This window comes from Scomber scombrus, chromosome 18 (genome assembly GCF_963691925.1).
Source record: "Scomber scombrus chromosome 18, fScoSco1.1, whole genome shotgun sequence".
Lineage (NCBI taxonomy): Eukaryota > Metazoa > Chordata > Actinopteri > Scombriformes > Scombridae > Scomber > Scomber scombrus.
Genome location: NC_084987.1, coordinates 23,649,471 through 23,721,559, shown reverse-complemented (window position 1 = coordinate 23,721,559; position 72,089 = coordinate 23,649,471). Strand labels below are relative to the sequence as shown.

Here is a 72,089-nt window from a genome sequence, read left to right as displayed (position 1 = left end):
TATATATATATATATATATATATATGCAAGGGGGCCGGTTGTTTATATATTCTGTTCAATAACAAAAGAAAAACTTTGAAATGAACTGAATTCAATTTAATTAAATGAGTTAAACTTTACAAAGACAAAGCAAACGTTACATCAACAGCCTTTATAAAACTTTGAAGTGTCAGTGCATTATCTTACACAAGTAACAGTTTATCTTAAAGTGTGAAAATGTAGTATCAAAAAACAAACAGCACTGTGTTTCAGTTTCTGCTCTCTTCCTCCCACCTTTTCCATTTTTGTATGCCAGTGCTTTCTCAATGAAGTCCGCTCCCTCTTCAAAGAAAACGCTGATGTCAAAGTGGTCAGTGTCGCTGGCTGGCACGCCGTGGTAGATGATGCCTGTACCGGCGTAGAACTCAGCGTTGGTGTTGACATGCATATAGGAGTTCCCCTCTGCGGCATTCAGGATGTGAGTGATGCCCAGGCGCTTCAGACGCATGGCGTTTGTCGCCACAAATCTGCACCAAGGTGAGAAAACAAATACATACAAGTTTATTTCAAACATGCTGTTGATGTTGAGCATTATATAAGACAATACAGTCTAATCTTTCTACTGTTAGATTAAAACCAGACTATGCTTTGCTCCATAGCTCTGGATGTAATCCCGTGCTAAATTCTATTGTTCAAAATGTTCAACAGAACAATAGCATCAATAAATCTAAAGAGACAAATGGCTTGGCCTCCTGGTGAGGAGCTGCATGTTAAAAGCTGGGCAGCTGTCAAATTAGATAGCAAACAGGTTCCTGAGCAGCTTTGAGGGGAGAGTAAGGCAGGGAGGTTCAACAACTAAATATTAACATGCTCACAATAATAAAGCTACCATCATCAACAATGCTAAACACCAGTCAATAGCTGCCATTAGTTTTGAAGGAATTTGGTCATAAAACAAAAATTGTTGGACCAGATGATGGTGCTAGATTATAAATTGAGGGATCAGCAAAGTTATTACTGTTCATTATGAGAGGGGTTTCATGACAATCCATCCAATAGTTTGTTTATTTCAGTAAAAACAAAAGAATACTGACATAAAATAAACAGCAAACACTCAATAAACAATATAAACATCAGAAATAAATATTGCCTGTTCGAAAAGGTGTAGGAAGAAGTATATACACTTGTATGGTCCAACCCCTTTTCATAACTCAAACAGTTAACTCAATATATAACTCACAACCAACTATCAAAATGCTACTATATACAACCCAAATATGCAGCCAGAGTCAATCAGATATTACTTAGTTAAGATATTAAACCACAAATGTAAACCTCATGGTGGAACTAGAGGAAAAGCTGGGGGGAAACCAGAGTTTTTAGCATTCATCCTCTGGGGACCATGAATGTCATCCAACAGCTGTTGAGATATTTCAGTCTGGACCAGTGGTGGTCTTTCAGACTTTCAGAATCAGAGTCAGAATCATCTTCATTGGCCAAGTACTGTGCAAAAGTCTTACGACACCACCATCATACAAACCACAAAATACAAATTATTATTATTTATTAAGGTTCCATTCCATTTAGTTTTAAGAGAGCCAGGTTCCTGCTGTTGCTCAAGTGTAAGGGGGGGTCACACTAAATATCTGCCACTTTTGCTAATAGAAGCTGTTTTCTTTTCTATTTTTTCCTGTTTTTTTTAATACTGCATACACATTTGAGGCCTACATATAGTCGGTGGTTATGTGCAGTTTATACAGCCTGTTCAAATATACACTAATGAAGAACTATACTGCACATTTTGTATTTTAAACTACAATAAATATGTATCATTTGTAAGTACACAGGGTATTGTAGTGGTGGTTGCAGTGACTGAATTAACTATTCATTAGTGTGACAATGAGGGTTAAAGGTTCCTCATACGGGTCAAACTTCAGAATACCTGGATCCAGAATTCCCATAATCCAACTCGACATCATCTCTTCATTATAGACCCTTCCTGTCTGGTAACTTACCAGGTCTTCCAACTTGTAATTCAAACCTGGAGACTTTAATAAGGTCCTCCAGAGCTACAGAGGACATTGGACATGGTCATGATGACATCAAGCCTCTCAACCCCTGCATTTTCCAGACATCATACCACAGCTGTCTACCAGATGCCTTCACAGAGTTTCCCGCCTTAGCAGGTCTTCTGCACACCTGACCTTCATTACCCATTATCCACATAGTATATATACCTGCTTGGTTGCATCAATCACTTGCCAGATTGTTCTACACTCTGTTCCTACGCCTTCTCTAGACATTTTTTTGGCAATTATCTGTGTTTCTTGTCCTGATACCACTGAGTGTATTACATAAAACACAACTGAGGCCAGCTTTAAGTTTGATGAAAGAGTTTCATACTTGAAATATAATGCTAATTTTTCCCTTCTCCCTTTTCTCTCTTTGTGACAAACAAAAGCGCTGCTGTTTCGAGCACAGATCTGCTGCTTTTCACTGTGAACCTCTGGGACTGCTGTACCACTTGGCACCTCCTGCATTTTAAAGATAGGGGGCTAAAAATAAAAAGTTGAAGCACACTGGAGCAAATATTGAAGGCAACATCACGCCTCCAGGCAAAATAAAAAAAAAGTCCTGCCGGGCTTTCAGACTACACAGGGGAACCAGGACAGATACATCAAAACACAAAACCGGAGAGATGTGTGGGTGCATGCTGTCTCCACCGAGCCTCACAGAGCTGCATGTATGCATTTGTGTGTCCCTCCATAACACACTAGTTTGTCTGCCCTGTCCATTATGACTCCTTTTAGGAGGGCAGGCTGAATAAAGGAGGCACTTGAGAGGTTTTCTCTCCTGAAATACACCCCAATGACTCACTGTACTCGGACAAAAGGTACATAAGAGTTTCCTTTATAAAGCTTTTAGTTCTGATCATTTAAAATTTAAACCACACATTTGCTTGAAAGCCTCTGATACATTTTTCTCAATACTGTATGCGAGCTCATGTGAAAGACCTGCGGTTGTGACAATACAAAGCATTGTGAAGGAGATTCTCCGTATTACACAATAAATGCTAACAAGCGCCGTCAGGGGGTATTATTCCCAATGTTCTCTATCTGTCATTTAAAGTCCCTGTTCACTCAAAATGTGTTTCGCTTCCTATTCCTGCAGTTGGATGTTTGAGCTTCCGTTTGCAGAATGATGTATGTGCAGTTTGTTTCCACATTGATCATTTCTTTGTGCTTTTTAAAATCTGACTGTAAGAGGCGGGCCTACGAGCAGGACACACAACTAATTTGGAAGCCAATCCTGGTCCAGTATGAAACTTAGGGCATTCACACCTGCCTGGTTGAGTTCAATTGAATGGAATTTAGTGCACTTTCCCCCTTGGTGTGGTTCCTTTGAGAAGGTGTGAAAGCAAAAATTGTACTCGATTGAGGACCGACACAACCAGACCAAGACCTTACTGCAGAGGTGGTATCAATCCGGTTTGAAAGATAATAAAACTGCTTTCCATAAACATATTTAAACAGGAGCGGAGATCATGAGTAGCTTGTAATGTTGGACCAATTAAAGCTTGGCAACCCTAACTAGGCATGACAGTCTTGTCAAGCTTTGGATTCTTTTACATGCCAAAACATGTGAAACTCTATATCAAAGGAGGAACTAATTGACAAAATTGTGTGTTATCAGCTCTAACGCGAACCACGAATGTTAGCATGTCCAGCAAGATTACTACGTACTTTAGTAACCTAGTATTATTTCATTAGCTTTTTATTATTATTATTATTATGTGGGATTGGTTAAACAAAAATATCTGTTTAAGATTGAAACATCCACTTCTTGGGAATCAAAGTGTTGTGTAACGACAGCAGTTCTGACCTGCTTTTTATTTGGGTTGGGTCAGTTTACTCCTCAGACTCAAATCCTTTTCTCTTGTGTCTCCTGAAAACACTAAAAAGTCACCTGGAGAAGGATTTTAAGTTTTCAATCAAGTTGTCAGTTCAACGAACAAAATAAATGCTCATCGGCTAAAAAATAAGAATCCTGCATTTGGTCACTTCTGCTGTGTGGAAAAATGACTGAGAATTTGCGATGATAAATCTGCAGTGCTTAGTAACAAGCCATTTATAGTTAATAGACATTATAATGCATATTAATCACTTTCTTCCTATTTTAGAAAATCAGGCAAATAAAATAGGAAGTTATGAGCTTTGTTCCTTAATAATAACATAGATATAACATCATACCTGACTGTCCTGTGATTACGTGATCACGAAACAGTGGTGTTATCTGTGTAGTGACACCATCGTCACCATGCGTTATACTTATTGATGGTCTTGCATTTAAAGTTAAGTCATTGCCAGCCCTATTAATAATTTAGTGTGAGTTATTTGACAAATTATCAGCCAATATCAGTTTATAGGATAAAATTTAAGGTTAATGCACTTCCATAAGGTTGTGGAACTCGCATATTTTAAAGAGAATTAGTGAACTTTAGCAGTGCTGGTTAGTGGATTTTGTTGCCTTTGGACAGACCCAAGCTTACTGTTTCCCATTCTTCAGGTCTTTGTCCTAAGCTCATCTAACCAGCTGTTGTAGCTTCATATTTACTGCACAGACATGAGAGTGGTATAGATCTTCTCACCTAACTTACTGCAAGAAAGCAAATACAGATTTTTCTTTAAAAAGAAAAACTATTCCTGCTTCTTAGCACAGGCTCATTGTCTATATTTTAAAATATGGCATATACACAATATGTACACAGAATGCTTATATTCCACCATAAAGGAATATCCTTGTTAATATGTGAATTTACCTCAATCTGTTTCCTTGTGTTACAATAAATACCTGGACACATAACAGGCCTATATGTGTGTATGTGTGTGTATTTGTGTTTGTGTGTACAGACCTAATGACTCATCCAGTGTTAACAGAGACAAACACAGACAGGTGAGTAATGTTTAATAGTAGAGATTGAAATGTGGAGCACGTCTCTCTAGATATTATAATTCAACAGAGGACTTTCAGCTTAGACACATGATCTATTTTCAACTCCTCCATCCTCCATGCCAGCCCTGCCTCCTTACCTCTGCTCCATTTTCCTCTTCATGAAATACCTCCACCTTTTCAAAAATTTGACAAAAGCCTCTGCCACATGATATTATATATAATTATTAAAAGTGCAAGGGGTGACTAAATCATGTTGGTCTTTGGTCAAATTAAGGAGAAAATAATTAGATATAATGGGTGTTAATGAGGGAGTGACCTGAAAATATTGACTTTATTATAATGGGAAGGTGTAGGGAGGGGGGGAGTGAAGGGTTATGGAAATGACAACAATGACTCACGCATTGCCGACGTAGATCCTGGGGTAAACCTCATGGAAGTGTTTAGTCGGCCAGCTGTAGAAGCCGCTCTCGTCCGTCAACAGATCGTTGAGCTGCTGGAGAGAAACGTCGAAGTTCGACATGTCGAAACGGTTCAGAGTCTTGATCTTCACCTGTTGGTTGTGTTTATTCTTAATACCCGAAAAAAACCCCGAATAACATCTCGCAGACGGAGGGAGGAAGAGGAGGAAGAAGAGGGTGAATGTGGCTGACAGGTGTTGGTTTACAAGACTGAGAGAGTGAAAGCGGCTCTGCCTCCAGAGCGACTGAACACTCAGCTGCTCAGTGTTGGGGAATGGCGAACCCATAGCCAGGGCCGGTCCTGGCTTTTTGGGGGGTCCCGGGGCTGTGGTTCCCAATGTGGGTCAGCAAAGATAAATCTGAGTGGTACCAAGATCATTAAAAGGAAAAGAAGGGAAATTCTTACATAGGAGTGTGGATATGGTTTCAGAAGTGAGACAATGCAATGAAATCAGGAGTTATTCAACCAATTTAGTTTAAAAATAGCCAACAGCAGGTTGTGTGTTTTTAAACTAGATATCATTTGCTTCACATTTAGACTCGTTTTCAAATAGCCATGGATGTAAATAGGGCAAGGATTCTGGTGATTATACATTTTCATGAAACGTTTCAGGAGTTAGGTTTGTTAGAGAGAGAGAGCTGAAGAGCTTTAATAGTGTGGTTGAGACAGTGATTTAAGTACATGACATTTTTCATGGAAAGAAATGTTGGTCTTTGTATTCCAAGACAAAGCAGTGTGTGTGTGTGTGTGTGTGTGTGTGTGTGGGTGTGTGTGTGTGTGTGTGTGTGTGTGTGTGTGTGTGTGTGTGTGTGTGTGTGTGTGTGTGTGTGTGTGTGTGTGTGTGTGTGTTGAGCAACTATTTGAAAGAGGCAACACAGTAAGAGTAAGTGTCATGGAAGCATTGCACTTGATAACCAGTACATAACATTTGAATAAAGTGATATTACTATATTATATTATCAACTCCAATTATATTTTTATGCCTCTCTTGTAACCCAGCCAATAATGAAATAACTTATTACATTATACACAAAAAGGTATTACATTATTGTTATTACGTTATTGACTTTTATTACATTAAATTTGGAAAAAGTATTAGTCTATTGGCAGTTATTACATTAACAGTATTTATTATATTAGTAGATGCTACATACCTCTTAAGACCTCTGAGTCTGAGAAGGATGTACTGTTTGGTTGTACAGTTAAGTGTTGTCATTGATTGAAGTGTTTACTTCAGGGTTTGAGTCCACAGATAAAGAGTCAGCTAATTTAGTGCAAAGAAACATTCTAATACCGAAGCTAATATTAGGATCTCAGTGGTCTTTTTAGTACAACATTCTTCCTTTTGTGTTTTTTAAATGTTCCCTTCCTGAGCCACAGAGGAAAGATACATCATGGTAGTCGCACTTTAGTTAGTTGCTGTAACACAACACTGACAAAAAACTCACATACAACTACCAGGAGGTTGAGTGTGACCAGATCCGTTTTAACAGGAAATCTGCTAAATTACTTCACATGTATTAAATAAACAAATACAAAGGTTTTTTACTGTGCATTAGATCATTTTTATTTATACATTTTAAAGAAAACATTTCTGTTAATAGGCATTCAATTCAAAAATAGCTTTTAAGAAAGTGTCATTGAATCTTAAGTGCAAATGCTGCAATTTACCATTAGACAAGAATTAGTTAGGCAGAGAAAATGCTTCTCCAGTGAAGCCCTGTATCCCTGTGCAAAGAGTGACTTGAAGAGAGGCTGGTGGTATGATAGGGAATTACAAAATTTGCAGTTAAGTGATGAACAGCAGGATTTCAGTATAGTGTGTATGACAAATTTGCGTGTTTAAGATTTAATGAGGATTATACCCCAGCTGGGTTCTCAAAGTCAAACTGTGCACATTTGGAAGCTTGGCTTTGAAAGGATTCTGCTTTAGTAGAAGGAGAGTATGACGAGGAGTCACAGGAAAGATAACATATCAAATAACTGCAGTGTGTGTCCACATTATGGTCAGGTTATAACGCCAGACCATCTGAAAACATCTGGGGAAGTGTACAGTTTAGACATGCTCTCTCCTGAATCAAAAATGACTAAGGACCCTTTAGCAAAGCTTACTGGAACAAACGTACCTTTACTTGAAATTTATCAACCTGTTTCAAACTCTTAACTTTTAAGTCAGTAAGCAAGAAATAAGAATTAAACCAAATTCCCCCAAAATTCCAATGGAAACATTTCCTCAATAAGGGTTAAAACCACCCTTTTTAATGTTTTTCACCTTATATTTTTGCACCTATGCACTCATTGATAATCTTATTATAGTTAGTGTTTAGTTATTTCAGACAAAAGAGGATTTCCTGGGTGTGACTGTAACTCCTCCTTATCCTCACCTTCTTAAAGCTCATAATGCCTACAACCCTATAGCAATAAGTGTACTAGCTGTAGATTCCTAGTCCATGCTATTCTATACTAGGCAACATAAGCTTTGAGAAACATGTCCCCTCAGAGTCAAGCTGTCTGGGTGGCTCTTCAGCACAGGTGGGGTTGCATCTTTGCTGCCCTGCAGCGTAGGACCTTCAGGAAACTATCAATTTTGTGAGAGTCCCGACGGAAGCAGGACAAAAGGAATTGGAAGTTGGTCAATTTAGATATCTTGTCCTGGCCGATGTTGTTGCTGTAGGGTAGGTAGGAGATGGTCTGAGCCATTGGATCCATCTAGAAGAGAACAGAGGCAGGAAAAGTGATTTAATGAGTGAAACAGCAAAACATTTTAATATGTTTTTCATCCCACCCTTGCAGACCTTGCCCGATAGTATGTTCAGGCCATCTCCCAGGTTCTTGGAGTGCTCCTGCAGCTCCTGGACCTTGTTGAATATGCTGTTCCGGGATGGGTGAGGCAGGGTGTGAGCGGAAGTCGAGAGGACTACCAATGGGTCCATCCAGGCTTGAAGCAGGGAACGAGCCAATGACATTAGGTTTGCTTCCTAGGGGAGAAGTAAAAAAAAATACAAGAGATGAAAATGAAAGAGAGAAGTGAGAAAAAGAAAGGAAACAGGAAGATCTCAGGAGTGCCAAGCGTTACAGAGGTGGTATTTTAGCTATTTCACTGGATTGCTTTGAAAATACAGTGTGTCAGATATAGTATCTAAAATGCTGCAATTCCAATTTTTTGCCAGCAGAGGTCAGCAAATCTCACATATTTCTTAAAAGATAATATTACAATGAAATGAATGAAGAAAAAATCCCCATAGCACTTTCTCTTTACAAATTGTATCTGTATTCATCCATTTACCAAAAAATACAGATTCATTTTATTTTTATAATTGAACCAGGTAAATTCCAAAAAGGCTGGAAAGTTATAAAACATTAAAACATCACTGCTTTAGCTGTCATGCACACACACATTTTCAGATTTGCAATCCAAATGATGGGTTCCCAAGATATATGATTATGATTATTTTAATGTCTCTTTTAGCTCATTAGTTTGCAGTCATTGAAATGTCAAACATATTCAACTGATATGTTTAGATAATGGCCACCATTTGTATTTGTGGGGGGAACTCCTCTTTTAGGGTGATGAAATAGTCAGGAACATTGCACTGATGAGACGCCTGACTCCCACAGGATAGGAGATCTGATATGACATTTGACAGTAGTGCTCAGAGAAATAGATAAAAAGGAAGTGGAAGCGGTAAATAGAATATCGGAGAAGTAAAGGCAAGGACATCACATCAGAAAGACTTTTTTGTAAGTGACAGTCACTTACTGACACTTGAAGAGCTTGGTCCTTGTCAGTGGGTGTCTCAAGAGAGGAAGTGTGGCACATTGAAGGGCGGGGCATGATCACCCGGCCTATAGGAGGGAAATGAGAGTCCTGGGGGGGACAGAGTATGACTATTACTGTACTGTACATTCATAATTAACTAAAAAATAACTGACAAACATTTCCCTTTGATGGAAAATATTACAGTTCCGCATGTTGATGCATAAATGAATGGAAACCAGTAGCTGAATGTTGGAAATTATATAAAAGCTTAAAACCACTGGCATGGTCTACCATGGCGATGACCATTTAAGAGTTTAACAAAATCTTACATCTTAGAAAAATTCATATTAATTGCTTTATTTATTTCATGCACTATTTTATTCCAGCTATCCCAAATAAATGCAAACTAAAACCAAGCAATCCCATGCAATTCTTGGGAATTTCGGAGGCTTTGACCCAAGGCAGTCGGCAAGCCAAGAGCATTACTTAGGTTTGGGTAGGTTCAGATCTGCAGCAGTAGAGCATTACACAACAGGTACTCACCAGCTCTTGGGTGAGTATTGTGCTGAGGGAGTGGAGTTTGTCAGAGTGCTGAGAGGCTCGGTCCAGCAGGTCGGTGATGGGGATAGCACCACACACTGCCACCATGCACAACACTATGAAGAATGGAAAAGTGACAGAAAGTAGTTAGTCTAGTTAGATATATTTGTAAAGCCTTATCACCCATGTCGCAACGCCCTACTACCAAAATTAGGTGTTATTCCTGACGCAGCAATTAAAATATTACTTTTACATTAGACAAGAACTTATTTATTTGTTAACATATACCATAACAGTAAAATTGGTTTGCCCAACCTAGTGAGCAGCTGTAACTACAGTCGGATTTCCAACCTGATATCAATGCAGCATGATATTTCAGCATTTTTATACCCTCCTTCAAGACATCGTGTGTCTCTGAGTTTGAATCCATCCTACACGCTGAAGTCCAGCAGGATTCATTCAATGAATGAATGATGACTAAATGACTCTTTAAAAAGTAGATTTCACTTTCATTTTTGGTGAATAGTAAGGATGATACTTGAAAAGAGTTTTTGAGGCTGATACAGATATAAGACTATACAAAGTTTGATATTAGCATTAATAGTTATATGTCTGTTTCACATGTCTACACAGCATTAGAAAATATTAAATTTGGTTTTTAAATAACTGTAGTGAGTGGGACATTTTACAGTTAAAAAATACAGTAAATTTTTGGTGGGCAAATTATATAATAGAGACACTGTTTCTAAATGAGCTCAAACTTATCTTTTTAATTATTTTACTACAATTTATTGTAGCTAATATCAGGTAATATAATGACTGGTAATTTATCAGTCTTGCTATAGTGTGTACACAATGCTTCAAATCTTGGATTTGAGCAGCAGAACAAATTAAATTCTTCTTACATACTTTAATTACAGTTTTCCATAGAAATGTATTAACATCTTAAAAATATATACGTTGGCTCTATATGTAATGTAATAGATGGTATTGTGTAGAACAAACACAAAACAATAGAAATAACTTCCCATTTTTTAAATCATTACATAGAAAAAATTGATAAGCCAAGCTCATCTCACCTGTCATGAAGAGTTTACTGCCATTGGTTCCTCTGTGAGCCATTTTTCTTTTCTTTTGTCTCCTAGTAGCTAGCCTTCCCTTGTTTTCCTGGTTGGTTTTTTCTTTCTCTTCCCCATTTTGCCTCTGTTTTATAGTTCCTTTGCTTCAGCACTTTGGTTATGCATCAGAAGGCTGAGTGTGCATTAATTGTTTGGAACTTGTTTGGTCCAGTTCATAATGAGAAACATAGTCAAGGAGATTTGAATGGATGCAAAAGGGAGCAGTCAGTGTGTGTGTGTGTGTGTGTGTGTGTGTGTGTGTGTGTGTGTGTGTGTGTGTGTGTGTGTGTGTGTGTGTGTGTGTGTGTGTGTGTGTGTGTGTGTGTGCGCGTGTCCGTGTGTGTGTGTGTGTGTGTGTGTGGATGGAAAAAGCTCCTTCTTGATCTTAATTAGGTGGATGAATAAAAACAGCGATGTTCACACAGTGTTTTGTAAGACTCTGACACGTGTCTTAATTCAATCAAAGCATCATTTGATGGTTAAATTACTTATGACCGTTTAAGCCGAGAAATCAACTGACCTTTTCATACCGTAGTTGCCCCATCCGCTTCATGCATTCTTAAACTGAAAGGTCAAAAAAGCTAAAAAAAAAAAAAAGATGAACAAGATATGTTAATATGAATACAAAATCTAGTATAATGACGTATAGTTACCACAGATTGGCCCCAGTTGTTGTTTCCAGTGTGCACCCTTTATCTACATCCATATGTCATTTTTCAATCCAGTTTAAATGTACCGTGTTTGCATTTTGTTTAACACTCTTCATAATTGTTTTGAAAAGTTTTGTGCAGTCATCAGATCATCTATTATAGTAGATGAGTGACATTGGTAGAATAAGTAATAGATATTGTTTCATTACAGTAACATATATTGAGTCGTGACCCACCTTTATAGAATTCAAACCAAGCAAATGTATTGTTAAATAATAGCCTTCAAAAACGTCATCTTTGTCATCTTTTATTTCTTTTATTTATTTATTTTTTACATAAATACACATATTTACATGTACAAAGTGCATTTCAGAGTACATTATTAAGAAACTGAGGAAGAACACGACAACTACATGTGAATAAAATAAAATAAAATATCAAAACTGCACAAAATAAATAAGGATACCACATTAGATATTTCCCTTCTATGCATATCTCTGCCTTCAGAGCACAAACTGAGGAGGAACATGACAACTGCATGCAGTGTTTCCCACATAATTTTGAGAGACTATGTTGGTGGGATCTCAGTCCGATCCTCTAGGGGGGTCCGGGGGGAAGATAAATAAGGTAAGAGGTACTCTATTAATCCCTTTGAGGGGAAATTGAATGTCACCTTCTCACAAAGACAGCCAACATACAGCAAGGAAACATACAGACTCAGGCAGTACAAGATAAGTGCAAAGCACCACATCAACATCCATCAAACAATCCACAACATTCAGCAGTTGTAGCTGAGACTTAGGGCGTACTCACACTAGGCAATCGTACCGTGCCCAAGCACGTTTGCCCCCTAAAATCCGGATTATTTGGCTAGTGTGAGTGGAAGTGTACCGTGTTTGAGTACGGTACACTTCCCTGGTACGGTACAGTTGGAAGAAGTGTGCTTAGGCAAGGTACATTTGGTCACGCATGTGCACTAGGGATTACTATTTTTCCCGAAAATAAGACATTTTAAATGCCGGGAAAAGAAGCCAATTTTCCCGGGAATCCCAGGAAATCGACGATTTTTAAAAGGCAACACTAGCTGAGCCCTGGTCATTTCAAGCAACACTAAATGCAACGTGGAGACATTATGCATATGGGTTCCCAATCCAACCATTTTTTGTGTATTATTGTATCATTATTAAGGCATGCTCATGATCGCTGCATGATCTCAAGTCCGCTCTCACCTCAGAGTCTCTTGAACAGCAGTCAACAGCAATGTTCATTAAAACACCTCACTGCACCAGGTATAAAGGACCTTCTAAATCTTTCTGTAGAACACTTTGGCATCACTAGTCTGGCACTAAAGGAGTTCTTCAGTTCACTAAAAACACCAAACAATGGGTGGTCCTTGTTGTGCAGGATGCTACTGAGTTTCCTGCCTACTCTCTTCTCCTTGACCACTTCTAGTGAGTCAGGAGGCAAACCAATGATGGATCCTGCCTTTTTTTTTTTTATAACTTGTTGATCCTATTTCTGTCTGATTTCAACCCCCACCCGGCTCCCTGCTCCCCCGGAAGAAAATGTTGTCCATTTTTAAGTCAAATGCATCATTCTGGTGCACTCTGAGAGCAACATTAAGAGTTTATATCTAGATTTGTGTTTTTTCAAATAACTATACTAAATGTATTTGCTTATCAATAACAGACTCAACTTCCAGATGTCTTAAATAAAGAAGATCTCTCAATAAGACTTTGCTTTTTTACACTGAACCAATCAAAGCAGCATAATACTGATGCTGCTGTGTTTTAAACAGCACGCTGGTGTTTCAGATTCAGAGCTTTGAGACTGAGCTGCAGGGTTGAGTGGAGGTGTGTGGGGAAGTTTATTTGAGCTGTTGAACGTAACCGCTGTGAAACAATCAGAAAATAACGTTTTATTGATCTGATTCATCGGCTTTCTTACTGTCACTGCTCCCTCACTTCATTCACTCTCTACCTCGTTCCACCACAGCTAACACAACAGTGTCCTGTAGTATCTATCCCTGTAGCCGCTTACTGACGGAGCAACTGTCCCCAATTCAGTGTCTGGACCTTTTATACAGAACAGTGAGGCAGAATAAAGTAGCAGCAGAACAGACTATCTGAGAGCAATGTGACGAGAGGTAACAGCAAACTATAGCAGAGGCTAACATTACTCTCAGGTCATGCTCAGTGTCCAACCTGTTTCTGTGCTTTGACTTGAGTTTGAACAAAGTATAGAAGCCACTTCTGTCTCTTCTATCCTCAATGTATGAAAATCCACATTTTAAATACCCCAGGTTTTATTTGCCCTTCGCCATTTTGCCTCCGAACTTCAACACAAACTTAAAGTTAAAGTTATTTAACTATATTATATTTATTTTTGACCAGCAGTCCGCGACCCACCCAGAACAGGTCTGTGACCCACTTTTGGGTCGCGACCCACTAGTTGACAATCAAAGCTCTAGAAGTTGTTATTATACAGATGGCACTGTACATCTGAATGTGATATTGTAGCTTCCCACATGAATAGGGGTTTCGTTTAATTACTTCCAATTTCCATGTATTGTATCAGGTCAGGTACAATTCTGATGCAAGTACATGTACACAATGTATAAATAAATATCTGTATTTCTCTGTTAGTTCTTCTGGTTAAACAAAAGGTATAAAGGTCTGTTGGGCAGGTGACAGATAAGTGAATGGACAGAGGCAGTAACTCAATGGGGATATCTGGTGCACAGTCGTGGAGTGGCAGGTCCAACATGACAATGCAAACAGACTTATCAAGCAAAATGGAGGAAGACAAGGAGGAAGCAGAGAATGCAGACAATTAAACCATGACAAAGAGAAGGCAGGGAACTGGGATATAGTCTCTTGTACACAAGCATGATACTGCACACAAGACAAACTGCAGTTTTACAAAATATTAAACCTTTATGGTGCATATTTGATCGTATTGATCCTGGCTACAATTTTTTATAGTTTTATAATAATAAATAATTTTTGAATTATATTAAGTCTTTTAAACTCCTTTTAGGTTAAATCATGTTTTGCTCTGTGCTCAACAGGTTGGCTAAACAAGAAACTATATTAACTTAGTCTTCCTGATAAGTTATGTTAAGTTAGGTTAAGATATGTCAACCATTAAAAATACTTTCTATGTCCTTTCTCAAGTTACAAAAATGGTTCTGTGTCATCTTTTCTGTAGTTAAAGCAGCTATAATCAATGGTTGTCCTTTAAACATATAGGTCAAAAAACAGCTTTCTGAGCCAGAATATCAGCTGTCCTGAAAAGGTAACGTGGTCTACCATGTCAAGTCATATAACCATATAAACTGTGTGTTTTCTGCGAGGGGTTGAATTTTATGGCACGGCATAACAGGGGCCGGGGTTCAGGGGTACCTGTGTCTATGTTCAAGCTGGCAAGTGATTAGGTCATTGATAAGACGCAGTGGTAGGAGGCCAGCGGTGTCAGTCTCTCATTTACCACTGCTGTAAATGATCACCCTAGTCTGCATCTCCCCTCACTTTTACGGAGCTATATAGTGAATTTGAACTTAGTTGTTTGGCTGCCTGGCTGCAACTTTACTGTTTGTGTTCACTCTCACCAATTTAATTGTGTGTCATTTTTAGTTTCATTTCAGCAAAGATCAAATGGCAAACATATGCTGTTAGTGACTAGCTGGTGAACATTTAGCAACTAAGAAGACACATATTTCCCTGAACTCTCTACCTGATGAATCCAGGTGTCAGGAACACAATTCCAAACATTTCTCCATGACTGATGGATGTGTAAACAAGCAACTGTTTGCTCACAAATTAACCATGTCACCTTGTTGATTTGGCTTCCACCAGGTGGCCAAAAAAATCCCTTTAAAATAGACTGTGCTGGCAGTTTTTAACAACTAAATGTACTAAATGTGCATGTATTTGATATGAATCACCGTTTGCCAGCTAGATAGATAGATAGATAGATAGATAGATAGATAGATAGATAGATAGATAGATAGATAGATAGATAGATAGATAGATAGATAGATAGATAGATAGATAGATAGATAGATAGATAGATAGATAGATAGATAGATAGATAGATAGATAGATAGAAAGAAAGAAAGAAAGAAAGAAAGAAGTATTTCCTTGCTGCTGTCGCCAAGAACTTGCTCATGGGGGAATTTTGGGTCTCTTTGAATTAAATTAAAGGATATGATCTAGACCTGCTCTGTGTGAAAAGTGACTTGAAGTAACTTTTGTTGTGATTGGGCGCTATATAAATTCAATTGATTGATTGATTGATTGATTGATTCATTGATTCATTGATTTTGACCGTTGCCTCCGCCCATGTGGATCTTCCAATCCAGCCTGCTGTTGAGCTGCATTCCAAGGTATCTGTAACTGGACACCAGTTCCACCTCAGTATCCTGAATGGCAAATGGAACTGGTTTTGACCTTTTCCTCTCAAATTCCACAACCATCTCCTTAGTGTTAGCCCTAACAGTGTCCCCAACAGTGTGTCTGTACTTCCCCCTCAACTCCTACCTTGATAAGACCAACAACTGCTGTATAGTTGAATGCTAGTGTTGGTAATGTGAAGAACAATTCTCCAAGTTAGCAAACATGGATGTAAACAGGGCAACATTGGAAGTAAATTGGGGGAAGAAATGTTGAAAACTAATATTTGGGAAACCTTTAAATTCATTATTTATTTTACCTTAACAAGAAACCTGTTCGTTAAATATCCATATATATTCCTTCATTGTGGAATAAACTGTAGGAGCCCTCTGCCTCACAGGGACACTTTCTTCTTCAGGAGCCATGAGATCACCCGTGTACTGTATACCACCCATGACAATTAGCTTTTAACAGCCCTCCAGTGCTGTACTTCCAGACACAAGCCTCCTCCCTTTAATCTATCTCACATCTCACATCATGTAATGTACACATGTGCCGGCAGCATGCACATGCGCAGCAGGCCTCCCATGCGTACCCTACAGACTGACTTTGAATTCTCCTCTGATTCTATGACATGTGAGGTACCACCTCCTGTAATGACAGTGTCCCAGAACACACACAAAGACATACAAACACACACATTTTTTGTCCAAGTTCCACCAGTTGCTGCAAGTAAATATACACTTGTTGACAGGAAAACAGTTGGATGGTGCCGGCTTTCTCTCACAGAGCAAAAATGAGGGTGTGTGTATTTTGGGTGTTTGAACATGTATACAGTGTTACTTAGTCAGCGTTGACCCCTGGGGGGTTTCAGCAAAGGAACATTCACATAAGAGACAGAGATAAGAAGGAAGTGAAGGCTGGAATGAAGAAAAAGACTGTGTGCAAAGACTGTGAGCACCACAGGAGCCATATTTCACAGTTTTATGGTCTGAGATGTCGGCCTTGCTGCAGTGGACTGCAGTAAGGCCGTCATCAGTGTTTCACATGTTGCCCCTCTTTAGCTCCGTTTCAACCCTCATGGAATTTTAAACAGGAGTGTCTTCTTTTGTAGACTGTTGCTCTCCTGGCTCAAACTTCCCTGCATTTCTTTTTTTCTCCTTTTTTTTTTGTTCCACATCCCCACCCCCACCCAGCCACCACTCCCACCCCTCCCCCTACAGCTCTTTTAGCAACATACATGCACACGCACATGCATGCAACCACAGCAACACACCCCCTTTTAAGTGAGATCACATTCACTACAGAGCAGTTACAGCACGCTGGTCCCCCCTTTGGCATTTTCTGGTGATTCCTTCACACACTTAGAACCACTTTTGAGCTGTCTCACTCAGGACCAAGACGTCCCGTCTGCACATAGGTAGGAATGAATGATTGTTTGATGAATTCAGTCTCATATGCTGGGTTTCTGCACAGGAAACCACTTGTGCTACTTAAAGTACATGGTGTTCCTTCTTGTCCTGGTGAATATGGACTAACAATGAGGTGAGGAATGGGCTTCCCATTGAAGCACATTTCTATATGCTTCACACAGAAGCTTTTTGTTCTTTAATATCTTCTATTTCCATTCAGCCAGCATGATTGGAACACCATGTACTTTGATAAATAGTATAGAACTTTATAAAACAACATTTATCACACATATACATTACTTTAAGTTATTTTTTATTTCATTTTGCCATTGTGTTACAATTTGTACCTGTTTTTTTTACTTTTATTTTTTGTCTTCATGCCAGAGAATTTATGCATGACTAAGCATTATTTCTGCAAGAGGAGGTGAGAAGAAGAGGTTTTTCCACCCAGAGTTAATTGGTTGACATTTGATGCTAATGCAATTTACACACTGCACACTTTTGTCTCTCTCTTTTTGGAATATGAATGAGCTGCTATTTTAGGAAAGAGCAGAGGCCATCCAGTCAAAGTTTACTGCTTTCACGCAGATATGAAAAAGTTACAATTGATTTCACACAAAAAAAAACAAACAAACATAAAAAGATTGACTGTAAGTTGCAGTTGCAGTTGGTTATTTTTGCCTTCGCTACAACCATTTGAGTCACGCAGGTATTTTCACTCAGGACTGCATATCCCATAATTCAAAGGCTCGAGTACAATTCTTAGACTTTAGGGGGCAATGGTCACAAGTCACAAAAAGCTGCTGATACGCACGGATCAGGTGAGACACACAAGGTGGGGATAGTTAAAATACTTTAGATTGTTTGCTTTCAAACCGTCTTTATAAGGGAAGTGAATAAATGTGCGCCTCATCAGAGTTTAATTTCACAATGCAAACACTGCGAAGGAGTTAGTCGTTTAGTTTGCGCAAAGAACCAGAGCAGCATATAGCAGCACTCAGGTGCAGATTGTTACATAACGTCTGTGCAGTGACAGATGTAAGATTACTCCAGTGTGGGTAACATGTTGTATGATAATGAATGATCTACAGTCATAATTAGCTCCTAAAAGATCACATCACATCACAAACCCCAGCCATGCACACTTTAGTTTTATTTGAAGAACAAAATGCAAGTATTCTGCAAGTCAAGGTGAGCAGAGGTCACTCCACAGAGCCAGCAATCTGATCTTAAGTTGCAATAGTTCTGCCTCAACTCTTTCCTTGTTTAAAGATAAACTTTGGAGTTTTGCATAGAAACCAAACGTTAAATATGATTGATTATCCACTAAAGTTATGAAACACTGAAAACTGTTCAGTTTGGAGGCCATCAGCATTCCACACATGTTCTCAATTGGTACTGTTGAATCAGGATCTAGTAGATATTGGGGCTTTAGCAGAAAATATTGCCAATTTTGACCCCAAAAAAAAAACTAAGCCAAAAATCGCATTCCTGCAGCTGTTGGTGTCCAAACTCCTCTGCGACCTTGGAAAAACTTTGGGTTTGTTCAATGACATATAGACATATGGCTGAATGTGGCCAATGTTCCCACTCTGCACAATGTTGAATAAATGCAATATATCAAATATTCACTTATTATAAAAGTCAGTTATGAAAGGGTTTTTGTTTTGTTTTTAGTACAAAATCATGTTTCTGCTGTTGCAGAGCATTTGTTGCATTATATTTCCTGATCTTTGAAGCAAGCTGCCATGTGCTGTGACAGAGACTGCAGGAGTAGCAAGATGTGTAAACCTGTAAAACAAAGCTGCCACTAGATGGCAGAAGTCAATGGACAGATCATGTTGGAGGATTGGCTTCCACTACTACTTTGCTACAGCCCACTGACACACACACACACACACATGCACGCACGCACATGGCAGTTAGTTCATTCCATCTCATTGTGTATGGGCTGTGAAATGAAGCCAGTGTGAGTCTTTCCTGCTCCTCTGACACATATAGTATTTGATTTGTAGAAATACAGGTTGGCATTAACCACATGTCTCAGTGACTTTAGTTTTAAGCTAACGTCTCTTTGCCTGAGTTGTACAGTTGTGAAAGAACCAGGAACCCCTGTCATTGCAACAGCACTAGAAGCATCAAACCTTATAATGAACCTAACATCTAGAGAACCTCAACACCTCCTAGTATATCTCCTCTGTCCTTCCAACCTGCAACCACTGGAATGTGTTTCCCAATCTTTTACCTCTGAACTTTAGTTTGGGTCACTGCCCTTTCACCTTTGCGTCCCCCTCCCACCCCCAACCTCTGTGTACACACGTGTACTGCCCTGTCACATGTTTTATCTCCTCCCACCTCCTCCTTTGCGCCCTCCCCTTTCACCAACTCTCTCTCATTTTGCACTGTCTCTGTCTCTCTCTGTTGGTGGCGCTTGGATCCATAGGCGTTTGGAGGACAGGAACAGGACAGGACACGCACCCTCAACCCACACAGTAGCACCACCACAGACATGTCGGACTCCGAGACCGCCGCTGCCCCTGCTGAGGCCCCCGTCCCCGCTGCTTGCGCCAGCATCAAGGCTGACCTGGACAAATGGTAGGGGATGGTGTGCATGTGCAAAAAGATGTGCAAATGAAAAATGCATAATGTGTTTCTTCTTCTTTTGCATAACTTTCAAGAACAGTTCTTTTTAATGCCGCCAAGACCTTGCAATCGTTGGTCCACCTCTAAATGTTTGCAAGTTATTCGCTGGCTTCAAAGCTTTCCTTCAAACATTCAACCTTGTCTCCTGCTCTGTGTTCAGGGATCATCTGAAGGTAGATAGGCCCTGAACAAAAACCCAAATATTTCAGTCGTTTGCAATGTGCTTAATTATTAACTTACGTGATATCCAAGAGATGAAAAGAAAGGGAGCATTGCATCCAAGATTGGTGCAGAAACTGCAAGAAATTTTGAGCTGATTTAACAATGCACAGGGCTAACAGGGAGGGGTTAGCGATTAATTTGAAGGACAACGGCAGCATCCTAAAATGCGCCATGCTAAAATGGAGTCTCTTCAGAGGACACTGGGGTTGGCGCTGAAAGCCGCCAAGGGAGAATGAATTGAATCTGAATTCTTGCATGTTAAAATATAACCAAATTTGACATGTTTGCAGGGCGCAGGGGTAAAGGTTATAAAAACTTTGGGTACGCAATATAGGGGAGAGTGATTTGGGGGTTAACGATATGTGGCAGCGGGGTAATGTTTGATGCTAGTCTGTACGCATGGATGGAGGCTGGGAATCTGCTTGCGTCACTACCATTCCCTTCCCAGAAAACCTTGCGTTATAGCTCGTTCCGTTTGTCCCCGCTGTCCCTTCTTGCATCTTGCTGTGTCAACGGTCAGGGACACTGGCTCAAGGATATTTTTGGGTTCGGGCTTTTGTTGCTTACATTCTCAGCAGACACAGAACAACATGGATTACTGCTCTGCGTGTGTGTGTGTGTGTGTGTGTGTGCAGATCAGTGACACAACACTTTGCTAGACATCTCTACAGACAGTGACCATCCACCCTTCCGCACCTCCCATCGAGTCCATTTTAACAGGCTGGGAATTTGAGCTCTAATCAAAAGGATTATCATAGGCATTTGTTAGCATCTTTACAGTACTTGAACACTTGGGGAGTTTCATAATTGGGCCTTTTTCTGTTCATTAGAATTGTGAAAGATAAACACTTTTTGTTTTGGGTAGTAAAGGCATGTTCCAGCCAGACTGTTGGGTCATGATAAAGTGGGGGTGGATGTGTGAAGCTTTTAGATAAGACAGCAGGTTGAGGTGAAGGAGGGAGGGTGGGTGGGCAGGGTAAGGCGTGGGTGATTGGCTAATCTTCTGGAAAAATTTTACTCCTTTTAGTAAATTTGAATTGACAGACTTGGTAGTTAGTTTTAGATAAGAATGTCTAAATGGATCTTTCTTTGACAACTTTATGTTTAGGTTCTATGAATATATCTGATCCATTATTGGTAAATAACTTTAGGTGCTCTTGTTTGGAAGGTACTACCACATTGTTCTTCTCAGTCCCAGCAGAGGCATGGCAAGAGATGCCATTTATTGCAGCTTGTAAAAGTGCAAGCAGGTCTATAGTTGGAGATCTAGCCAAGGTCGGGACTCTATAGGGTGTTTGAAAGTACAGTACAATAGGTTTACCATAATAAGGTGTTCTGTCACTCATGCATGGTTTCAGGTGATTACTATGGGCCTTTTCATCAAGAGTTGGTGTCAGCAGAACCAGAACCCATAACCTTGAAAGGTGAAAAGCCAGGTGGCACTAGCACTAGCAAACAGGGTCACACATGTTAAACTGTGAATGTTAGTCACTAGAGCCCCTCACAGTTGACAATCAGATACTTAACCTTGCTCGCTCTGGATCCTTGTCCCACAGGCTTGAGATGAAACCTGAGTTAACTCTCATTAACATAGACCTCTGCTTTGGGCACAGCCATCTTAAGTGCCATTCAAATGAGCGTATTTACAATCCGCTGGTCAAGCTAACACTTCTTCATTGAAGAAGTTGGGGGACATGTTGGCTTGAATGTATGGTGATCATTATGAAAGGGCAACATTTGGATCCAGGTTTTCTAATTATTTAGGTTTAGGATGAATGCTCTTACGTGTTACCAACTGCGAAACTGTTCTACCGATGAGCTTCAGTTTCAAGAACATGTCCATGAACCTTCCATTTTACTCCAACCAAGCCACACTCTGACACAGCTGTAGGTTTAACATGGCTGACTGGGTAATGAATACGAGAACTTCTGTATATATTTAGGTGGCGGCTTTTAAAAGTCATGGATAGAGGTATGTTCGGGTGAGACTGTATGTACTGGATACCATGACATGTTCCCTGCTATAGATCACGTTACTGCTCTACTTGACACCCACTTCAACCAGCCAAATAAGCAGACACACTGCCTTACATTCAGAGTCATATGAAGGCGGCCATATTGGATTTAGGCCTTCATGTAGTGGTCATAAACATCTCTTAATACTTGCCCAAAAGTCAGATTTTGAGTTTTTGTAGTTGATTCAGGACAGTTTTTAAATATAAATATATATATTTCAGGCTTTTTGGGGTTTTCTTTTTGTTTTGTTACATTTTTACAGATTTTGTTTTATTGAAGCAGTCATGACCTTGTCAAGGTCATACAAGCAAAGTCACACAAAAGTGAAGTCCTAAGCAACAGGCTATGAGCATGTCTAATAGACAATAAATCATGTTATACTTTTTAAAATATTACATGTATTGCATTACATGTGCATTATATAAACATGTCTCCTGTCTTACCTTTTACATTAGTCATGTGTTTAATCCTCTAAAACCAGTAATTAAGGTTTCTGGTTACATGTAGTGGTGAATAATTCTGTGCCTCCAGCTGCTGGAAAAACACTAGAACTGTATTGCTTGAATAGTCCAACAAATGTGTTTCATTATCTTCTGTAGTTTCATTTGTATTTACTCTAATGCAGCGACCTGACTTACTTTTACTGGTTTGTATTCAATTCTGTCTTCTATTGAAAACAGGTTTAAATATTGTTGATGCACATCTTTCACTTATTTTAAGAAAATATGATTTTTAGGACTCGATTACAGAAATACTTTTACAGGATTTTTGTTTTGTTTTTTTGCAGTCAATCAGGACAATCAATACACACACACACACACACACACACACACACACACACACACACACAGATAGATCCATAGTGCCCATGCTGATAGTATGTGACTTGGTGAACATTTAGTTCTTTACTAATATTTAACATGTTCAAACCCCTATAGCTAACATGTTCACTGGCACTAAAACCATAAACTTTGAGACTGCAGGCTCTTTCATGAGTTTAACATAAACATACTTGCCGCCGTCCTTTGCCCTTCATAGATGCACACACGCAAACACACACAAACGCAAACATACACATACACAAACACACATACACACATGTCTCTGTTAATGATTGCCTGCAGACATGTACTATACATGCTTGCGGGTGGAAACGGCGCTGGTCTTTCATTATGGAATTTGGTGACTCAGCAGAAGTCAGTAATCTGAGTGCTGTACTGTAGTTGTGTCAACTACCCCCCCCCCCCCCCCCCCCCCCCCCCCCCCCAATACTGCACCACCTATCGTGAACCCTCTTATTAAACACATTTAGTAGTTATAGTTTATTTTATTCTTCTGCACTTTTGTGTCACATGAAGAATCTTGTCAGACGACACATCTTCTATCAGCTGTGCCTTCAGGCTGGTTAACTAATGCTGATAACTGCAAGCTATTCTTGTAACTGCAAGAATCTCCAGTTCAACCAGATGTCCTGAGCGGAAACTTACTGTAGTTTGTGCCTCTCAGTGTATTACTGTCACATTTGAGTCACAGAGCAAAGCAGAGGATTAATAATTACCAGGTGAAGAGATTCTTCACTTTTTCCTAAACATGGTAACAAACACATACATTTTATCATCTGCTATATTTGTCTATACTGACTTTACATTGGGTTATTATATATTTTCATACTATGTAACACTAAAAAAGTAACAAATGAGAAAGGATTTGTTATTTCCAGCTATTCCGATAGGAAAATAGGAAATGTGGTGGCAACTTAGAAAACAGGTTAAACATCTATTTTATCATATAGCACATAGACAAATAGTTTAAAGAGTCTTTAAGGAGTATGACAAACCTTTAGAACAACAATAAGTGTTATTTGACATTTGGATCAACAGTTATATACCTATACATACTTTAAACTCTTAGCTCTGTGGTTCAAATGTAATGAAAATGCATGAGAAGCATAAACTGGGGCAAAGGTAGACTTTCCCCAGGCAACCTTCCTGTTTGCTAATAGTGGTTCCCAAACTGAGGTCAGAGGTCCCCACAGGGAGTCAGAAGTTAAATATGAGAGTCAAGAGATCATTAACAGGCTGAGAGAGCAGAAGAAGGTAAGCAGAACATTCATGATGCATGAAATTTTGCACATTCAGGCATTTCACAAATGATTCAAACTATGAAAGAAAATCAGTCTTTTTATGGATTGCTCGCACCTTCCAAAACGATTGGGAACCACTGTTCTAAGAAGATGAGACTATACTGACTCCTGTGTGCCGAGGTACCCTCAGCTCCCCACCCGATAATAACATTGCACACTCAGCTTTAATCACAATCTTTTGACTAATGTTTGGCGTCTACATCATCTTTCACTGCCGCACCTGCTCAGTGATCTATTATGCATGTTTGTCCCTGAGGACAGACTCCAGCCAACAGCCTAAATAATTCAACCATCATTTCCTGATTGTGTCCGAGACAGGGCGACGTCACTCTGCACCCAAAGCCTGATCACCCATCAGTCAGACTTGAACATGCTGCATCGCTGCGTCAGGCTGCGACTAGTGTGTGATAGTCAATATACAAATAACTTTATTACATTTCTTTCTGAAGCTTCTGTAACTGTAAGCGTTCCGTGCGGATGCACCTAAAAATGTTCATGGCCTGAGTTGCCGTGACAACCCAGTTCTGCCCCTATGACCCTGTAACGTGACCTCGCTCTAGAGTCGTCGTGCCATCTCTCGGGAGACTGTGTGAGGCTGCGCTGGTGGTGATGTCATTGCCCCACCACCTCTCTCTCTCTCTCCTCCACTTGCACATGTGATCACCCTGCACTGATGCTCTGTGTACTCCCCCCCCCCCCCCCCCCCCCCCACTGTGTGCACACAATACACATGTATGAGTACAAATAGGGGCTGATTTTTATTTTTAAATATCATAAAAACGTGAAATTGGATTAATTTGGAAGCCTGAATCTGAATAGAGCCCCAATTCAGAGCCTTTATGTGTCCCTCTGCAGATCTCACTTCCTCTATTTTTATACTTCAATATGCTGAGGATGGGGCTTCTGTTTTCAGTGTTGCATAATAAAAGTTCTACATGGCATTAGAATGGCATTTTCCTTTGGATCAGTCAGCTGCTCTTGGGATTGAAATTGAAACTGTGGTGGCCGGGTGCTGCTGTGCCGTGGCAGGATTATCTGACTGCAAGCCCTCAGGGTTACACTTTTTATGCAGCACTGATGTTTGCTCATCAGCACCCATTGACTTTTCTTTAACACACAAACACACACACACAAACACACACTCCGGATGCACGCATGCATTGACGCAAACCCAATCACTCCCATTTCATCGCTCACACTCTGCTTCTGTGGCACACTCGCGAAGCAATACACCCTCTTCGCTCCATCCCTGCTGGCACAGTAAAGCGCTGAGTGATAATCTGCAGCGGCCAGCTGTGTGTTACATCACTAACAGGCAGCCGGCCACAATACAAAGAGATAAAGCTGCAGTGATGGCCCTGCGTAACTCTACTTGATATTGAAGTGGTTGTGACATTGTATCTGAGAGGGCTGAAAATGAAGCTGTAGTGTGATACTACAGATCCCAGAATTCTAGGGGAAACAAATACTTCTTAGGCAGCAGCTGTTAGATTATAGCTCAGCCAAACAAACTAGTTTAATTAAAGTAGTCAGTTAATAATCTGCCTTTTGTTAGGAGCAACTGCAATCTGTTCTCATGCTGCACACAAGCCGAGTAGTTGTGTACATATAAGGAGCTATGTGAGTAAGGAGTTTTATTCCTCCCTGCTGTATATTTAAAGATGATTTGATTCAATTCTAACTTACCACAGTGATGAAATAGCATGTTTTTTTTATCTGTCTGCCTGAGAATGCGTTTAACATAGCAAGTGTTCAGTTTACATCAGAACTTAACACACCTTATGTTGAGATGCACTTGTAGGAGTGAACAGCCAACAGTGAGGCTGATATCAATAAGATGGCAATATTACAAACAGCTACATACATGCATTGTTTGCAAATAGGATTTGAGCTCATGAAAATCTAAGGTATTATCATTTAAAGGGATAATGCTGATATTATTCTATAATTTTGCTGATGTCAGCAGGACCAAATATACCAGCCTCATCCTTTCATCATTTTTATTTTATTTTTTTCTTCTCTTATTTATTTTACATTTAATTAAACATTTTAAACATTATTTTTATGTTTGAGTGCTTTGGTCTCAATTTTTTCTTTTTATTTGTAATTTGTTACTTCGTTATTTTTATTCCTTTTTCTTTATGGTGTCACTTGTTCTGTCTTATTATCAGCTTGTCAATCAACTGTGTAGCACTTTAAATCGCATGAACTGTATGAAAGCTGCTGTATAAATAAAGTTTGATTGATTTATTGATTAATGTATGACCTCTAGATATTTGATAAAAGTCAGGATAGATATTTAGGAAACATGCTTTTTGATCAATTGAGGATGAATTAGAGGAAAAGCAGAATAGAGGGATGTGTAGACAGCATGAAGTGATGGAGGAAGAGCCAATGGGGTGGCTTTACATTCATGTAACAGGAAACCCCTCCTCCTCCTCATGTGGGTTCACCCTTTTATTACCTCTGTGTCTTGTCATCACCGCATTATCACGCAACCCCCCCTTTCTGGTGTCCTACCAAACAGATGGGCTCTCTGTATTCCTCCTCACTCCTCCCTCTGCCCCCTCTCACTCTTTCTTTCCTTCCCTCCCTCCCTCGCTCCCCTCCTCCCTTTCGCTCCATCACCCTAATGCTGTGTGGCAGTGTCGGCTGCTGTGTTTGCTCCTGCATGGGAGCCTGAAATAATCTCTCAGCCTGCACTCGCTCTCTCTCTCTTTCCCTCTCTTCTTCCCTTTCATTCCTTTTTGTTTCATTTTCTTTCTTTGTCGGCCAACATATTTCATTTTTATTCGCATGTATCAACTGCATAGTGAGTCCTTGCAACATTTCAATGCATATGTTTGATTTGCTGCTAAAATGATAAGTGGATGGGATCAAACTTTGTGAAGGAGGTTTTGCATTGAGGGACAACACTTGTCTTTAGTCTTCATATAATCCTGAAAAGCAGGAACATTTTTGTTTAAGTGATCCTTTACACATTCCCTCATTTATTTAACCTCGTCCATCCTGCTTTTACTCTAATTATGCCCTTTACTTCAATTAAAATCTGTTGGCACATGAAACAAGCATCTGTTTTGTCAACAGCATTAGTTAGGCTGGGACTTAGTCCAGTCCACTACTGCTAAAAAAAGCCAGACTGAATTTCTCTCTCTCTCTTTCTCTATCATTCCTCTCTCTGTTTTCTCTTCCAAGTCACGTGCATATTTGTTTGAGAAGGTGACATTGAAATGTGACAATGCGACAGCCATTTTTTTTAAAATCGTGAAGTTTTAAAAATGGACTGCGTTCTAATTTGTCGTGTATCTTTTCTTCCAGTGTGGCAGAGAAAGGAGCCGAGGGCTGCAAAGATCTGATGGAGGCCTTCGCTGCTTGTGTGAAGAGCGCAGCTGAGGGGACGTCATGAGGAGTCGCCCCCCTACAACCTCAAAATGTGAGCACGGTAACATAATTCGGTGATTCATTCATAGTCAGCAATGAGTGCTTTGGGTTGGGGTAAAAATAAAATACTGCAGCATAGAAAAAAGGATGTTTCTGTGACTGAAATCTTGATGTGTGTCGCCGTAGGAAAAAGAAAAAGTGGCAATATTAAAATGAAAGGTGGCTGAATTCCTTTTATTTGCTTCAGTTTTAAGGTGCTTGATGGCTCACTGTCACGCTGTCATGACTTACTGGGTCACTTCAATAGAGCGTTGTTAATGTAACACCTGTGTCAAGTCAAAAATGCTGTGGAAAGTTAAAAGCAAGCATTTTTAAAGGTTTGGTACACCTGAAATGACATTAAAACATTTTTAAAAAATTAATCTTCATCACAAGATTTTGGTTTTGATTTATTAGTCCCTGAAAAACTTAATTAGGAAGTAGTCTCATTAAAAACACTTTTCAGGGTTAGGGTTAGAGGGTTATGGTTAGGGTCTGTGGGTTATCGTGTTGACAGGAAGTTCTTTTCCAATTGCATGTACCTAATTACTTAATTCTTGGTTTTGAAAGTTAAGATGAAACTCTGTGAGATGACTGCCCAGGGCTGCCCATAATATCTTTCAAATAGCTCAAGAGATCATTTCAAGAGCTGTAATGAAACACTTAAGTGGAGGAACTCCTTTAAATCAAACAACACCAAGGCACAGTGATGTTTTGGACAGTAACTTTGAACTAAGGACCCATTCATGCAAACCTGTGTCTGTTTGTGATCTGTTAATGCAGGTGTAAATGCACTCAGAACACATTTTTATCGGTAATGCGATCAGATTGTCCAGACCACATTTGGAGGTGGTCTGGCTCCTATTGTGATTGGCTCTTAGCCAACCTTAAAGATCACCTAACTGTACATCCTCATGCTTACTTAAGCAAGCAGTGCAAAAGCAAAAGTAGTAGCAGTGGTAACTGGTAAATATTCCCTCCAAAAAGTGGTTTTAAAAAATGACTGTTGCTCATCCATGGTATTGTTTTCCTTGACCTGAAATGCTTTAGTAAGTGTTAGCAAGTCCGCCAAGTCAAGCATCGTTTGTCAAGTTGTGATCAGGATACAAGCAGCACTGAGATAACAAGAACACTTACAAGCAAATAAAAGTGTAGATGGACCCCTAAAAGCTCATTGTCCCACACTCCTTTCCTTCTTATATCTCACCTCTTTCTCCTCTCTTCTAGGTCCACTGCACTGAGTCCTCCAAGTTCCCAGCATTCCCTTCTGCACAACAGCACTGGACTGAATGATGACAACGACGATGATGATTATGTTGATGATGATGATCATGGTGTGACTAACATTGTGTTGATTCGGGCTCAATTTGGGATCTGGTGGCAGTAACCACAGTTTCCTTCCCCTGTCCTCCCCTCCGTTTTAGCCTTATCTGGTGTCCCTCAGTCTTACCGCCATTCCCTCCCTCTCCCTCTATGGCTAACTTACAGTACATCGACTTGTAGACAATTCCAGAGAGCCGATGGGCTGTAATGTAAATTGTCGACTTGAGATGAATACTTATAAATGGAAATAAAAGTATAAAATAATTCATATAAAAATCAACTGTGATTTTTTCTTTTTCTTTTTAATTTTTAGGTTTTGCCTTAATTGTTTTGCCATTTGTAGGAAAAGTTCACATTATTATTCCCATGCGTGAAATGAAACATGACATGTGACTCTTTTACACTCATATTTCCTGTTTAAAATCTGAAGTTTCATAAGATAAGCACGAACACCTAAAGAGTAAATTACAGTAGTAGTTAGCAATTTTGAAAAAAAAAATACACTTATTTACTTTCTGGCCAAGAGTCAGATGAGAAGATTGATATCACTTTCATGTCTGTAGGGTAAATATGTAGCTGGAGCCAGCAGCTGGTTAGCTTAGCTTAGCATAATGACTGGAAACAGCTAGCTTGGCTCTGTAACAAAACCAACCTTTCATATCTTTCACATTGCCATTTCATTTCCCTTTGGTTTTATTTCAGTCACATTCCTCTCTTAATTTAAGTGTAGCGTGTCTATTTTGATAGTTCATCCATTGATATTTGAGAGTTCAAACAAATCTGCTAAAGATACACCACAGCCTTTTCAACAAGAGCACGTAACATAGATTAAGACACTTGATAAGGTTCAATTTTTTAAAGAATTGTGACCAAGATATTTGGGCCTACTCAGCAGAACACAGCTTTAAAATTGATACATAATCATGTATTTCTAATTTGGTAGAAGAGAAACATGGACATGGTCAGACATGTCTTCTCTTGCACATTTTTAGGGAGTGTGAAGTTGATGTGAATGTTGAGGTTTTTTCTTGAACTACTGATATATTATCATGAACAGACATATATCTGCAGGTTCAGTGAAAGTTGCAGAACCTATTATTTCTGTCCAGTATAATTACGTAATGGCTATACCTGTTTAATTTCAGCTACTATGACTGTCAGTACTATATTAGGAGGTGCACATTTATGTCGAAGTAAATTATGAAGATTGTGAGTTTTCAGCAGTTTTCATCAAGTTTTCATTGGATGAGTAGTCTTTATGTTCATATCACAAGATCTTCAGCAGTGGTTGGAGTTGGAATTTGTAAGTGTTCAAATTTCCTCTTTTCTGAGCACTTTGAAAGACTGTTGATGTTGAAAAAAGTTTCTTATCTTGCTGATTCAATCCCACGACAACATATGGTTAAAATAGACTTTACACAGGTTAAAATGTGTTTTGGTGAGCAGACTCATTGCTCACAAATCTGTCAGTAATAAGTTGTGGAATGAGGTAAATTCCACAACATGCATCAACAGAAACACTCCTGAGAGGTATTCAAGTTAAACACTAAACACTGCCTAGAGAAACCAAGTGAAAGGTGATTGGTCCTGCACAGCGTGGTCAAGATAAGGCCTGTGGTCACACAAAGACACACACACACACACACACACACACACACTCTCACAGACGTACACTCGCAAGTAGACATCAGTATTGTCAGCTGTCGGTTTTGCTTCTCTAATCCGTCTCTAGGGGGTAAATTCAACTCTTCTTCTTGTCACACCCACACATTCCTAGATGAGCCTGTCCTCTGCTTTCACTCAGAGTCCTGCTGTCGAGGTTTGGATGTTGAGGTGTTGTTAATTTAAGACATTATATAATCATATACATATATAGGTGTTCTTAAAATAGAAAATGAAATATATCCATCCAGTGAGCTTTACAGTGTACACTAAATATTTATTTCCAAGCAGTTTTAATTATGATTTCTCTCATTTTTGAACACTGTATCGAGAAGTGAACACAAGAGGGAGCTTCACATTCAACACTCATTGGGTATTAGGTCATTTTGTTGTTGCATTGTATAATTTTAACAAACTGCACTACAACACAATGTGACTATCATGGTGTGCACATGTGACGTAACACACAGAATGTGTGACCTGTGTAAACAGGTCCGCTATGTTTCCAGGAATGTTCTCCTGGTATCAACATGCGACAGAACAAACCATATGTTCTACATCCCAACACACACAAACACACACACACACACATGCATGTATGTACGTATGTACTGCTTGCAAGGTCACCCTGTGGACTTACTACAATTAAACACTTAATTTTTAACCTTATCTTTAGAGGACTACTGTTGACCAACAGAATTGGTAGCATCAATCAATCATTTACACACCCACATACTGTTCAATACTGATGGCAACACGTGTTGCAGTTACATGAACACAGCTCAGATATACCATCCAACCACTTCACAGGGGCGTCTGGCTGAATGCCTGAGAAAGATTCCACTGGGGAGGGGATACAGTATTTCTGACTCTGAAGAGAAGATCCTAAAGGGCAAAGGGCAAGGAGAGGCATGACAGTGTCTATGTGTGTGTGTGTGTGTGTCAGCGTGTCTGCGTGTCTCTGTGTGTACTTGTATGGCTATCATTGTGAGATCCAATTTGAGTAGGTTGACTTGGTTTTAAGGTTAAGGTTATAATTGGGTTTAGGTTCAGTTTAGGGTAAAGGTTAAGGATAGGCATTTACGTGTGATGGTTAATGTTAGGGTTGGGGGCAAGGGTTAGGTTGGGGGGTTGAGTTGGGTGGAAAGTTATCACAAATAAAATCTATACTAATAATAATCCATCCATCCATCCATCCATCTTCTTTCCGCTTATCCGGGGTCGGGTCGCGGGGGCAGCAGCCTAAGCAGGGAAACCCAGACTTCCCTCTCCCCAGCCACTTCGTCCAGCTCTTCCCAGGGGATCCCAAGGCGTTCCCAGGCCAGACAAGAGACATAGTCTCTCCAGCGTGTCCTGGGTCTTCAGCTGGGTCTCCTACCGGTGGGACGTGCCCTGAACACCTCACCAGGGAGGCGTCCGGGAGGCATCCTTACTAGATGCCCGAGCCACCTCATCTGGCTCCTCTCAACGCGGAGGAGCAGCGGGTCTACTCCGAGCTCCTCCCGGATGACCGAGCTTCTCACTCAATCTCTAAGGGAGAGCCCAGCCACACTCTGAAAATCTCTATAAAGCTAAAGGGGATTGTAGAGTTAGGGGAAAGGATGTTTTTTTCCATTACACATAGTCATTTGGTTCACTGTTGATATGAACATAGATTAATGGAACTTTAAGTCACTTGCTACAGGCTGACTTTGAAGATGACTTGTCTATTAAATTATTTTTAAAGTGCAGTCTGCAGATTAAAGGCCAGAGTGTTCTTGAAACAAATTTACTTGCACCCTGTTTTGTTTGACAACGTGTATATTTGTTTTTGAATGGCAACACCAAGTGGCAACAACCATAGCTTAATGCTGAGGTCAATGTGGATATGCATTAAAATGCAATGCCACCAACGGCTGCTATATGCTGGCTCCAAAAAAAAATCATTGGCTCCAATAAACTCCCATTCAAAAAGCATCAACTTCTCTCTAAAAATACTATGTTAATAATTCTTTGACTTGTCTACAAGTCATTATAGTCTCAATCTCTAAATTAAGGACCAAAAATGTTGTTTTGCAATTGATTGTTAGAAAGTTGTGGGAAGAACAGAAAAAGAAAGCTTCATCCGTTTTGTAAAGTTACCAAAATTGTCAATATATTGTTGATCCAACAGGCACTTTGGTAGAATCGTACTGATGACTTAATAGAAAACACTTTTATAGTTTAGGTACATCTCAGTTGACTGTGACAGGCTGAGACACATGTATCAAGCAGCCTCTTTCATTGATTTTTGTTCAAGATTTTTTTCAAGACAGACATTTTATATTTTCAAAACAATTACAATCAATTTTCTTGGAGTCATAAGTCATCAGCCATTTAGGAAGCTTAAGACATTGACTTACACTGACACTCTTGCAGAGCTTAATTGACAGAATAGAAGCGTAACCACTTAAAATGTGATTTATGTCTGTAATACTCTGTTTTAGCAATGCATGAAACAAATAAACTGAAAAAGAGAAAGAATACACCAAGAAACTCTCCAACAAAGAGAGAGAAGAATGAAAGCTAGTAAACATGTAACACTCTTGTTAGAACTCGAGGACAATTACACTGAATGTAAAAATAACTGTTACAACTCCACAAGGCCTCTTTACCTTTCCATCTTTAACTTTCAACCAAATATTTCCAAAAAAAACCATTCCTATCAGCTGAACTTTTGTGTTTAGTGCTAATTAGCAAATGTTAGCATGTAAACATGATCAACTAAGTTAGGTGAACAACTACTAAACTTCAGCTTATTAGCATTGCCATTTAGCATTGCTTTAAAAAAGCTATGAATAGCTGGGAATGACATCACACCTGAGTTTGAATCGTTCCAGTTTAGGAGGGAAAAAAACAAAACAGTTTTAGCCAGGTTAGCCATTGATAGCAATAACAGTTGATAAAAAAAATTCAGTTTCAGTTGATTTTCCAATGATTTTATTTACTGTGTTTTTCTATTAAACGCTGACACACCCATTACCAGGATTCATTGGTGGAATAACACATTTTCTACTTTTCAGACATTTTAAGCTACATTTCAGAGATTACTTTACAGAAAAAAAGCAGCATATCAACCATATCATCTTCTTACAAAATATGTAAAAATGTTTTAAATATTCCATCCCACCAGCTGGGATGTTTCTATGATCTGCAGAAGTTTCAAATTCAAAACCTAATTTATATTGGCAGAAATAGGAGAAAGCTTCAGTGGAACTTTCTGTGTTGTGACAGTTCAAGGAGATGAGATTTTATTAAAGAAGGAAAAGCATGAGTGCTTTCATCTCAGTGTCAGGGCTATAAACAATTTAAAGTCACAAGTAGCTTTTTAAATGTTAATTAGAAGATAACTCAAGTTTTCTCCACCGATAGTATGAGTACACATACATACACTCATACACTGTCATTGAGCAATTTACAGAAAATAATGAAACAGCAAAAATGAAAATGCATACACTTGATATTCGCAGTGTATTACTTTAAACTGCATAATTTGATTAGTCCATTACTGCAACAACATGATTTGTCATTAATTCATTAGTATGGGATTTATTTGGTGTGCGTTCAGTTAAAGTAGGTCAGTCAGAAAGTTAACTATTGGACAGTTTGGTCTTGTTAGTTCAGTTTGGGCAGTTTTATAATAGGGTCAATCATTAATTGGAAGATTGTTGGCTGGAAGTAAGAAGGGAAATCAGTTCACACTGAAACATTTCTAATGGTTTTGAAAGTGATGAAATGTATGTCCAACATAATAACAAGTCATCTTAAAAATGAACCAGCAGCAATAATGTCTACATCTCATGAGAGCGTGATCACAGAGGAAAAATAGAAAGATTTGATTATTTCTACAACATACTTTCTTTATGATCAACAGTTACCTACTTGTAAGATGTAATAATTACATAGTAAGTATAACATAATGCTAGGATCTTAATGCAATTTGAAGATGGAGGTTCACTGACTCTGGAGGTGATCTAGAAACTGAGAGCAACTCTGCATAGGACTTTCATCTGAAGAGCCCTGCTTCACTTCAATCTTATTTTATGTTAATGCATGTTTAAAAAAAAAAAAAAAAAGTATAATTCCAGTCTGTTGTGCATTGCATATAATTTAATACACAGTAGAAACAGCAAAGTCAACATTGAAAAAAAAAACCCATTATGAGCCCCTTTCTGTGTTTCATTTTTTCTCCAGGATCATATTCAGTAGATTTAAACTATAAAACTTCATTTTTCCTGTTATATGACAAGATCTTTTAAACAATAGATCCAAAATATGAGAGCTGCTGTCACCTATTCATACCTAAACCTGTCATGGCCTTGTGGGTTTTGGACTTTTTGTGTTTGTTCTCATGGTTTCTAGTGTTGTCTTCTGTTGTTTAGTCCTTGTGGTCATTTGGTTTTGCTTATTTACATTTGGGTTGTGTAACAGTGTGTTCCTGCACTCCTGCCCATCCCCCTCCACACCTGCCCTGCTATGCAACATGTTTGTTAACTCTGCCTTTGCCCTCAGTGTCCCCCCCCCCCCCCCCCCCCCCCCCCCAGCCTCTACACCTGTCCTATATCAGTCTCATCAGCCCTGCCCTGTCCCTGTTGTCCTCCGAGCCAATCAACTCCCAGTCTGACCTTGTCTAATCACCTGTTCCACATCAAGTTATCAGTTAATATTTAAGTCTTGGTTTTCAGTTCAGCCTGCTTAATCTGCTGTGTCTTGCATTTGGTGTTTTTAATGCACAACCCAGGAATAAAGACATTTTTCAGCAATTCTGCTTTTACCTTTGCTACTTACATTTAAAAAGATACGGTCAGATGCCAATCAGCCGCATAAGACATTTACTTTAGATAGTTGAAGTAAATTATGCTGTCTGTGCCTGTTCTTTTTTACTTAATTAATATTCTGTATGCAAGACTGATTATAAATGTAACAAGTGAGTGATGTTAATGAAGTGTGTATTATTATAGTGTATTGTGTGATCTATCAGTCTGTTTTCTCACTTTCTCTTCTAAGCATATTTCATTAGCTTGTATTATCTTTATACTACATACGTTTAATATGTTTAGTGCACATTCAGTTATATGAGTCATGATAGAGTTATTCATTTCCTGTTATGTAAAATCTGTGGTCTCAAATAGTAATGGGTACTCATGACATTAGAGGAAGTAGAGAAAAATTTGCACGATCTACAGTATCTACTTGTATTGTTTAGACATGTTTTAATGTTTCACATGCAGGTGAAAAAGAAAAGATCTGATATTGATATTTCAAAGATTTTTGGTATTCATAAATGTAATGTCTTAAGCTTATTTTGATCTCATATGATCTATCTGTGTCTTTTGTTTTCCAGTGGTTCTTGTTTGAAACAATATAGTAAAAATGTGTTGACTAGATATATTATTATTCTCAACTTGATTTTATTCTAAGTAGGCAGATCTTACACTGCAAAAAAAGCCAAATGCTCAAGAGTTGCATTAAAGCAACAGTTCAAATGAATGTTATCAGGAAAAGCAGGAAAAATGAAACCCTGAAGCATTTCCTCATGGCTTTGTTGATGAATAAGTCTATTGTGCTGCACACAGCCCTGACAGCACAAATTTGTTTAGTTATTATTTACTGCTGTAACTGTGGCCATCGTTAATGTTATTAGTTCCACCTGTGCTTCTCCTGCGATGACAAGACAAAGTGTGTGCTGTGAATAAGGTGCGGTGTTATTAATTTAATGCAGTTGTTCTGGAGGCGCTAGATCATCATGAAGTGTGAGAAGATAAGTAAGTAAGAGGCAGTATTTTTACTGTTCAGTTGTCAGGTTTAAGGTTGGTCCTTTGAAATATATTCCAAATGTGTTCCAAATGTTTGTTAATGTTGGTGTACCTACCTGCTCTGCTGTAGTACAAAATCTTATATATAGAGGTATATGCAGATGATCTGATTCTACTAACGGTATTATTTGGACTTTAACCAACCCTGAGCTGACTTCTGCCAGGTTCTTGTCTAGACTGTGGAACCATTGGCGTTGTAGCCTGAATGCACATGTCTGATCATTGTGGAATGTTTTTCTTAGATATTGTCTGTCAACTTATTTTTTTCTCTCTCTTTTATATTCCTTTGTATTATATTGTGATATGGACCCCCATGAGCTGTGTCCTTAATAAAGTTTTGAATTGAATTGAATTTCAAAAGCAAAGAATCCCCTTAAAATCTTAAAAAATTAACACTAATATAAGTCGCAGCTCCTTTGCACTCTATTCTTGTTATATTATAGTAACAGTGATTCATTTCCACCAGCTTCTTCATTGGTAATTTACACCTTTATATGAAATAGAGTAGCACATCCATAAAACCTCAGTGGGATAAGTGCTGGATACATTTAAATACTTGCACTGAATCAAAGCTCCCTTTACTTTTATTTGCAATGTTTCAACCACCCACAAGCCTGAAGAAAACCTGTACTTGGTTGATACATTAGTGAGCTCTTATTCCTTGTGTAGGTACTCATTATATCAAGATTATTCTTCTTCTTGGAGCATGTAAGCAGAAAACCTGTGTCTAATATTTTCAATCATATCACTCCTGTACTCATTGAAAGAAGAGAAAAAGGTTGAGACAGTGTACAGTATAATGCAGGCTCACAATTTTTCTGTCACTGCTGCAGTAGAGCAGCGGCATGTTAATGAAGCTGTGAATGAGTTGACACAAGTAAAGAAGCAAACCGTCACATTATTTGCCAGCTGTTTTCTTGCATCACCTACAGACTAAACAGGCCTTATTGTAACTGTAAACTTCAACCACTACATCGCCATCCTGTGGTAAGAAAAGACTACTGCAGTGTAAAGAAAATGGCAGCACACATAGTAGCATAACGCAACAGTAACAGCACCACCCTGTGGTAAGAAAATGTACCTGCACGAGCAGCTGGATTAACTTTAATGATGGAAAACTGAGATTTTAATATGGTATGGTATATATCTATAATAATGAAAAGTCAGACATTCATTATTACAACTATGCAGCATTTTTGAATGTTGAGTATGTATGAATGGAGGTTTTGAAGTGCATCGTACTCCTTTGTCGTCGCGTTAAGCAGAAAAACTATATTTCTGTTATACAAAGCTATTCTTATTTTCTTCTCTTTCCTCTATTTTCCGCTTTGTCCTTGTGGAACACCGTCAGTCAATCACACAGAGATGAACTCTCACGCACGGACTTGTGCATACACACACTAACACGCAGCACTATTAGATAATCTGAGCTACATCAACCTGACTGCATCAAGAGATTAAGATTAAAGGGGATTAAGATTTGTGAGTCAACGTCATAGAGATATCACAATGTGAACCTTAATCACAGCATACAGTGATGCAGCAGCCAGAGGTTTTGCTGGTGCACATTATGTACTGACTCAGGGGTCAGCGGCTTTTTCATCAACAAAGAGCTTTTTTTCTGGTTGTATTTTTTATTAGATTTTTTTATTGAAAGAACAATTCAAAAAAATATTTTTCTCTGAAGGTATTACAATATTCACCCCTTGCATCTTCAGGCAGAACACATATTGACATCTAACCTTCCCTCTCCTGGTATTAACATCATGTCACAAATATATTAAACAAGGACAAATATAGAACAGAGACTTAAAATTGAAACAACAAAATCAAGTGGGTTTTTTTTAATGTATACTGTACAAACAGTGGACTGTGGTCCTAAAAAGCGTTTTAATTGAGTTTGACTGTGGAAACAGCTGACAAAAAACTATATCAATATTATATTGATATCATGATATGAGACGAGATATCGTCTTATCGATTTTGGATCAAAAGACAACAAAATATATTATCGACATATCGTCATAGGATATGACGATATGTCGATATCACAATATGACGATATTGTGTTGTCTTTTCCTGGTTTTAAAGGCAGCATTACATTAAAATCATGTCATTCTCTGAACTTAAAAGACTGTTCAAGCCATTCCATTATTTGCCTTTACCCACTTAGTCATTATATAACTGACGATTATTTATCAAAAATCTCATTGTGTAAATATTTTGCGAAAGCACCAATAGTCATACCTATAAAAATATTGTGATATTTGATTTTTATCCTTATTTCCCAGAAATATGGATAAAATCAGTACATTAAGTTTGCTCAGTGATTAAACCCTAGATGCTGAAACACTCATAGGACTTCTTGTCGATGTTGGCTTGACTTAAACGTTTTTTTTCTTGTTACTTCACTAACACGTTTGAGCTTGATGCATGTGCAGAATTTGGCATGCAAGGACTGTTTTCACATTTAACTGCTCAAAGTGGAACATTTCTCTGTGCTCGCCTTTAAGTCTGAGTTTAAGGTGTGTACTTAGGTTAGTGATTTGTGACATAACGACTAGCTTGGAGCCAGTCGTTGTCCAGTATGCAACTCAAACAAGTATGCCGTGGAAACTTGAAGCCCCCTAACCACAAACAATGAGAATGGACTTAAGAGAGAAGCAGAAGACATTTTGTGTCAGACAGTTAAACTTCTGAAACTAAAATGATTTGCATATTCATAGATTCTGAATTTTTAATGAAAGAGGAGCATGAGATGTAATTTTAAGGATAATAATGAGGTAATTGAAGTTTTTTGATATTAGTCACAAAGTATTATTCAAAGCAGAGTGTTTTCATCTACATTAAAACATGTCTGGAGGGAGTCTTTAAAATAATGGAAAGTCTGAACATCTGCAAACACTGCTGCTACTGATGAACAGTGTGTGATACAAATTGAAAGCTCCAGAACAAGTTGAATACTTTGTGACGCGTTTTTCGTGATTCTCCCTCAGAAAATATCATGATGACATTATTTAGCCTTAGAAACACAATAATATCCCCATATTCCCCAATGATAACACTAAATTGTGCTGCGTTTCTATTGTGGTCTGTTATACTTTTAAACTTCTATAGACTGGTATTTTTGTAACATTCCTATTTAGTTTTTGTCATCATTTATATTAAGGATACCCTCCAGACATATTTAAGGACACATATATACTATATAAAAATACTAATTAATAAAAAGTTCAGTTCCATTTAAAATTCTTAAAGTCACATCTTGTCCTTCTCCCTCATTCAATGTTCCACATCACACTGCATAATGCACACTGAAGCTCAAACATCCAACGATGAACAAAACACATTTTCGAATGGAGAAGGACTTTAATATTTTTACATTCAAGTGTTTAAAGTGTGATGTTTAACTCTATGATCTCTATATGATATTTTTTTCCACAGTTGTTGCAGCCAATCACATAATTTAGATGTAACTTTGCTGTGGTTAAACAAAAAAAAAAGAAAAGAAAAAGGGTGGGGGCGAGAGAGAGACATATGGGATGGGAGGGGAGGGGAGCGGAACCCGGATGCTGATGCTGCCCGTATCGGATGAAGAGAAGGAAGCAGGAGAGGAGGAGTGTGAGAGGTGGTGGTGGGGGGGAGAACAGAAAGAGAGACGGGGATATTACCTACGGGCGGCGGAGTGGAGGAGACCATCCCGTGAATGGTGGGCAGCTCTGTGGATGCGGTGCAACTTCTTGACACCCTGAAAGATTGTCTTCTCCGAGGCGATTTCTGTTGATTTTTTTTGGGTGATTTTTTGTGTGTGGTTGTTTTGTTTTGTTATTTGTGCAGCAGCCGGCTGAGGGAGGAGATGCGGTGATATCATGAGCATAGCCGGCCAGGGAGAGAGAAAGAGAGACAGAGAGGCAGAGAGGGAGGGAGGGGGGAAGAGGGGAGGAGAGGCGGGGAGTCGGCTGCCACCAGGCCAGCTGAGGATGCTTGTTTCTAGAAACAGGATTAATCACCGGGCTGAGCGCTGATTCTCCTCCGGCGCACCGAGCGCACCTCACCGCAGCTGTCCTGACCGTGGGGCGTTCTGCCTGTCTGGCCCTGCCTGCCCGCGGCTGTTTGCCTCTTTGATGCTCTCCCCCTTCTTCCTCTGTTTCCTGATGCAGGGCCGGGGAGGGGGTGAGCCAAAGTGTGCACCGGATATTGGAAAACCCATTCTTCTTGCTGATGCTGTTGTGATAATAGATTATTATCTGGACAACGCTGCATCTGCACAGAAAGGCAGATCCTGACCAAACGAGGCCGGACTTGAGACGGAAAGGGGAATAAGCGTGACTGTGAGGATTATGAAATTGTTTTTTGGACGTTAGGAGGGGAGGGAGGGGGGTCCCTGATATCGATCAGAGAATGGATTCAATCAGGGCATTCTGACTTGGGATATTTGAGACTCTGCACTTACAGAAATCAATCTGTGGCAAATGTAGCCTTCCTGTCCAGGTCTGAACGAGATTTTTCTGTTCTGCTCCACTTTTGGCCAGCTGCATAAGCTAAAAAAAACAGGATCACTCAGCTTTAAACTACTGTTATTTATAGCAAAGGGTGGGTTTTATTTGACTGACGGCGATTATTCGCATCATTCTGGACATCTCCCATCACTTGGCACCGGTCAAACCTCACACGTCCTCTCCACGTTTTCTACCTTCCCTCTGAATGATGCTGCTTTCTCTGCTGTAGTAAAGGAGACACAACCCAATAGTGGAAGAAGAAAAAAAAGACTTATAGGCCTTACAGAGTGGGATTCAGGCCAGTTCTCACTCCCTGCACGCAGGTTTAGGCAGCTGCCTGACCGCATGACAAACAAGTGCATGGGAGTAGCCTGCAGGGCCCGGCTTTAGATCACGATCAGTCCTCCTCTCCTCTCCTCTCCACCGCCGTAAAGCCGCCTGTGATGTGCGTTACGGCATTACGCACCGAGCAGGACCGACCGCTATCTTGATCTGCCTTATATCAGGAATATAATTTCATCTCTTGAAAGATGAGCAGCAAAGAGCTGACGGTGGGCCAGTCCAACCAGTATGTGGGGCCTTACCGGCTGGAGAAGACCCTCGGGAAGGGACAGACAGGTAGGAACCTCCTAAATTACCTGGAGTCTTGTAGCGAGGCAGATAGGACGTCTGCAAGGTGCATCAGCTGATCCCAGGGTGTTACTCCCTCATTCAGAATCACTTTGACATTCTTATGATATTCAGAGCTCATGCTTTAATCTTTTTAAATCTTCTTATCTTCCATTTTTATTCCATTTCAATCTTCTTAAAGGGTTTCCTTAAATTCATCAGAGGATATGTAGATTTATTCTTAGTATTTGGTACAAGATGTCACAGCAGGCCTCTTCATACATCGTCCTGTCTGTCTTTTTGTGAGCTTTGATCAGTGATAGTGACAATATCAGTAAAAATTTGAATAATTTATGATATGTGTCACTTATGACACTTCCTTCCTGTTTTCACACTACATGATGATTTATGACGTCCAAACACAGTCTTTCCCTCTCTCTCTCTGTCTATTTCTCAGGACTGGTGAAATTGGGCGTCCACTGTATAACCGGGCAGAAGGTGGCCATAAAGATTGTCAACAGAGAGAAACTCTCCGAATCAGTCTTAATGAAGGTACAAAACTTACCTCATCTGTCTACTTAACAGCCACTGTGGAGGCTACAGAGTTCAGGCTCGCACTCTCCGACCTGCAGAGATGGCAGCAGAAATAGTCTTTATTTTTGTCAAGAAAAGCCCGGCAGTGCGTTGTAAGTTGGAGCTGCCGAGTGTGTGGGCACTGCTTCTGTATACTGAACAATAGACATGATTTCATTTTGCTAATTATGCCCTCCGATGAAAGCTACTTCAGCTGAAACACCATGAACTGAAAAGAGAATTTAAATAGCTTTTTCATGTTGGTGTTGTGGCTGATTACTCGCAGCTTTGTGCAGTCTGTCTTTTTTAAAACTCAAATGCAGCATGTTGAAGAAGGGAAACTTGAGGCACAAAGAACGGCATCATTTGTGTTACACAAAAATATCTCTTATTAGTATTACTGATTGTTTCTACAGTCTTTGAAAGGGTCAGGTCAGATCTGGCAGCTCAAACATACATTTGTTCCAACTGTTTTTGACTAAGTTAGTAAAATGTTGAACTTTCTTTCTTTGCCCAGATGACAGGCGTGTGACAAATGTGAAAAATAAAAATATTTTGCACCAAAAACAAAAAGCCACCCTTCACCTCCTTCATATGCCACCAGTGTTCTCAGGTTTATATTGGAAAGTTGCCCATTATCCACTCTCTGTGCTGAACACCAGTATCTGCATTGATGGACTTCTGCTTTTAGCATAAGCTGGGGAGGCGAGCTAACGCACGTTCAACTACAGGGAACTGAAGTAGCTCCATGGCTGCAACATGACGAAATGTAACATTTTCCGACCACTTTTTAACCTCTCCTATATTTCCCGCTCACATTGGTACGATGCCTCACTTTCCCGTCAAATAAAACAATCTCCTATTTTCTGAGAGTCTATTTCCTGTCACCTAGCAAACATTAGCCCTGTACTCACTGTACTTTTAGTTATGTTTTGGTCTCTACTGAACTCTAAATGGAAATATCTGCGTGTTTTGCTCCTAAATACTCCACATATATTCAATAGCTAGTTGCTAACGTTGTCCTCCTACTAGTGGATGGTTGCACAGTTGGTTTATCGGAGAATTTTTTGCTGAAAACAGCTACCTGTATCCTCTGGAGACGAGGCTAATGAGAGCAGAAAGACTCAATCAAAACAGAGCAACACTGTTTACATTACATAGTCATTGGGTTCATTGTTGATATCGAGTGTTGATTAGTGCAGCTTTAAATGGTAAATGGACTGCATTCATATAGCTTCTTTCTAGTCTTTCGACCACTTAAAGCACTTTTACATCAAACCGCATTCACACACACACCTATCAGCAGCAATTTGGACATTTTTACATGTGGACTGGAGGAGCCGGGAACCAAACCACTGATAACCTTAACCCTAACCCTTCTGATTAGTGGACGACATGCTCTTAGGTCTTATGTTTGTTAAAAGAGAAAGCCTATAGTTCAGCTTGCTAGCTAACTCTTACTGTACAAGTCATGACAGTAAGTGTTAGCTAGCTAGCTAACTCATCCTGAATCTTTTACATGATAAACTGACAGTGAGAGCATTGGATGTTATAACAATCTTTCATCTTCTTTAACATTCATTTTAAAATGCACTTTGTCATCAAAATGACGTACTTATTTACTAAATGCTGACTCTGTCTCCTCTCTGTCTACAACTATTACTTCTCATGTTGCCAAGCTTTAGCACCTCAACCTTGAAATGAATACTTGCATACAGTTTCCTCCTGCTGCTAACTTCCACTGTCTTTATACTTATGCTTCCTCTCTCGTTCTCTTTCCCTCCCATCATATTTATCTTATATTTCCTTCTGACATTTCAATCTCCATCTTTTTTAACCTCCCTCTTCTTCTTTTCTCTCTCTCTCTCCCTCTCTTTTAACCTTTCTCCACACCTCTCCCTCCATCCCTCGGCCCTCTCTCTGTCTATCCAGGTGGAGAGAGAAATAGCTATTCTTAAACTAATAGAGCACCCTCACGTTCTGAAGCTGCATGATGTCTATGAGAATAACAAATACCTGTGAGTATCTCTTTATCTTTCGCCTTTTCCGCTGACTTTTTTTTTTTTTAATCTTCCCTCTCTGCCTCTGGATCTCTGCCAGAGCAAAAACAACCTTGAATCTGAAAGGGAAGAAACAGGTTCTGTAAGACAAAACAGAGATAGATAACTATATGACATTGAAGATATGATGTGTGTGCCTGAGCGTGTATGAGCTTCCGTGTATGGAAGAAGTATCTGGGACTTGTGTGCATGGATTTTGATGGCGGTTATTTTTAAACACATTTTAGTTTCCGAGGATCCTTCCATGTCTTCACCTGTTTTCATTACTCTGACCTCTCTGCCTTATGTCTCTCAGGTACCTGGTGTTGGAGCATGTGTCTGGCGGAGAGTTATTCGACTACCTGGTGAAGAAGGGCCGACTGACTCCCAAAGAGGCCAGGAAGTTCTTCAGACAAATCATCTCCGCCCTCGACTTCTGCCACAATCACTCTATATGGTCTGTGAGAAGCTATAGGAATCTTAAAATAGTTCTCTGCTCCATTCTTTTCTTAGCTTTTCTGTTGGTTTGGTTGAGTTATCACATAGGTAGATGACATTGTTATGCATACTGACAAGCAAATACTTTACTGTACCACTCAAAGACTATAAAAGCAGGTTTAATCAGTTCCTTCTACTCAAAAATGTGTTTTTCTTCTTTTTGACCATAGTTTCCAAAAAATATATGTAAAACTTGTGGTATGAAGTTGGCTTAAAAGGTCTAACACAGAATTGGGTGAATTTATATCGTATGGGTCAATTTTGACCCAGGAAAACAAAAATTGCACGGAAGACAACAGGAAAAATTAAACATGAAGACAACAGGAGGGTTACCATACATCTGGTAAAAGTGTCAAGTTACTCTATGCTCACCTTAAATCTGAGTTTACGGTGTTTACTTATGAGTGTGACAAGTTTGGAGCCTATCGTGATCCAATATGAAACTTACACAAGTGTGATGTGGAAACTTGAAGCCTACAGTGCTCAAAATCTGAAAATGGACTTCACAGTGAAGTAGGAGGCATCTTCTGTCCAACAGTTAAACTTTTGAAAACAGAAACATTTATATATTCATAGATTCTGGACTTCGTAGTGAAGGTGGAGGATTAGATTCATTTTAGAGTCCTTTTATGGATTTTTAAGGAGGTACTTGAACTTTATTGTGGAAAAAACATATTAGACAGAAATGACTAGTCGAAGTACCAAAACAATGATGTTAAAAACAGTCCAGTGTAAGAACGTGTATTCAAAACCCTAGTGAAGTAGAAGTACTACCAGCAAATTGTACTTCAGGTGTCAAAAGTAAATGTTTTTTAATCACTTACTTATCATGTTTAGTCCAGTCCTTTATTATATGATAAATCTAGGGGGTATGGGTAGGGGGGGGGGGGTGAATTATTGGATCATTTGACCTCTTTGGGCCTCAAACGTGTATTTAAATGATGACATCTTAGAAGTTTAAAGGATTGGTTCACAGTTGTTCAAGTCGAATTCCCATATGTACATTGAAACAATGATGGGATCTGCTTTAACAAATAGCAGATCTCCCATTCAGTCAAAATGTTTCAATGCACAGTGTACCAAGTTTTAGCTACTGTTTATGGTCTGGGGAAAAAAAGACTGGTACTTTGATTGAGTTTGTGTGTGTGTGTGTGTGTGTGTGTGTGTGTGTGTGTGTGTGTGTGTGTGTGTGTGTGTATTCAGTCACAGAGATCTAAAGCCAGAGAATCTTCTCTTGGATGAGAAGAATAACATCAGGATAGCAGACTTTGGCATGGCCTCACTGCAAGTCGGAGACAGCCTGCTGGAAACCAGTTGCGGGTGAGAACAGGGTTCAAAAAAATGTTCTTTGGGGCTAAAAGTGTTTTTGTGCGTATACAACTCAAGGGTTCAAGGTTCAAGGGTGTCTTGAACCTTGAACCCTTGAGTTGTATTCTCATTATTAATGGTCTTTGGTCAGGTACTAAACTGTACCTGAACTGAACTGTATTGTAAATGCTCTATAAAGATGATATGTACATTCCTAACATAATCTTTCTAGTGGTTTTTAGTATTTAAATGGCTTGAGCACTTAGACTTTAGTGATATATATACAAAACCACCAGGAACATCCTCTCAAAGCTCTATTGTGCTTCTTTTTACATAATCGGTGGCTGTTTTCATTAAAAGCATTTTTTACACCATCTGCCCATCAGGAGGGATGTGGATTTAACAGATAAAATTAGTAAGGGATTGTAGCTTTCACCTGGATTCACCTATTCAATCTATTCTCTGGAAAAGAGCAGGTGTTCTCAGCTTTTGTGCATTCGGGCTGGAGTATTTTTTTCCATGAGTCAGCAATCACAACACATGAACTCACCACCTCCTCTTTGTGTTTGTATCTAGTTAAATCTTTAAATAATTTTGTTCTTTCTTTTTTGTTTTTAGATCTCCACATTATGCTTGCCCAGAGGTCATAAGGGTAAGTTACTTCCCTCTCAGTGTGTGTATGTGTGTTTGCGTGTGTTTGTGCATGTCTGATGACAATGGGTCATTGTGTTTCAGGGTGAAAAGTATGATGGTCGCAGGGCAGATGTTTGGAGTTGTGGAGTCATCCTCTTTGCTCTTCTTGTGGTAAGAAAATCCGCTCTGCTTCTCACTTGTCTCCTCTGAACTTCATCCTTTCTTTTATTCTTTTCTCTTTTTCCTTCAGTTTTTAGTCACTTTCCTCTCTGCTCTTCGTTTTGCATGATACATTTCACAATGAACATTATTCACTTCTCATACACACTTTTCCCTTAAGTCAGTCTGTCAACTTATCAGCATTAAATCTTAAAGGTACTCTGTGAAATGTTTGACCACTAGTGGCGCCATGGAGCAATGTTGTGATGAGTGGGTCACTGTTTTGTTTGTATATTTCTACTGTGCTCAACATGGGTGACATAATAAATGATTGCTAACGGTTTCACGTTTTACATTAATTGACAGTTTGGTGTTAGTAGCATGCTAGAAGACATAGAAAACGATGTAATATTCCTTCAAAATGCAGGTAACACTGTGACTGCTAGCTAGCAAAATCAAAAACAGATGTCAGGCCTAAGGGAAAGATGTTCTGGTGAAAAACATTAACTTGTTTGGTTGTTTACAAGTTAACACCACAGGGTACCTTTAACTACATTCACTGGAGGAGGTTACACGGTTCTGTTCGCATACATTTAAAAAACGCTTACACTCTTTTCAACTCTTTGTGTCTCTTTTTGATCCTCATATACCAACCATGTGTTCTATTCTTTAAAACTCTTTTTATTTCAATCTTCCCAGGGTGCCTTGCCCTTTGACCACGACAACCTGCGGCAGCTTTTAGAGAAAGTGAAGAGCGGGGTGTTCCACATGCCACACTTTATACCTCCCGACTGCCAAGCACTACTCAAAGGAATGATAGAAGTCAACCCTGACAAGAGACTCACGGTGAGGAGGGAGGGACTATGGGCAAAAATGGGCACCTTTAAAAACAATAATTTGAATTTATTGGTACATCATTTTGTTAACTGTTATAGCTTTTTCCTGTTATAGAGATGTAGAGATATATTTTTATTAATTTGAAATCAGAAAATTGTCCCCTAATTGTATGTGGATGTATGTTTTTGCACCATAATTGAACACCAAGTAGAAGCTGATGAGATACACATCTCTACTACAGTATTGTCAACACATCGCAGTGCACTGACGAGATATGGCTTTCATCAAAGAGGTCACTGGAAAAAAATCAATCAAAGTCAATGTCTGCTTATGTTGAGCTGATTGTTTTAGCATAACTTGATTAAACAAGGGAAAAATTACACTCAGACATATTTATTGGAGGGATATTTCTTGTGGAGCATATCTCATAGAGGACCCTGAACATAAGTAACCATTCAAAGGACTCTCTCACGAACAGTGATTGATCCAATCATAGTTTAGCAACTGGCAGGCCTGTCAAGCTTTGGATTTGTCCACATGCCAAATCAGTGTGGATGGGGTTGAAGTAGACCTAAGAGAAATACTAACTTATAAAGAGAGCTGTAAAGATGTATATGAAGTTTCAGCTCTAACCTACAGCACAGTAGTCACTGTTCCATTATTAGTTCCAAGACCAAATAGTATTTCCGCTAGCTTTTCTAGCACCAGTTCTGGATGTTAGCATATACTGCTCTTTATTATATCTCATGAAGTTTACACCCCAGCAATTCCAACCAACGTTGCCCCGTGATAGCGTAACGTTACGCAAACACAAGGGTTAGCCCTTATCTTAAAAGCCTTTTAAAGTAGAAATGTACTGTACCTTTTTAAAAATAGAAGTATGCTAAAATAATTATGCTTATCAGCCAGACAGGGTTTTGACTGAATCATCTTACAGGTCTTACATTTTTTACTAGTTCTACGCTGCAAGACGTGAACAATAGTCTGTTCAGTTCCATCATGAACTGGTGAGAATGACGCTTTAACGTCAGCCTATTAGAGCATACTATAGCCATGGGGTAAATATTTATGACCTTTTTACAGGGTTCTCCTTTGAAAAACAAGTGAGCTAGAAACATTAAAAAGTCAGCTGGAGACAGCGTTTTCAACCAGCCATGGAGCTAATGTTAACTGTAATTAGCTTCTGCGGATAGCATCAGTGACAGTTGTTATTTTAGCCAGTGAAATTGACCTTTGCCCCTTAAAATGGACCCTTTGCTTCAAAAATAACTAAAAATGTTGTCAGTAAATGTGCCACCGTTATCATAAACCACATGAACGGAAAGGTGTGGCAACAGTAAGTAAGCTAGCTTTAGCAAAAGGGCAAATTGTTGCTGCTCACATTGAACTAGATGAGTTTCTATAGTGCATGAAGCATGAAACAGGCATTTAGAAGGCAGGAAAAACAAAAAGAAAAGACCCAGCCCCAGGCTCTGCTTCAAGATGTGACAAAAATTCACCCTGACGCAAGACCTTACAGAGGGAGGAGGAGAAATGAGGAAGGCAGAAAGAACAGGGCAGAGGGGTGGGTTGAAGGTATTGCTTAAAGGCAGGAAAGCAGTCAGCCGTCAGTTTATATTTGTGCCCTCAAACAAAAGTTAGGATTTTAAAATGAGAAAAAGACTGGTGGAATGCAAGATGTAGAAAGCACAGTATAGGTATGTATGATCAATTTGAAAAGAATGGACTAGTGGCTTCATCAGTGGTTGGAAAGAAAGATAGAGGCACTTAGGGTGAAAGAGTCAAGGTCCTCTCTCTTCCTTTTCACCTAAATGCCAGCTGTCTCCCCTGAAAGCAAAGCTTGAAAAGAACCTGGCAGTTGAGAAAGAGAGTTAGAGGAGAGTGAATGAATAAATGAGTGAGTGAATGAATGGACAGCTAGAGGAAATTCTACTGCACTTGGGTCATGCATTGAAGCTAGGATAAAGCAGGCACGTGGGGTGGAAATGAACCCCTGGCTACGACGCAGAGAGACAGAGGGAAGGGTGATTATGCGGTTCGCAATGTGCTGTAAAATAAAGACGGCGATGAAGAGAGAAAGTCTGGTCAGTTAGTCTTTCAGCTACAACACAGCAGATTTAATCAAAGCTGTGGATTCGTCTGATGAGCTGTTGATTAATGGAGCCTGAAACCAGGTCAGACTGTCTCTCTCTGTCTCTGTCTGTCTGCTAGTTGCCTCCATGGAAACCGCCTACCACGCAAGAAGACAGAGTTCAGTGCAGCACAGAAATGTATTCTTAACACAGCACATCTGCACTTTTCACCCCTTTTCATGATATTCATATCGGAAACCGGAATGTTGGAGCGTCTCCTGCAAAGCTCTCGCTTGTTTCCTCTCTGCAGATGTACTTGTACAGCGTTCACAGCACAGCAGGTCCACTTTTTTACGTTTTGCATGCCCGCAGAACCGCAGCTGCTCCATTCCCCCACCCGCCCCAAGAGATACTGTGCAGTATTGATGCAATGGCTGCCACTGTACGCAGCCCTAATGCAGAAAAGGGACTTTTACAGAGTTACAATGTTGTAAAGCAATGACCACTAGATGTAGATGTAGGAGAGACATGGAGGACTGCTTAGGAATTTAAAGCTGTAATAGAATCCCAAACAAAAGCATAGTGCATGGTTCATAGAGACTATTAAAACACTGAGACAGGATAATTCCTGAAACACATTTGTTACTTTCTGACCATCACTGTTCAAAAGGGCAGCTAAATTTAGAATTATGAGTCTGAGTGCAATGCTGATTCAGTGGTTTTAGCCTTGCAGGAGGAAAAAAACTAGTTTGAGTCAGGACTTTACACAGAACCCAAGTGGGCGGCAGATGTATCTTTCAATAGGGTTTAAATGGTTGTAAAAATGAGAGGACATGTTTTGATCAGTGCTTTGATATCATCCTCTATTTTTGTCACTTACAGCTAGAAGCAATACAGAAACACAACTGGTACCAGTAAGTACATTCTTTTATCTAACTCTTTTTTCTTCCCTTCTATCTCCCTGGCTTCTGCACTTTCGCTTCTCCACCCAGTAATTACTTCAAAATGCTACAGCTATCTATACTGATATCAACAGAGTGATAACAGTTTTAAAGCAAGAAATCCTCTGTATTTCCTGTCATTTCTCTACTTCAGCCTTGCTCATTTTGAGTTGAAAGTAAACAACCATGACATAAGATAATGACACAGTGAAGCTGTGACCATGACACATATTTAGTACTGGCATGAACTGCAAAACAGAAGTTAGAGACACTCATTACTTAAAGGGACTTTAATTACTGTTATACTGTTTTATTTTACTAATATTTTAATAATATCTGTGATTGTTTTAAATTGTGTGTTGTGACTGTTTCATTTACTGAATTTTTTTTATAGTGTATGCGTTTTCCTTTAAGAGATTTAAAGCGTAACTAACTAAGCAAACAAGTGGCCTGTTTAGTTTCAGTTTTGCCCCACACTTTCATACTATGGTTAACATGTTATTAAATTAATTATTGAAAGTTATAATTCTCATGAGGGTATTTATTGTAAATGTAGGTACTAAAGTGTATCTATCATACCCATGAAACCCTTATGCATTACTCTCCAATGTCACACTCTCACTTTAACTATGTCATCCTCTCTCCATTGTTGGTTAATCAATATTCTAACACTCAGCAGGGCTCATACTGTACTGCACATACAGTATGTTACGAGTTAGACTAACAATGTAAGGAGTGCTGATAGATTTGACCGTCACTTCTATCTTAAAAGTGAAAGTACAGAGACAAAAAGTATTTTCAAGCCTCAAAGCATGGATTATGCCAAGTTTTAATCAGTGGTTAACCTTGTGTTTTCATTGTTATTAAAGGTAAAAAAAAAAAAAAAAAAAAAAAGTTAATCCATAGTGTTACCACCTACATTACTTTGTGAAATCACCACCTTGGTTTGTTGTGTATTTTAGTCCACAATTCTTGGCTTACCATGGCTCATCCTCCAGTAAGAGTTTGCACTAAAGTGAAAATGACTATAGGCTGTAATTTGGTTATGGTCATTTTTATATATTTAAAATGATAAGTTTGCAATGTTATTATTAGAATTGTACTCTTATTCTGGTTGAGAGGATTCTTCATGGGAGTCAAAGATGTTAAAACAGGGTCAGCAACAACTTTGTACCACAATGTTTTGTACCATAATCATTTGTACCATAAAACCATAATATCAGACTGTGAAAAATGATCTCTCTCTAGACAATAAACTTGTTTAATGACCCATTGTCTATCAGTGCTGTAAATGTTGAGATGTTTTGTTATATGCTAACTACATACACTGATGTTTTCCTATTAGGGGTGGTCGTAATGAGCCTTGCCCAGAGCAGCCGCCCCCTCGCCGGGTGTGTTTGAAGAGGATCGTGTCCTTAACTGAGCTGGACCCTGACGTCCTGGAAAGCATGTACTCTTTAGGGTGCTTCAGAGACCGGGTCAAACTCACACAGGACCTTACAAGTGAGGAGTGAGTAAATACAACCCATACAACATTTCCACTTTTAATAGTTGCAATACATCAATGTTAAAATGGTCAAAATGGTTAAATATGAACAGACAAATGAAAGAATTACTAATATTAACACAAGAAAATTTGCACACACAGCTCTGCTTGTATGTATGCTGAAAAAACCCAATTGCATAATAGTGTGTGCAGGTAATTTCTCTTTCTTTCTCTCACAGTCTTCTTTTTGTCTCATTGTGATCATTGACAGTCAATTACTTTCATCATTAATCTGCCTGACATGTCAGGAACAAGAGCAACAAAATCAACAATGCCTCCTTTATCTATCTCTTTCGCTTTCTCCGTTCCTCCCCTCTCTCTACCACACTGATGTGGCCTCTTCTCTGCCCACAATGCAACAGCGGTTGCTCCTTCCTGTCTGACTGAGTTTCACAACTCTCATTAAACCCTTTACCAGCCACAGGAGGCAGCTGTTTTCACTACTTTCCCAGCACAAAACAGCAGACTAAGTTAGTAACTAGCTGGTGAACATAAAGTAGTGGAGCACTCAGCAGCCAAAAAGACAGATATTTCCTTTAGGAGGTGGTAGAGACCAATTCTGAGCTAAAAGGAAATAGGGCTGGGTACCAGTAAATTAATCAATATCAAGTTGTATCGTAACATCTCCTGTCAAACAATACCTGCAAACCTAAACACTCTAAAGTGTGGCTACACTACACGCCTGTTATGCCGGATAAAACAATGATGGGTATCGAATGAAGTACTCAATTGGTATCGTTATCAATTGAAGGGTACTTGGATTGGTACTGGAATTGTAATTTTTTTAACGATCACCAGCCCTAAAAGGAAACGGAGAGAATATTGTACTTAAATTCATCGGTTGGTGAGAAACACAACTTCTCATCTCATAAAGAGATATGAAGGCAGAATCTGAAGGCAAGGGACAAGATTTTGGTATTGGAAGCATTCTGGTTTACATTTGTAGTCTAAGTAGTATTGACCAATCATGCGTGACACTTTAAATGTAGATGGCGATTTCTACAAGACTACGGTGTAGTTTCATGCAGGTAAACAGTCCATTTATATGGAGTGAAAGACATTGGTGGAACACACTGGCTGAAATGCGTCTTGACCTAAAACACCTTCAAATGTTTGTCAAGCAAATACCTTAAACAAAGGTTCTCAACTCCAACTCCATTAAAGAGGAAGCCATGAAACATTAGCCCTTACCCCGAGAAGCTAAATCATCGTCAGACAATAGCCAATGGGTTCTGAGATAGCACAACGCCAAAAGAATGCTGTTGTTGCTACGTATCTGCTGGATGTGTTAATAGGCAACTGTTTGCTAACATTTTTGCCATGTCAAGGTGACAGTATGTCTGTGTTGTATGTACAGTTTGTTGGCCTGACCCCCAAATTAACAAGTAATCTTTGAAAAAAGATTAGAAAGTAAGACTTTCATTAACATTAGCAAAATAAACCCCAAAACGTTGCTAAATTGCCTTGTGAGCTAAATAGCTAGCTAACAAAGCAAAACAAAATGTCAACTTGACATGCTAACTTTGAACAAAGTCTAACACTGTGAACAAAATCATTCACAACTCTTAAGACAATAGTTTACTCAAAAGTGAGCAGCAAGATTTTAGAATCTGACTCTTTAGACTGAGTTGGACAATTTTCATTTATAAAATACAGCATATTGCATTGTTAGCAGAAAGTAGTGCAAATCCGTGGACGCTACTTTTTTTTCCCATCATGGTATTTTTGAGGGCACTACATTAGGGGTAGACCTACATACTCAGAATCTGGATACTCAAATGACAGTGGGTGAATATAGTGTACTATACAGATAATAAAGAAACAAAGCACAAGTTTAGTGTCTCTCATTCACCTTATTTAGGAACAATTTATCAAACATTACTTATTGTATGATCTGACTGGAACAACAATTACAATTTTTGCCATTATTAACACATGGATGCTGCCAACTAGGAGATTTGTGACGAACCTGAAAAGCCTCCACCAATGCCATTTGACAAAAATATAAACATTTGATGATTTGAAGTGTTCTCCCACTTGTTCTCCAGTTCTGCCAGCCACCGCAGAGTATTTCTGTCTTCTCTTTCTCTTTGTAAGCTTTGGTTTTTGTGTATTACTGCAGGGAGAACCAGGAAAAGATGATCTACTACCTCCTGTTGGACAGAAAGGAGCGATACCCCAGCTGTGAGGACGAGGACCTGCCACCTAGAAATGACATAGGTGAAGACAGTTAACCTTTTTGATGGTCTAACCCAACAACAACACAACAAAAAGCTTAATTATGAGAGCAAATCTTACATTAGTCCTTTGAACTTTGCTTTTAATGTTTTGAAATGTTCATTTTTGTCCTCCAAGACCCACCCAGGAAGCGTGTGGACTCCCCTATGTTGACACGTCACGGACGCTGTCGCCCAGAGAGGAAGAGCCTGGAGGTCCTCAGTGTCACAGACCAGGGATCTCCTACCCCACCTCGCAGGGCACTGGACACTAATGCACACAGCCAGAGGTACGAACCAACACTGACACATCATGACGTTTTTTAATTGGTCCAAATTAGGGCCGGTAGCCTAGTACATACAAGGTTAAGCATGATATTTTGGGAATGATAAGCTAAACTTATAAACTACAGAATATCTTTTTTTATTGTTACACATAAAGCTTTTCATTCAGCTTGATGAGTCTTATTGATTGTTGCTGTCTGCTGCCTTCAAAAGGTCTCGCTCAGTCAGTGGAGCGTCCACAGGTCTGTCCTCCAGTCCTCTCAGCAGTCCCAGGGTAAGAACTTCACTATTCCATTGTATTTTCAACTCTACTTCACATCATGTATTTAACAGCAAAGTAACTGTATAAATGCCACAATTCTCTCAATGGTGCATTATTTAAGGTGATTTGGGACTGATACAGAACTAGGTGTTACACCTGATCTAGTTTCATCATTTAATGCCAAACAACCTATACATTTACACTTAATGCAGCCATTCATACACTCAAACAACTTGTAAGATCTTGAAGTTACACAGCTGACAACGTGTGACACCTGCTGTCTGCAGAATAATCTGACCCTTTTTAATCCCCCTATGACGAAACTGGCTGGGTCTTAAAATGTCCTCTTCTGTACTTTGCATTACATAGCGATCACATTCACAAGAGTGGGGGATCGGCAGAGAAAGCTGCATTAATGTGCAAATTTCGACCCTAAAACATACCAAATATTACATACAGTGATTGCATACATTAACCGTACAATGCTCTCTTTGCACTAAACATGTTCATAATCATAGGGAACATATTATCTTGTTGCCATGCCTGTCTTTCCAGTCTTTTCCTATTGCACATACAGTGTATATACATCATAGTATATAATATATGTGTTATCAGCAGCTTCAATATATAACATATCAGTTTTGGCCATCGAAAACACAAAACCAAATTTCCTGTGATGTGAGTTTTTTTTCTCTGACACCTCTTGCTCAGACTGTTATCATCAGTCATGCCTTTCCATCATACTGTCACTTTCTCAGTCATACACATTCCCATTTCATAGACACATATACTGTACTGAAGAACAGACATCATTAAATCCATCTCCCATTTGGTGCATCTGCTCCAGACCTGTTGAACAATTTTTTCCATTAATCATATTTCATGACCATTGCTTTCTCTCTCATCTTTCCATCCCTCCCTCCTTTGCTCTTCTCTTCTCCCCCATCTCTCTCTTTCTGCACATCAGAGCCCGGTGTTCACTTTCAGCCAATCAGAAGTCACCTCCACCTCTACTTCATCCTCCAAAGACCCCAAACCAGCGAGTGCCACCACCCCTCGGCCCACCCGCCCGGCACCTGACCCAAAAACCCAGACCCTGCCCTCAAAGTGCCCCGCAGAGCGGCCCCAGCTCCACACTATGAAGTCCCTCCCTCTCCAGACTCCACGCTCCCCTTCCCCGTCCCCCTCCCCGCTCCTCTCCCCCATTCCACGCTTTTTCAACTTCCCCTCACCGTCTGTGTTCAAGTCCAAGAACGTCCACTCGTCCTCTAACTCCTCTGCCACCCCTCCTCCTATGTCGCAGGTCACGCCGCAGGGCTCACCGCTGCCCACCCCTCTGGGCACGCCCGTGCACCAAATCCAACACCCTTCCTCCACCACCCCTCCCTCTTCTTCCTCCTCGTCTTCTTCTTCCAGAGCGGACGGAGCCGGTGGGGCCTCACTGTCGCTGACCCCGCCCTCCAGCCCGGGCGGCAGTGGCGGTCTGGCCGCCTCGAGCTCCGCCCACTGGAGAACAAGGCTCAACTCGTTCAAAAACAACCTGCTGGGCTCGCCGCGCTTCCATCGGCGCAAACTGCAAGGTGAGTGTAGAGACACAAACATAAACTGACTGGAATTGGTGCAATTCGTCTCCTCTGATTGGTTGAGATAATATTACATGCTTAAAATGCCAGCTGTGAGATAAAGCATCAGATTTCTCGAGCATGAATTTGATGCTCTACAATCAGAGTTCTTCTCCTCTGCATTCGCATCCGAGATAGAATCTATTATTACCAAGAATCTAGCACGTGTCCCATCCTGCAGCCTGCGGTCTTGTTGAGTAATGTCTGATTCTGTGATAATCTGCAATTAGGGCAATTGAATTAAGGCCTGTCATCAAGATTCACTGCCCTTCTCAATTTTCCCTCCTCTTTCTCTGTCTGTCTGTCTGTCTGTCTGCCTGTCTGTCTGTCTGTCTGTTTTGTCTTTTTTTAGTCCCCACATCAGAGGACATGTCCAGTTTGACTCCAGAGTCAAGCCCAGAGTAAGAACACGCATGTCTCAGTTTTTCCTTCTCTATCTTCATGACCTTAACTGACACAGTGTTCTACGAAACCTTAGGGCCTGATTTACTAAATGTTTGCGTGTGTAAAAACGTGTGCAAACTTGACATCACCTGAAAAAAATATGCAAGATGATCTATTAACGGGGCACACTGAGGCTTGGGTCTTTCAAATGTGCAAGATAGTACGCGCTGTCCATTTAGTACGTTTGCCATAATGAATATGTAATATGGGGCGTTTCAACCCCAGTGTGCAAAATACAGGGAGGAGAAAATACAAATATGTTATTTAGCACGCAAATTGATTTACCAAATTTTGCTGACGGTAACTAGTCTGCGCCTATAAATAATACATTTGAAGGGCACAATGACAGAATACGCACAGAACAGACTTTTTCCACTCGTGTTAATAATTTTGGAGTGGAATATTTTCGGTTTTACTAACAGCATTGACTAACAGCGGCTTTCTGCTCATCCAAACTCTCCATTAAGACACCCAAAATCCTCATTTATATACTGCTATCTGCACCTGTTATCATTCACGCAGTTATTCTTAGTAGATCACCTGCAAAACGCACACTAACTAAACGTGCAATCTATTGTACTGCACATGTGATTTAGAACCCTTTATTTGAGATCTTAGTAAATCAGGCCCTTAGTATCGAGTTCCAGGATCCAGTGTTGTAAATTGTATTTATAACACAGAACTTGTATACAGTATAAACTCTGGTCATATTTTTAGATCCTCAGTACAACACTAATCTCATCTCCCTTATTTTGCAATATTTAAAGGTCAAGAATGAACTTTCAGTCTTACTTTCATGTTTCAAATTAGTTTTTGACACACATATGTTCATTTCAAGCATTTCCTAGAATCACTGATTACTCTCGTGGTCTTTTAGTTGTAAAACTGCTTCTACTGCTTTATTTCACAATCATTAATTGTGTATGTAAAAAAAAAAATGACCATAGGAAACTGCACTAGAAACACAGCATCTTATTCACTGGCATAACAATAATTTATAAAAAAAGTAAATAAGGATTTAAAGGCTGAATATGAAACCAAAAAAGTCTTGAAAAAGTAGAGATGACAAAGTTGTATTGCTTTTATTTTTGCCACATTCAGCCTTGTCTTCCAGCTCTGTATTATTATATGTAAAAGTAAGCCTCTAACTTGAGAGTGATGATATTACTCTCTATTTCGGTGTCAAAGGAGAACAGAGTTTTGTGTATTTTCTCTTGAGCATAGTTTGAGTTGGCTGGCATCAGCGTTTTCAATGATGCTTCAAAATCCCTGGTCTGGCTGTCTACTAACGTTTAGTCATAGACAGGTTTACATGATGATTCATGGACAGTGATTGTATGATTCACTCACCCTCTAACAGCAGAGTCTTTTCTGCCATCTATCCATCCAGTAAAAATATCCTGCCTTTGTTGAATGTGTGAATGTAACTGTCCTGTGTGTACTTGCAGACTGGCTAAGAGGTCCTGGTTCGGTAACTTCATCAGCCTGGAGAAAGAGGAGCAGATCTTTGTTATGATTAGAGACAAACCACTCAGCTCCATCAAGGCTGACATCGTCCACGCCTTTCTCTCCGTGAGTACAGTCGAGCTCAGCTAATCCTCAACAACTTAATGCTTCTCTAAAGACCACCACTTGTTGCGTTTAATTCACAGGTTTAAGATTCTGAGCGTCACTCTCTTGTTTTGCCTCTTTAGATGCCATCACTCAGCCACAGCGTGGTGTCTCAGAACAGTTTCCGGGCAGAGTACAAGTCCTCCAGCGGCGCCTCTGTCTTCCAGAAGCCTGTCAAGTTCCAGGTATTATTTCATTTTTAACTTCCTCAGCTCTGACTGACCCCAGCACACTGGATACATCTATAAAAATGCATAATGGCTGGCCATGCAAGATTCAAACTCGCACAGATACAGGATTGAAATCTGATAATGGCATACATTACGTGTGCTTCTTTTAAGCAGCTTTAGGAGAAATGTAAGCAGGTTGCATGGTTTAAAGTGCAGTTTGCAGTTTGCAGTTACTTTAAGTTCCTTTTGTGGATTTATGTTTGATATATTGTGTGTTTATGGGTCAATGACGTTTTTTTGTGTCCATGTGGTTTAGTCAAGGTTAAAATGTGAAAATAAACGTATGAATGAACTTGCACATTCTTATTTTGTGGAACCAGCATAAAAATGTCTAAATGGTGTAACCATAAAAACTTTGTACCAAATAATTAAACTTGCTTAAAAATGTTAAATTCTTAATAAAACATTATATCAACTAGTTTGGCATGATCTTACATCATAACTTTTTATATTAAATAAAGGTAATGGAGTACAATTGTTATAAATATTAAATACAATTTGGGGAATCATGTAAATCAGGAACCATTTGATTTCTTTTAAATTAAGTATTATTTGTACACTTAAATACACTGTAGATGGATCAAATATTTAATATTTATCATTCTTTTGTGGTTACACCATTTGACATTTTCAGGAGCATTCAGTCTTACTTTTGGTTTTAAAAAAATGGTGCAAATTTCATTTCACACGACGTAAAACCAACAAAAATACAAACATTTTAACAAACCTGATGCTGCTTTTAAAACCATTTTAAAGATATTTTTGAATTGTTCATCTTGCCAACCCTTATTTGTCACTGACCCATATACATATTATACATAAACTCTACATCCATGTAGCATGTGCAAATTATTTGTATTTGTGGATCATTTGTCCTGTTCTAGCCTGCATGCTTTTCACATTGTCCTGCTGTGAATGCAGTTTCATAGGTTAAGAAACTGAGATCTGTTAATTGAATTTATTTTACAAAATTCTTTACGTAATCTTGAACCCACTGTGTAGAATTTGCACGTTTTCACACAGTATCAAAAACCCAACAGATCCAACACAGGATTAAATGCGTAGACACACACAGACTGCTCTGGTTTTCAACTGGGTCGCTTTATTTTACAGTTTACGCAATAAACGGAACAAAACTCATGCCATCATAATACTTTTATAGGATGCTGTAACAACAGGCTTTAATGTAAAAGTCCATCTTAAGAACAATCGTTGACCTCTGTGAGCAAACCTTATAAATTTAACAATGTCAGTCATTAACTCACGAGTGCGTGCTTCTTTTTTCTCCCGCAGGTGGACATTGCTTTCTCTGAGGGAGAGAGGGAGCGCGAGAGGGAGCGAGCAGAGAGAGAAGGAAGGAGAGAGATGGGCATCTACAGCGTCACCTTCACTTTAATAACAGGTAGGTTCCCTGTTTAGAGGGAGATACAGAGACAGAGAGAGACACAAAGCTGGAGATGAGGACATTCATAACCTAGCTGTAATTAGATAGGGAGAGGCTAGTTTCACTGAGCAATTTTATATCTTAACAATAAAATTTAGGCTCAAATTTGGCAAAAACAGTGTAAATGTTGTAGTTGTACTGTGTATGTTTTTCTTTGGTATGAGGATATGATTCATCACTACTGACTAATCACTGCGACTGATAAAAGTGCATCTAAAATTTTGAGTAAGCAGGTGTTAAATCTGTAACACTGTTTTATTGGACACATAAAACAGCCCATTAAAAGTATATGTCACTCTACAGGAGCTGTCAGGAGTTCAGCACCACAACAGTACCATTCTTCTTCTTTTATATTTTAACTGGCTCACACCAGGTTCAGACGAGTGTGATATGATTTAATCAGCTAATTAAATAATTAGTTAGTAAGTTTACTGGACTGTTTTTTAAATCTACTCGTAGTTTTAAGAGTTACAGCAAAGTTCCACATGAACTTGAACTTACATAACTTTTTGTTTAGCTGACATTTGTGGGCTATTTACTCATTTAAAAGAAGAATGCACAATTGCAGTCCCAACAGTGAATTATCTCAACCAGGTTTCCAAGTTTAGCAGCTGATAACTGTTCTTCTTCTGTGCTATATTGCAGTCCAGACTTGCAAAAATACTGTGTGTATTTTGAACAACCCAGACGTTATCTAGTCAAGCATGTCAGATGAACTGTGTTTAGGCTCAGAGTAAATTCCTTCCTAGATTGATGAAAAAAAAATTAAATTCTCTGGCCAAGTCTTCATTGTCTGACAAGAAAGCATTTATTCCATAGACTGTATATAAAATGGACGTAACATCCGTGACGTCACCCATTGGTTTGTGGACTGCTGCTTGGAAGCGAATAGTATCGGATCTGAGCAGCGCCATCTTGAAATTTTCAGGTGCATGCTGGGTAAAAAAACAAACACGGATTCTACTTATATGGGCATCAGGAGGAGCATGAGGCGCCCTCCTGAACCTGTAAACCAATCAACCTGTCAATCACAACGTAGCCACGCCCTAATGCATACCCTGCTTTATCGTCAAATATAAAATCAGGGAGGCCAAAATTTCACAAATGAACATCATACTGCATTGAAGAAGGCTTTAAACTAGCGATTGAGACCATAAACACATTTTGAAAACGTTTACTGAGATTAGAAATCAAGTGAGAAGTTGGTGAATTCTCCGTTGACTTGTATAGAGACAGAAGTCCTTTTGACACCAAAACGGTCGCCCCCTGGTGGCCTTTTGATAGAATGCAGTTTTAAGTTACTTCCGCGTTCGCATCATTTCAGAGGACCAGAACTCCCTGCCTGATTTATTCTGGGCCCAGGAAATACATTCAATGGAGCGTACAGGATGCTTAGACTTCACAGTGAAACATCCTACTTTATACAGACTAACCTTACCGTCTAAGTGCTGTCTTGCACTTGAAGATAACCCAAACCAATAGAATAATATTCCCTTGCAAGGGCACATCTTATCTTTCAACTTGGCCCAATAAAATATACACACAGTTATGAGCGTCATAAATGACCCTGACTTCACAGAGACTAAGCTTCTCATTACACTACTGTTGCATCTCAGTAAATTTCCACCACATATGTTAAAGAATTGTGGTGACACACAATTTTTCGTCCTGAAAGATAATTTCCTGTTTTACACTTGTAAACTTCCCCTTATAGGTTTTCATATTTATAACTTTGTTTTAATTGATCCCTACGTTGTTAACAATTTTCTTGAATATAGACTCATTGAGCACTTTACTAGGAACACCTGATCAATCTAATGCAGTCCAATATAACAGCTGTGCTATAAATTTTATGTTTACGAAGGTTATACTGTTTTGGTTTTTGTTGACATTGTCAGAAAGGTGATAATTCTACTTCATGTTTATTACTGAGGACGTAGTTTGTGGTGGTGGTATAGTGATGTCTACCCTATTAGCAATTATAAGGTACTCCAGTACACCAACACCACCCACTACAAATTCAATAATCAACATAAAACATACTTATCAGCTTTCTGACAATGTCAACAAAAACTGAAAATGTATAAGCTTCATAAAAGTAGAACTTATAGGAGAACTGCTGTGTTGCATTGCAGACATGTTCTTAATAAAGTGCTCAGTGAGTATATAAAATATGAGGCTAAAATGCAAGCTATTGAATTGTTTTCAAAATCAGGCTTGTTTCAATTTTAGTGTATACTTTTAATTGATATGGTTTTTTGGTACTTAAAATGGCAATGGGAATTTTTACAGCGCTCTCTCAGCAAAGGGAAACTAAAATGAGTTGATTGTGTCTCCTCTCAGGTCCTAGTCGCAGATTCAAGAGAGTGGTGGAAACCATTCAAGCTCAGCTCCTGAGTACTCACGATCAGCCTTCTGTGCAGGCACTGGCTGGTGAAGAGAACACCCATACAAGTAATAGTTTTTCCAATGAACACATTTACACTCAGTTTATCCACCAGTAGTTTATGTCTTTGTTTCACTTCACCTCTCCCTTGTGTTACCTCTTACTCCTCAGATGAGAAGAACGGTCAGCTTTCCCGCCAGCCCAGCACTCCTTCGCGTCAGAATTCCCGGCGTTCGGAAAGTGGATCAGAACGGGATCGGGGAGAGAAAGAGCGTGCCGCAGATGCGGGGAGTGGAAGCGGCAGCGGGAGCAGCAGTGGGACCGTCTTACAAAGGCGAGGCTCGGGGAAAGACAAGACCAGACTCCTCTCGTCGTCCAACGGGACACAGTCTCATCCCTGAAAAGAATGTTGTGGAAGAGAGGCGAAGGTCATCTGCCCGACCGCTCTCTCTTCCTTCCCTCTATCCTGCCCACAATCTTTCCTTCCCTGTTTACTTCCTTCCTGCCTTGCTTCCTACCATCATTCCCTACCAATGGAATGGAGGAGGGGGAAGGTTTTCCTTGAAGCTGATCTAAGGATATGACAGAGGATTCCCCATAAATGGCTAGTTTAAGCAGAAATGTATATTTGCGGGGGTGGCGGAGTCCGGTTGAGCTGATCGCTAGTCAGCCTTCAAGGGCAACTTCACCCCGGAGGGACAAGACAGCGGACAGGATGTCCAAAAAGTCCCACCTTACCAGAGAAATACAGGAAAAGCTCACAGCCATGGAATGGTGTAGTTCACCCTCTCCAAATCAAGAAAGCACATGACCTTCCCACCCACCAATCAGATCCAACCGATCAACACGTGGTTCACACCCAACAGGAAACCTTCCATCAGTCAGTTGAAATGGCACTGGAAGATGCAGGCTATAGACAGAGCACCTCAACACATTCTCATTTATCATCTCCACTGTCTGGTCAACCCCTGCCCAGCCAACCTGGATCAAGTCTCCTCAACGTCACCTGACCAAACCTGATATGTCACATGACAGGAAGCCTGCTTTCCTCTCTTCTGCCCACTTTCTAATTGAAGAACAATGTGTATTCTCAAGCAAAGCAGCAAAATAAGGATGTTTGAAAGACAGGAAGGAGAATTACTTAGGGGGTCTTGATTTAGGATTGATTGTGGAAGTGGATATTCTCTTTAAACTATCACCAAACTTAGTGTCCTACTTTAAGAATCAAAGAGTCAGAGAGGAAAATACTCAAAGAGATGATGGAGAATGGATCGGACGTGGTTTATGTAATGTAGCCCAAAAGCTGGGGTGTATATTGAAATAAGACAGACAGATGCAACCTTTCCGTGAGTGTACAAGAAGCATAAAGTCCCACAGTTATGTCTGAATTACACTGATAAAGCTATGATACCGTATTGCCTTTAACGGAGGAGAAAAAGTGGATAGCTAGTTAGATTTAGCCCCGTTTTCAGGACACTAGGCACACCATAGGTAGAATCTCTTACATGTGAAAACTCCTGCAGGAAGAGAGGGAGACAAATAGATAGAGATAAAACAGAGGATAGCGAGCCACAGGTATATACGTCTTAGTAAAGGAAGGACAAAAGAAGAACGAGTCTCTAAAGCTAACTTGGAGATGATACTGAAAGTCAGTTTTTGTTAAAAGATTTTTTTCCTAGTCTATTTTAATACAATATTAATATGCTATGTGTACATTGAAAGAGTTCTTGTTGGCTGTTGGCTTCAAAACATACCGGCTGGGAAGCTTTGAAGAGAAACTTCATTTAGAGAGTCCTTTTCTGTGCAAAAATGCATGAAACTAATATGAAGCTTCAGCAGCCTGAGTTGGCCTAACATAGCTCCCTATCTAGTATTCTTGTTCTTACGTACAGAGTTCCTCCACATCCTGTAAATCTAAAATGAAGCTGAAGTATCTCCTTTCCGGAAGCGGCCATCTTGCTTGTGCAATGTCATTTGGAGCCGTTAGTAGAGTCGGCCTGCGGGACGTGCCCCCTCAGCCATCCCACTACCTGCCAGGTTTGAGAAACGCTGTCAATTATGGCATCACATAATTTTTAAAAACTGATAAGAAAAATAAGCACTTAAGTAAACATCAGTGTGATAAGAACAACCTAAAATGACAGAAACCATCTTTGGAAAAAATGTATCTGACGTGTACTTTTTTTAAAGTCTCATCTGCTAACATGGAAGGGGTAGGACTTATCACCTTTACTGCAGCCAGCCACCTGGGGGCGATTGAGATGTTTTGGCTTCTCTTTTGGGGAGCTGTCACAATGTCCATATTTATATATATCAATATCCATGTCATTATTATTATTATTATTTTTTTAAAGATTTATTTTTGGCTTTTTTAGCCTTTATTTAGACAGTACTTGGCATAGAAGCCGACACGAAACAGAGAGAGAGAGAGAGAGAGAGGGGAATGACCTGCAGCATAGGTCCCTGGCTGGATTCGAAACCAGGGACACTGCGATAATGTGGCATGCGCTTATCTATGTCATTATTATGAAAAAGCTGAAAGCTCTGATATATTGGCACTTAATACTACATTCTTAACAGTAACTTACTAGAAACCAAACAAATAATGATGCCCGCTATTAGCCAAAGTTCTTCACTCTAGGTAATTTATACAAAACATAACAAATTTAGCACTATATTGTCAATTTACCGTATTTTTCGTAAGTCGTAAAAAATACTCTACCATCTATCCTATATGACATGACTGAGCTGAATGATGCAGCATTCAAGCAAAGTCGGCAGGATTGGAAATAACAGGGAAACCTTCCACTTCTTTACTAACAGGAGCAATTATTGTATTATTTAGGTAGGCTAAATTAGCTTCTGTTTTATGTTTGGAATGGTTTGCTAATTTGGTTGATTCAATTGTATTAACATTAGCGTTAATATTAGATTTTATGCAAGTGTGGCTTTGCTAACATGCTAGCAGGGTGTTGACACTACAGTTCTTTTTACCAAAGCTGTTAAAAATGACTGATATCTCTGACCCAGAATTACAACTCAGAGGGTGAAGGTAATGTTTATCCAGACTCTGTTGCTTGTAATTATTGTGTGAATGATACACAAGATTACTCACAACTGCCAGAACAAAAAATCATAATATGGCTAACTAAGACTGCTAGCTTCCCAGTAAGGAAGGCTCACTTCATGGCTAAGATGGAGAGTGATTATAGCAACCAATAACTCTTTTAGTGTATATGGGCTTGTGAATATTGTATTAAGGAAGTCCTTTATCTACCCTTTAACTGAGACAAGAATTCAAGTCCATGAAGTGACAGTAACTGAAGATAATGAAACTGAAATGAAGAGGCTGATGGGAAAAAAAGAAGCTTTTTAGTCCCCACAATTAGGCAACCGAATCCCCTTCCAGTGTTCAGTTTTTGGATGAGAACGGCGCAGGGCGATGCCAAAGCACTGACAAAAGCCTCAGCCCTTTTCTGTCTCTCTGAAAAGAAAGAGACTGAAGAGGGAGGACAGAGGGATGTAGGTGGAGATGAACAAAAGTACTTTTCACAAGAGGGGAAAAAACAAACAAGAAAGCCGGGGAGAGAACAGACCCGAGTGTGTCTGTCGTCATAAAAAAACACACACACAAAAAACTGCACATGCGGCCTGGAGGAGGGGAAGGCAACGGAAAAATGAAGCCACACATGAAGAATGAAATTTAGCTTTTTTTATACTCTGATCGTTGTGTGTGTGTGTGTGTGTTTGTGTTTTTTTTATTTTTATTTTTATGTTTTCATGTTTGCCACCAGCAAAATACAGGGCGGCGCTAACCACGTGAATGTCAAAGACTTTTTTTGGGAAAATCGGTGCAAGAGTGTCAGCATATTTTGTTCCTTTTATTTATTTATATATTTATTTATATATTTATGTATTTATTTATTTATTTGACATGTATTCATTGAATTTATTTTTTTTTCAAGAATGGAAAAGCAGAAAGCAGGAGGTGGGTGAAAACAGGAAAATGTCACTTTCCAGCAAACTAGCTTTCCCTGAGGAAAAAAAAAACTTCTTTACCATTCTGAAAGTTAATGCTGCAAAAAATACCTTCCAGCTTTATATTGTCTGTGTTTTCCCCCTATTTCCTTTTCATAATGTTCATATATCACTACTACAGATGTACACACACATACACGCATCACATACACACACATACCCCAGGACAGAAACCTTCATCCAGAGGACTTCTTTTTCTTTTAGTTTTGAACAATCGGCTCTTGACCTTGGGATATTTATCAGTGCTGAGTCATTCGCTCCTTTAATCTTTCGTTTTGTTCACTCTGTTTGTTCTTTCATTCAGGGTTGTTAGTCACGTTCTCAAAAGAGGGCAGGATGCTAAGCTGCTGGAATGTAACAGAATTAGTTTAGAGGCATCTGTAGGTACGAAACACAAATAAAGGCTTTACCAATAAGAAGTTACACGTCATACAAAGCTGGTCCTTCCCCCTCAGGATGAATTTCCAATTTTCCAATCATTTTCCGATCCAATCACAGATTTATGGCCAAATTCCTGCAAAAACCACAAACACTTATTTTCTTGGCATATTCCTTCCCTGTGAAACATTCGTTTTGTTTATTCATGGGAACCAACACTCTGCTGAAACCATCACACATTCCTAATTGACTTTCAATAGCCTCTTAACACACAATGGAAAGAAACTACATTCATTTCATGTTATACAGGCCAATAGCTCTCTTTTTGGAAAGTTGGAAACAGGCGGGGAAAAGCGGATTCAAATACAAACTGGGGGTTCTCCAGAATTTGCAGTCTGGTAAATGCATCATAGCTTCATGTGAGGTTTTGGCAGTGCTTTGGGAAGACTATTCTTGAATGTTTCAGGCTTTAAAGCAGCACAGCAACCTCCGTAGACGTGATCAAGACGTTCTCAGTCTATGCTGGGTTTGTCTTTTTTCTTTTTCCTCTGGTTTAATGAGAGGATCTACTTTCTTTTCCCAACCCCGGGCTAAAAAGAGGGGCCCTCAGAGATTCCAGCAGTGAGGTGCACACAACTTAAGGGTTACAGGGCTGGGACGTTTAAAGTTACACACGCACACACACACACACACACACACACAAGAGAGGGGTGTCATAGTCTTTTTTTAAAACACGAGGTCAGAGTCAAGTTCACCTTACACCCACTTTTAGAGAGGAAGAATCTAGTTAAAGAATAGGAACGTTGAAGGAAAGTTAGACAGAAAGAGGCTGCTCCAGGTTTTTCTCTACATCCATTCAAAGACACAACGGGACCCTCGGCCCATTGAAAGAAAAACTCACCCCTCCCTCTGTTCATTCCCCCCTTCCCCGTCCTACCCATTCACATTTTCTACACCCCCTCTTCGTCTTGTCTTTGTATCTCTTGAATCATGCTCTTGAACTTCCATCCACACCCATCTTTATCCCAACTGCACATATCTCACCCCGCCCCTCTTATATAATCCACCCCTTCCCTCTCCTTGTATACATTTTATACACTGTATACTTCAACGCAGACGCTGTATACATTTGTATACACCAGTGGTCTCCAACCCTGCTCCTGGAGAGCTACTGCCCTGCATGTTTTAGGTATCTCCTCACTCTAACACACCTGATTCTAATAATCAACTCGTTATCAAGCCCTTTGACGAGCCTCAGCTGCTTGATAACGAGTTAGAGTGAGGAGATACCTAAAACATGCAGGGCAGTAGCTCTCCAGGAGCAGGGTTGGAGACCACTGGTATACACTGTATGCTTGTCTCTGTCTCCATTGTATGCCATCCGTATCTATGTAGCGTTCACTATCTTTTATCGACACTGTAGTCACCATATGACTCTTCTTCTCATCATTATGTCTCATTCTTCTACTGCAGTTAGAATCGTACAACTATAATCACTTTGTCTCCCGCCCATAACCCCCCCTACCCCCCATTCCTGCCCCGATGCCCCTTTCCGCCACACCCCACCCCACCCGTGAAACTCCCTCCCAAAAACCTCGTAACCCTCTACTCACACAGTAGGAAAAAAAAGTTTCCGAAACTGGAGGGAGATGGAGGTGTGTGGGGGAGGGGAATAAAGGTTTCAGCTTAACACGATTAATGACGACGGTGATGACGACAACAACAATGACGAAGAGAAATGTCTGTAGTATAATTACAAAAAAAAGGAAAAGTGCACTATTATGACAATGATTATTATTGCCTGTGACAAATACTGACCAATAAACAACAAAGGAAATATTAAGTGGGTGTTTGTGTATTGTTTCACACTCGTAGAAATAGTTTTAGCAATTACTCAAAAATTACACATGGTAGTGACAAAAGTGCTTATTAGCTTTTTTAACCAAGAGTTAAATGAGAATATTGACAACAGTTGTTTGTACAGTAATTATAGTAATAATAATAATTGGTGTCACTATTCTCATTTTACGCCTGGCAAAAAGCTAATATTTGCTTTCTTTTGCAGTGTACAGTATGAAGTGTAAGTGTTTGAAACATCATTAAGATCATCATGTAGTGAAAAAAACATTCACAGAACAGGATGTACAATGTTTCAATGTAGAAATAAATGAAATGTGACACATTTTCTGAATTTTTCACAAGTTTTTTGGTTGACAGTCATGGCATTTTAAAAAGGGGGCCAGGGGGGTCATGCAGGGACATCAGTAGCTTTAAAATTCTGGCTACGGACCTGTTTAAGCAAGGTTTCTGCATTCTGCTGGAGAGGTTTTTTTTCATGTATACTTAAAGAAAGTTGCATGCAAAAGTTGTAATCATTCTAATTGTATATACATAGTCCTATCTATCTATCTATCTATCTATCTATCTATCTATCTATCTATCTATCTATCTATCTATCTATCTATCTATCTATCTATAATATGACAAAAGAGTTAAAGCCAGCTTTGTTAAAGTTATGAAACAGGTGGACTAATTTTAAGAGTAAAGATGAGCTTTTCATTTTGTGAAATACTTTGTTTTTTTTAGTGTTGGGTCAGGAAGGGCTGTAGGAACTCTAACTAGGATGAAGATTTTGTAAGAATTAAATAAATAATAGGAGTTTGTGTGGTGATTATAGGGCCACACCTACGGCTTTCCCCAAACCGTCACAATTTATAAGCTGCAGCATCAACACGGTGGATACCTGGGGGCGGAGGGCCCCCTTTCTTTTAAAAAAATGTGTCGTACATGTGCATCTAATGGGTGTGTCTACATAGCTGACGTCGTTTGTAGCTGTCTGCAGAGAGGAGCCGAAAGTGAAGAGCTCTCACTCTGACGGCAACAAAGTGTCCAGAGGGGGGTTTGGACAATAAAAGGCGCCAAAGCGGAACTCCGCCACACAAACTGTGTTTTATGAGCTAAATTCCAACGCAGATGCGTTTACCTCACAGTCCAATGAAAGTCCAGTAAAAGTGCTGCAAAAAAGGCTTCGTTTGGTACTTAATTGTCCTTTTGTGGGTGCAGTGTATATATATATTTGGGTGTACAGTGATGTGATGATGTAGAATTAAGAGTAATTTATTTAAGATGGATAGTGGTCATGGTTTTATAATTTTGGTATTATTGTAGGATATCATATTACTATACTAAATACTACAGAGTGCAATAATAAAATAAATAATAAAAAAGTGTTACTTAAAGATATATGTTATATTCTACTATGTTGTTTATGTGTGTGTATGCAGTGGTGGAGAGTAACTTCATACATTTACTCAAGTACTGTACTTAAGTACAGTTTTGAGTACTTGTATTTTACTAAAGTATTTCCATTTGATACTACTTTATATTTCCACTCCACTACATTTATTTGACAGATTTAGTTACCTTTCAGATGAAGATTTGACACAATGGATAATATAACAAGCTTTTAAAATACAACACATTGTTAAAAATGAAACCAGTGGTTTCCAATCTTTTTGTTTTTTGATGTCATACAAAAAGCAGTGTGTAGTTCCATGAGTTTCTGTTTTTAAATGAGTTCCTATGTTTGATGATGTCTTTTTGTTTGTTTGTTCTGAGAAAAAAATGCTATACAAATAAAGTTTGATTGATTGATTGATAGCCGGGCTCACATTTCAGATGTCTATGAGTTCTTAAAAGCTCCACCAAATAGTGATTTTTCCCTCTAAACTGCTCACATGGTTTCATTTGTGACGTGGTCCCTGATGCAGTCATGCTATGTTCAATGTCTGTACGGCAGAGAGTAAATTACTTCTTGTAAATGTTCCGGCTGGCCAAATAGGATCAGCTCAAACTCACAGTGTAATGTGTGTGAGGTGTGCACAGTGATATTTTTAGCTTTACTGTGTACACCGCAGAAATGCACACTATTTCAAGTATGTGTTGGCTAACCACAAAGCAAATATTGTTGGTCGGCTCTCTTAAAAATGTACAAGTTCTCGATAAAGGTTTGGATCTCATCAATAATTCCTCCTAAGTACTTAAAATGTTCTACTTCTTCTTCAGGCTGGGTATTGAGTGTGACAGGGGTGTATTACTGATTCCCCTTCCCCTCCAAAGTCTTTAGGCACAGGTCTTATTGTGAATTTTTTACCCATGAGGTTAGAAAAATACAACCGTTAAGCATAATGTAAATCAATTGACTGACATTTCTCTTAACCTGGTGAGAGCATACTAACAGCACCCTTCCCTTTACACCATCAGGCCTGGGGGCTGGTTTGGTTCTGGAGAGACACGTGGGTATTTCTTTCTCAAGTTGTTGGATAGATGATTATCTGCTGACCCTTTGGGAGGGGCCCGACGCCTAGGTTGGGAACCACCGGACTAAACTAGCTAACTGTATATAAAGTAGTGTAAACTAGCGCCACCTCCAGTTACAACAGTAACATGCTGCTCTAACACTGATGCTTCACTATTAATAATCTAATGATGTCATATATAATAATATATCAGTCAGAGGGACCAAACCACTACTTTCACTGTAATACTTTAACTACATCACTCATAATACTACAGTACTTTTACTGTAATACTGCATACTACATCACTCATAATACTGCAGTACTTTTACTGTAATACTGCATACTACATCACTCATAATACTGCAGTACTTTTACTGTAATACTTTAACTACATCAAGATTGTAATACTTAGGCTATGTACTTTTACTGCAAATAACTACATCAAGCTCTTAGCCTACTTGTGCATTTTTTCATGCAAGCCTTTTACTTGTAATGTAGTATTTTTACATTGAAGTATCGGTACTTTAAAGGTAAAGAGATGAATACTTCCTCCACCACTTTACAGCATATCCGTCAAAGTTAACGCCTACATTCCAGAGCGAAAGTTGAACTCCGTGACTTTCCCTTTAA

At 39.4% G+C, this 72,089-nt stretch overlaps 3 protein-coding genes and 1 long non-coding RNA gene across 7 annotated transcripts in view; 2 read left to right on the top strand and 2 right to left on the bottom strand.

The window, feature by feature from the left end:
• LOC134000114 (dual specificity protein phosphatase 3-like) overlaps positions 1–5,512 on the bottom strand; it is a 6,383-nt gene extending 871 nt beyond the window's left edge. Inside the window, exons 1-2 of the mRNA XM_062439431.1 lie at positions 5,331–5,512; positions 274–506 (exon numbers count right to left, since the gene is read on the bottom strand). Coding sequence (XP_062295415.1) covers positions 274–506; positions 5,331–5,452 — 355 coding nt within the window. The 5' untranslated portion in view covers positions 5,453–5,512. The remainder of the gene's footprint in view (positions 1–273; positions 507–5,330) is intronic.
• A 2,402-nt stretch (positions 5,513–7,914) lies between these two features.
• On the bottom strand, positions 7,915–10,813 carry prl (prolactin). Its single transcript, XM_062439432.1, has 5 exons — positions 10,771–10,813; positions 9,695–9,807; positions 9,152–9,259; positions 8,187–8,369; positions 7,915–8,100 (listed from the first exon to the last, which is right to left on the bottom strand). Exons 1-5 carry the CDS (start codon positions 10,811–10,813, stop codon positions 7,915–7,917), a joined length of 633 nt encoding a protein of 210 aa, XP_062295416.1.
• Positions 10,814–17,258: 6,445 nt separating this feature from the next.
• LOC134000120 (uncharacterized) lies at positions 17,259–29,312 on the top strand. 4 transcript variants are annotated; one of them, XR_009927400.1, is made up of 4 exons: positions 17,259–17,273; positions 19,709–19,860; positions 27,608–27,722; positions 28,937–29,312. It is a non-coding gene; the product is annotated as an uncharacterized LOC134000120 (long non-coding RNA). The 4 variants fall into 4 exon arrangements; XR_009927399.1 differs by lacking the exon at positions 17,259–17,273 and adding an exon at positions 18,077–18,086; XR_009927398.1 differs by lacking the exon at positions 17,259–17,273 and adding an exon at positions 18,084–18,100.
• A 12,245-nt stretch (positions 29,313–41,557) lies between these two features.
• On the top strand, positions 41,558–63,143 carry LOC134000098 (serine/threonine-protein kinase BRSK1-like). Its single transcript, XM_062439410.1, has 20 exons — positions 41,558–41,645; positions 42,094–42,188; positions 44,142–44,227; positions 44,565–44,705; positions 45,950–46,066; positions 46,673–46,706; positions 46,790–46,858; positions 47,546–47,692; positions 50,638–50,669; positions 52,042–52,206; positions 54,365–54,462; positions 54,598–54,748; positions 54,957–55,017; positions 55,973–56,585; positions 56,980–57,028; positions 58,520–58,643; positions 58,766–58,867; positions 60,206–60,314; positions 62,700–62,789; positions 62,914–63,143. Exons 1-20 carry the CDS (start codon positions 41,558–41,560, stop codon positions 63,141–63,143), a joined length of 2,601 nt encoding a protein of 866 aa, XP_062295394.1.
• The last annotated feature ends 8,946 nt before the right edge of the window (positions 63,144–72,089 follow it).

Coding starts and splice junctions, on each gene's coding strand:
- prl (XM_062439432.1), bottom strand. CDS start 10,813: ATGGCTCACAGAGGAACCAATGGCAGTAAACTCTTCATGACAG. Junction 9,260..9,694: donor CAATACTCACCCAAGAGCTG/GTGAGTACCTGT, acceptor TGTCCCCCCCAG/GACTCTCATTTCCCTCCTAT. Junction 8,101..8,186: donor TGAACATACTATCGGGCAAG/GTCTGCAAGGGT, acceptor GTTCTCTTCTAG/ATGGATCCAATGGCTCAGAC.
- LOC134000098 (XM_062439410.1), top strand. CDS start 41,558: ATGAGCAGCAAAGAGCTGACGGTGGGCCAGTCCAACCAGTATGTGGGG. Junction 55,018..55,972: donor GTCCTCTCAGCAGTCCCAGG/GTAAGAACTTCA, acceptor TCTGCACATCAG/AGCCCGGTGTTCACTTTCAG. Junction 56,586..56,979: donor CCATCGGCGCAAACTGCAAG/GTGAGTGTAGAG, acceptor GTCTTTTTTTAG/TCCCCACATCAGAGGACATG.